Consider the following 72,089-nt stretch of genomic DNA (forward strand, 5'->3'; position numbering starts at 1 on the left):
TTTTTGCTTTGGACTAATTTGGGTGAGGGAAATGACAAGACTACCCTTAGAAAATTAAAATTCATAACTGGAACGCCGCTTGGGTCTTCACCATGATGCACTAAGGCTATCATCGTGATTCCACCATGATATGGTGCAATCACAGTGAGTTATTGGAATCTAACAATTGTTATTTTGAACTTCACTATAACACAGAGAGGTGACCACCTCTATAGCCACCGTGATGCACCACAATTGCGTTGAGTTGTTGTTTTGGAAATCAAAATATTGTCCAAAACTCATCCAAAAATCCAAAACTTACCTGAGACATGCCCCTTATATTCCTGAACATAAATCAACTCACAAACTTATGTCTCGAGGTCGAGAAGGTAACTTTAAAATCCAACAAAGTTAAGAGGTCAAAAATAAAACTAAGTCTCCAACACTTAGCCAAATTTTTAGGTTCTAAGCCTCTTGTACATGTACTATGGGCTGAATTGAGCTATGAAAATAATGGGGTATTACAATATATGCCTACTAGATATAAGATGCCTCCTAGATGTGATATGCTTATTGATATATTATGGCTCCTAGATGTAATTTGAATATTGATATGTTATGGCTTCTAAATATGAGATAATTATAGATATGTCTTATGGATTATGGAGATGTTATGCATCATAAATATGCTATCACTTATAATATGATATAATGTATAGATATGATTATTCATATGGGTTCCGAATATGTATGTTGGTCAAAAGTCATGATTATAATGGGGTAATTATTCCGAACATAATATTGGGCCCAAGGTCGTGTTATGATAAGAGTTGGCTATCCGGGAAGTATTTATCCTTTTAAAGGATGTGATTGTAGTTTATTGATATATTGATGTGTATGGTTTCATTGTTTGAATACTGGTGTTGACATCCATAGATTTGATACATTCATGATCGTTGTATCAATGATTATAGTATTCTGATTGGATTATATCTTATCACAATTGTAACTAAGTAAGGGTTAAAACCAAGTTTCTACCTTAAAAATGAGTTTCTTCATAATAATAAATGTCTATCTTAATGAATAAATTATATCTAAAAGAGATTAATTATAATGTTTTAAGAGATTTGAATAGGCATATTTTGCTCTATTATTTGATACTACTAAATACTCTGGTCATGAGAGATTTTAACTTTTTCTACACTTTTATAATGATTTAGTCCCGAAGTTCACTCTGGGCAACAGGCTTACAGATTTTACACTCTTTTAGCCACAGCTTGAGACTATGAGCCTTTTATATCAAAATATACATCTCTTTAGCTTGACATAGAGGAAGATTCTGGATAGATAATATAACTTCCGTATAAAACCTGAAGATAAATTTTAGTATTGACATTATATATATGTACTAATGATTATGATGATACTGATTATATACCCAACAAGGTTGAAGGATGACTATGATGATATGCTTAGATACCCAACAAGATCGAAGGATGTTGTGATGATGATATTGATACCTCACAAGACCGAAGGATATTGTGATGATGATATTGATACCCGATAAGGATTGAGGATATTGTGATTATAATATTGATACTCAAGAAGGCTAGAGTACATTGTGATGATAACATTGATATCCAACAAGGCCTGAGGATGACTATATTAATGTGCCTATATGTACATGTACTGATTTGAGTTCGTTTTGTTAGCTTCCTCAGACAAAATTTTAATAATGACAAACTAGGTTTCAAAAAATGACCAACTAATGAATGAATCTTTTGCAGGATAAAGGATGCAAGATACTGGAAGATTGCTGATGGTAAAATAATCAAGGATCTATCAAAGATCTCTCTAAGAAAGAAAGTTCCAGTAATCTTAAGAAGATCATGAAACTCTCTAAGAAAGAAAGGACTTCCAATCATAAGAAGATCATGTCACATACATGGAAAATTTAGAAATGAAAATCACATTCCCAGATTCATGGAATATTAAATCAATTAGAAAATCAAGCAGGATCTAAATGAAGGAAAAAAAATGCCAATGTCACATAGATATCCAAGACCAAAAAGAGGAAAAGATCATGGACATATCTAATATGGACGTGATCCAAAGCTGTATGTGGACATATCAAACATGGACATATCAAACAGCTACATTCCTCAATCAAAGAATAAATTCAAATCCTTGATTGAGAAGAAATCTCTTGGATTTCCTTATAAAGGACAGCAGTCGAAGACTATAAAAGGAGAAGACCAAAGACAATCACTTCTTACGTAACTTTAATGAGTAAATTCAAAGTCTATTATTATTAGTCTTACAAATATCTGTAACGTTAGTTTACCGCTATTATATAAATAGTACGATTGACTTATCTTTGTAACATCAACTGAAGCTGTGTCAAAAAATCTGAAGAGTAATATAAGTCTTCAAGACTTGTTTCCTATCATTGTACTCAAACCAAACCTTCAAAAATCTAATGGAAACTTTAAACCCAAGGGGACTGGACGTAGGCACTAGATTGGTGCACCTAACTAAGATAAATCTTTCTGTTGGTTACTTTATAGTTTACTATGTACATGCTTAAATGTTTAAGATTAATTTGGTTGTGAAGTGTTTTGATCTGCAGGCGAATCGACTGTGAGGAGTTAGTATTCAACTCACAAAAGAAAATTTCAATTCAGCCCCTCTTGAATTTCAATTGGTATCAAAGAAGGTCTCACAGATAGCATTACCTAACCGCAAGTGAACAAAGATCAAATGGCCAATTACTTAATTCCCGGTGCTCTTCTTTAAAAAGGTCACTCCTCCACAAGACCACCACATTTCAATGGAAAAAACTACTCATACTGGAAAAATAGATTCACTATATTTGTCAAATCAAATGACTATCGAGCCTAGGTTGTCATTAAAAAGGGTCCTAAGCTAATTCTAGGGCTCAAGGAAAAACAAAAGGACAAGAATAAAGAATCCAGTATACTGATATGGAAGATCTTGAAAATTTAGATATTACCAAAGAACAACATGAGGTAATCCAAACTACTGCACGTGCTATAAGTTTACTTTTGTGTACGGTTAGCAGAGAAGAATACGAAAAGATATCAACGTATAAGATAACAAAATAAATATAGGACCAACTGAAGGTAACCTATGAAGGAACCACCAAAGTCAAGAAGTCAAAAATTGTTGCTCTTGTAAATAAATATAAGCTATTCAAAATAGAGGTGAATGAGGATATTGAATCAATGTTCGCCAGATTTAGTAAAATTATTTGTGAAATGAAATCACTGGGGATGATCTATCCTCACAGCCTGCAAGTCCAGAAACTAGTCCAAAGTCTCTGAAAGATTTGGGAAACCAAGACTGACATTCTAAAAGACAAAGATCTTCACAACATGACTTATGATGAACTGCGAGGTAAGCTTATTATATATGAAAAAAATTATATTAACAGGTTTCATAAGGATAAAAAGAAGAACCCAATAGATTTCAATGCTGCTCCAAGTGGAGAGGAGGATATTTTAGAATATGCTAATAGCGAAGGAATGACCCTTATCAAATGTGGGGTAAGGTAGATCATGAGACAGAGGAAGCAAGTATCCCAATGAGGAAAAAGTAATAATTCTATAAGGAACAATGAACGCTGCTACTACTGTAGAAAACCTGGTCACTTCGAATAGAATTGTCCAAAATTGAAAAAAAGAATGAATAGGAAAAATCAAACTACTGGATCCTGGAGTGATGAAGATGAAATAGATGAAGAGGTAGAATCCGCAAATGTGTGCTTCATGGCAACTGGTGAATCCAGCTAGGTAAGGCTACATGATTGCCATAATTGTAATACTCTTGAATCTAACCTTGATATAATTACTAACAAACATTCAAAAAGTTATAGATGAGTATAAAAAACTCACCAAAGAGAGAAAAAGATGTGAAGCTAAATTTGAATTAAAAATCGAAGAGGAACGATGAAACTGGCAAATAGAATTTGATGCATGTCAAATTGAAATTGACCTACTTCATGGAGAGCTTGATGATACTAGAATAAAATTAAATAATTTTTGAGCATCCCAAAGACATAATTTCATAAGATTAAACTCATTTAACAACTACTCGAGTTCTTTATCAAGATCGTTTAAATCAGCTTAGAACTATTTCTCCTTTCGAGGGCCGGTTTGTTTTATCTGGGGAGAGAGGGGGAACAAATCCTACAATTGTAGGAATAAGCATAAAAATGTAAGGTTTTGGAAGCCCAAATAGAGTACATCTAACCCACAAGGACCCAAGACCGCATGGGTACCTAAGCAAAATTAATCTCCCTGTTTTATAGGAACATGTCCACACGATCCATAATAAGAAAGAATTGATGGAGGATGTTCCAGAAGTATAACTGGAGAAAAATATATGCTTTCACCAAAAAATATGTTAAATTAAGTGACAACTATGAAAGAAATATCTTCAGAGTTGACTATACCCTCTTTAGAGTCAACTCTTGCAGCTGAAACGGTAGTATAAATAAAGATGTTTTCCCTCCAGCAGAATACTGCCTTAAATCTCTTATGATAAATTTAAAATCCTATACAATTTATCCTTGATTTTTGTATTTTCATTTCTTTTAAAATTGTGCCCAGAACTTGTGAAAATTCTGTGTTGATCGTCTTTTTAAATTATTCTATGTAAGTATGTTAGAGTCAAGCATTTTCAATCCATGATATTTTTTTTTGGATTCTCAAAAAAAGATTGTGTCAATAATTTATGCATCATATATTTGGACACAAATTATTTTTACTTAGTCCAACCTTATTTTGTAAGAAAAGGATTCTACATTCATGACTCATGAGTCAGATATTTGGTCATTTTTACCCAGCTCTATTTTTCTTTTTTTACCAAAACTTTTTAAAATTTTATGGAGAAAATCTCGGTGCTGAATATTTTACAAAATATTTTCAATATTTTTGGCACAAAAATCATCAACATCTTCTGACCCCTCTATCCTTTCCTTTCAAATCTTCATCTCTCACACCACCTCTCTCTCTTCCTTCATCATTACCTACTCATCTCTCTTTCCAACACTCCACCACCCCTTCATATTCAATTATAACCATCTAATCTTCTCTTCAATCAGTTTCTTCCACTTCTCTTTACTCTTGTTTTTAAACTCATCCATACTTACCCTCTCTACTATGATAAAAAACTGATCAATGGCTAATCTTACAAAAGCTTCTACTAATTAAAAGCCCTCCAATCTTGACCCTATCCTTCTCTCAGAGTCCTTTGAATAGGCTTCCTCTCACTCTATCCAGTCAACTATGTCCAACAAATGTACCGTCTCTAGTCTCTTGTTGTTCTCTAACAAAATGAAATCCTTTCCTCTAGAGTTTCTCCCTCCGGAGGACATGCATAAATTCTAGTCTCTTATCCACAAAGAGATGTTTCTATCCTTTAAGAGTCTCCCTATTATTTCTAGATGAATCATCAACTTCTCCCTCTTAAAGGAGTCATATTTCAATATCAGTCACTTTCTCAAAGATCAAGACCTATCGATGATACTTTTCCAATATGGGTTGCATGTGTTTGAAGATCCAATCCATATATTTTTTTCTAATATCTGCCTTTCCTCTGATAGTGGGGAACTGAAAACTCTAGCCATTGGTACACGTATTATTCTAATTGACTTCCTATTTGAGAATGTGTTTGACATAAAATTCTCTGGAGTTGTCCCATTTATGAACAGAAGCTGGCATGAGAATTTTGTAGTAAGTTTTGATAAAGTGAAGAAGGCTATCTCAGACCTTGATACAAACAACTATGTTTTTGGTCTATTATCCCTTAGTTTCTGCAATAGGATTTTGGCACATATAATTGCAACAACTCTACTTCTCCAAAAATGGTCTCTCGGAAATGTGACTTGTAGAGATACATATGTCCTATACTACACGATTAGAAACTATAAGATTAACTGGAGTGTCTAGATTCGTGAACACATGGTGAAAAGTGCATCTGACTCCAATGCCTCAGAAAGCCTACCTTATGGTTTACCTATCACTCGGATTCTCATCTACAATGGAATTGACCTTTTAGCTTATCTACTGGTAGAATTCTTTGCCACTTATGATTCAAAAACCTTCACAAGCATGGGTTATGTCCTGATTGAGAAAGAATGGTGTAAAAAAGAGTCTATCAAGAACTGACCTTAGACATTTGGGGTAAGTAAAATAGTTCCTAAATCCATGTTTTATCAGATAAAGAGATCGACAAAATAAAAATAAGATTCACTGCCATCGAAGAAGGAATTGTCAGTATCAAGGAGTCAACTACCAAGCTGATGCAGTAGGGAAAATAAATAGGTATTGACATAGGTAAAGTGAGACTCTCTCTTGATGGCTTCAAAAATAAAGGAGTATGATTGTTTAACAGGGTGTTTTCATAAGTTGAGTCCATCAAGGCAGAATCCTTTTTCACCTCAAATGAGCTTGCTATCTCAGTTCAAAATTCTTACTCAAATTTCACCAAGAGTGTTAAAAAATATTATGATCGGTTCTATTCTAACATGCACCATGCTTCTAATATTTTTTTGCCAAACATAACTGCATCACTAGTACTCTATGCTATTTTGGTTTTTTATTTTTATATTGTCTAGTTCCGTGTTATTTTGTGGATGGGTATATTCTTTGTGTTATGCTTACTCTGTCTTTTTTTTTTATAATTCAAAAAGGGGGAGAAAATGTGCATTAATTAACTAGACAGGTAACAAAGGAAGAGCAAGCTATCATCATATCACAAAGCTATCATATCAAAGCTTACTACAATCATCAAGACAGATAAAACTAAATTAGCTAAATCATCATCACCAAGGCGGAAAGAAAGAGAGAGCTAAAATAGAAATCCTAATAGAGAAGTCAACTGATATTTAAGTTATGACCTAAATCACTATCACTAAGGTAGAAAGATAGGGGGAGCTAAAGCAACAATCCTAACAGAAAAGTCAACTAATATTTAAGTTTGTTATTATACAAAAAAGGGGAGATTATTAGCCTCCTCAGACAATGTTGTAATAATGACAAACTAAGTTTTAAATAATGACAAAATAATTAATGAATCTTTTACAGAATAAGGATACAAGATACTGGAAGATTGATGATGGTAAAAGAATCAATGATCTATCAAAGATCTCCTAAGAAAAGAAGAACCAGTAATATCAAAAAGATCATAACACTCTCTAAGAAACAAAGGACATCCAATATCAAGAAGATCATGGAACTTACATGGTAAGTTTAGAAATGAAAATCATATTCCCAATTTCATAAAAGACCGAATCAATCGAAAAATCAATCAGGATCTAAATGAAGGAAAGAAGGACACAATTTTCACATAGATATCCAAGACCAAAAGAAAAGAAACATCACTGACATATCTGATATGGATATGATCCAAAGATGTATGTGGACATATCTGACACAGACACATCAAACAGCTACATTCCTCAATCATGGAATCAATTCAATTCCTTGATTGAGAAGAAATTTCTTAGGTCTCCTTATAAAAAACAGCAGTCGAAGACTATAAAAGGAGAAGACCAAAGATAAACACTTATTTTGCAACTTTAAGAAGAAAATTCAAATTGTCTCATTCTTAGTCTTACAAAGCTTGGAAATGTTAGTTTACAATTGTTATATAAAGAGTAGGATCGAGTCATCTTTGTAACATCAACTGAAGTTGTGTCATAAGATCTAAAGAGCAAAATAAGTCTTCAGAACTTATTTTCTATCATTGTAGTCAAATCAAACCTTTAATGATCTAATAGAAAATTAAAACCCAAGGGGACTGGACGTAGGCACTGGATTTATGTGTCGAACTAGGATAAATCTTTGAGTTGTTTACTTTATGATTTACTATATATGTGCTTGATTTTTTGAGTTTAATTTTGTTATGAAGTGTTTTGATCTGCAGGTAAGTCAACGGTGAGGAGTCAGTAGTCGACTGATAGAAGAAAATTTCTATTCACCCCCTCTTAAATTTTATAGCTAGCCCTATGTATGAAAATTATATACCCGACAAGTAAGAAGGATGATTACAATGAATATGGTTATGATAATGAAGAATATGGTATTTTGGTTTCTGTTTCATTCATCCTTGCATGTGCATTGTGTATCACCAGTATGTGCTTATATCTATCACCCCATATGACGGAGTTGCATAGGTATGGGTCATGACTACGACTTGTGGTGTATTGTGTGTTGGTTGAACCTTCTGATACTGGAGCGGTGGGGTCATGTGATGGGATCAACTAGGTATTTGGTTGTTCATACTAGTTGGTTACTCACATTGTTATCAACATTTTTATTATCATTGTTATAGCTAGTTTATGGATAGTTTATGATAAATTGGTCATTGATTCGGTATCAATATTTGAGGTATGATTTAGGCCTCTTCTATCTTATGATTATATTACTATGCATGTCCATCTGATGATTTTATATATGGACTAGAATCCTGAGTATTCTAGCACTAGCTCCTCCTATGGTTAAGAGGTATAAAATAGCTAGTCTGGTGATTTAGGTTGAACTTCTAGTAGACCTTATTATATATATGTGTGTGTGTGTAATATAGTGCATTCTTATTAATTCTTTAGCCTTATTATGTTAGTCTCTTAGACATGAATATGATAGTTTATATTTATTATCTCATAAGTTGTCTCATACGACACTTCTGCAGCCTACAGATTATAGTACAGGTCATCGCCATTGATGTGTACGTCGTGTGGAGAAGCCATGGTTTAGAGACTTAAAGGGAGCTCCTAATGTCCAGAGTATTACTTATTTTCCTCTTATATACTAGACTAGTCTCTATGTTGTATTCAGAGATAATTTGTATCAGTATAATCATTTATCTTCACTTTGGGTTCTTGTTATGTAGAAGTCCTTGTACTGATGCCACCAGTTTTTGGGACTGTTTTATGTAATTGATCTCTTATTTCACCATTTCCCTATCCTTACCTTTATCTAGTTAGGTAGTCCTTTCTAGCCATTCCAGACTACTAGTTTGGCTTGCCTACTGGTAAGTTATAGTGGGCACCATCATGACCTGAGAAATTGGATTGTAATATATATATATACACACACACACACACACATATATATGTTTATATATATCTATACACACATACACTCCTATGTAGGACTCAACTTAGAGATAATAACCCGAGGGAACTAATCTTACCTCGTAAGGATGTAAATATGAGATAATATAACAATAACATATCTTACAATAAGAAAGAAGAGGAATCAGAAATACCAACAATATCAGGTACCAATCCATTATAATCCTACCACGAACTAACCATAATAATCAATAATAAATTAACTAGCTACTTCAGACAAACAATAATCTAATTGATCCCTCATAAGCTTGAAAGGTCCAATCAACCACTCAAAAGAACAATCATAGAATATTCCTATAACCTCCCCCCCTTTCATAAGGCTGGTAGATATAAGCACCAAATAATTTTATTAGTGATAGGCAATGCATATAAATGAAGGGATGCAACATAAACTAATAGTACAACATGTCTATGAATCCTCCCGTACCATAAGCACTGAACTCAAACTGGTTCCTTCATATAATAAGTACTCTATCAATGCCGAAGTTGAAAAAAATTAGTATCATAGATGTCTGACTCGAATAGAAAACAGTATCATAAATGGCCGACTTAAACCAAAGATAGTATATAAATGACAGACTCGAATCGAAAATAGTATCAAAAATGCTAAAGTCAAATAAAAAATAGTATCATAAATGTCGAACATGAATTGAAAAAAGTATCATAATTTAAGAACCATAGTTTGGGATCAACTCCGAGACTAAAACACATAATAGCATAGAAAGGGTTGGAATCTCTCTCGGCCGAAGAAAATAGTAGCAGTAAAAGAGTGGATAAACCATGAATCAAAATCAATTTTGATATAATTTTCAAAACACCATCTTTAGTTTCAAAAGCTCGTAATTCATTAAATAAGGTTGTAAAATTTCCATTATAAAAAAATCATTTTAAAACTGAAAAGTGGGAATAAATTCCTTTCAAAAAATAATAGTAAAATAATTATTTTAGTTGGAATCGGACCACTAAGTAAGCATGAATGAGCTTAAGAGTATGCATGTCATCACCAGTATCAAAATAATATAATAATAAGTGCCTAAGCATACATAAACTAGAATCACACCCTTTAAAAGGGTAGAATACTCAAATGCAGTCTAACTGGTATCATAACCACGACCTCGGGTCCAACAACATTTAACTAGCATAATAATAACAACTATAATTCGTGAAACTATTGTCCAAGTCACTAAGTTCAACAATGAATCGTATACAAAAGGGTTCTTATTATTATTTTAAGTTTAAGATTCTTATATCAAAGGTAATGGGATTTTAAGGCGATGGCAAATAGTTTATACTAACGTTCGGGCCAGATTTCTATCTCAAGTCCCTTAAATATGCTAAGGCCTGATATACTAATCATAATCTTATCCTAAAATCCTTACCTAACATATAATCTATACTATACACAATCTCATAGAGAAAAGTAGATCAAAGCCTACCTCGATGTCGAACCATAAATCTTAAATCATCCACAAATCGCTCGTTATTTCTCCACAATCCCAAAAATAATGTCGCACCATCAAAATAATCATCTACGCATTAATAGGAGTAAAATGACACTCATATTTCTATATAAACTCCAGGCCAAAATTATGTCAATAATGGTCTTGTGGGGTCCTCTAATGAAATCCAAATTAAATTCTTCACAAGGTCCCTCGAAGGATAAGGAATGCATGCTCAAAATCTGAGCTCAAATGTAGCTCAAATCGAGGCCCAAATTATCCCACAAGTTAAAAATTTCAAAAATAATTTTTAGGAATTTACAAGGAAAAGAGAGAAACGTGGTGGGTAAAATAATGAAAAATGATCAAGAGGTGTTCAATTATCTTACCTTAACCTCAATGGATGATTTTCGACAATTTTTCACGCTCCAATCTTTAATAATGGAGGAAAAATAATTTTTGCTCAAAATTTTAGTCAGAAATTATGAAAAGTAAAAAGGGTATTCTTGTAAAATGAGAAATATAAAGTTATAATAGCATAGACAATGATTATACGAGAAAAAAGCATCAAAAATTGTCAAAATCGGAGCTTCCTAACTCTCAAAATGTCAAAAATAAGAAATGAATTCTGTTTGGGTCTTATAATCGATCATGGCCACTAAAGTAGTCTGATGAGAGGGTAAGAATACCGCTAAAGTGGTCAAATGATCGCTTTAGCGGTTGGTCAAATGGTCAACGGGCACTAAAGTAGCCACACTAGCACCAATAACCTTTAAAGCTTATTTTTTACCCACGGAACTCATTTGCAAACCTATGAACATGAACATATAGTGTAAATTTATTATTAAATGCGTTCTGAATCCGATGAAATCATAGAATTTTGGGAAATAGCTCATTTACAATAAATTAACCCTTGGGACCCCTTTTAGGCAATTTTAACTAATTTTTATCTAAACACTTAAAATTAAATATAAAGGCTCGGGGCCCAAACTAACTATGCTACTAATCTAAAATTAACACTTTAGAAAAAAATTTATTCGAGGTCATTTTGATCAAAAGTGAGTCCCAAACCCAAAAGGTTATTTTAATCAAAATTCACCCAATAGCCCAAAATGAGTCCGGAAGCCTTGAGACCCGAACCAAGGATTCCCTTGACCTAAAATCAATGTTTAAAAGCTAACAAAGTTGTCAAATTTCTCATACAAGGTTGTTTACAATAATGTTTGGTCAGAAACCCATTCCTTAACAATAATAGTTCTGAAATGAGAAAATAAGCCTAAATTCCAAAGAAAATATCTGATAATTGAATTGACAGTTCCGACAAGTCATAAATAACCTGTAGCTACTGTGAGAAGGCTCGAAATATCAAAAATGCTCAAAAATCAAGGAAATAAACTGACGGATCATTACACAAGGTCATTTAATTTTCATGAACTTCTTACTACAACAAAAGGAATCTAGAACAACGAAAACTCTATGAATTTAGAAATCAGGGATATTGACTAGTAATAGCTACAAAATTTTGAATTGTATAGTTATTTACAAATTTCTAAAATTTCTTTGCCATGAAAATTAAACTGACAAAGCTATTTTCATATTTTTGCTATAATTACTAGCACTTGTGACAATAATTACCTAGATAACTATAACTTTATTGCTACAGTAAAATTTTGTAGCTAATCATAAGTTTTTATCACGCAATATAAGTTATTGTAGCAATAGTAACCTTTTGGTCATAATAAAATATTCTAGCTTAATAAATCTTTTAGCTTCAAGTCAGAAAAAATTGGGACAATAGTTAAATGATATAGCCATATTTTTTTGCTATAACATAGTTTCATAGCTAATTATTAATTTTGTCAAGAATTGAAACTTATTGTAGTAATAGTAACCTTTTAGCCCTAATAAATTATTTGAAATTAAATATTATGAATAAATAAATATTTTTGCTTCAAGTTACAAAAACTTAGTGTAATAAGTTAAATGATATAGCCATAGAGTTTTTACTACAATAAAATTCCTTAGCTAATTATTAATTGTTGTAATGTGTTGACACTTGTTGTAGCAACATTGACCATTTAACAATAAAAAAGGTTATTTATAATAAATTATTATAGCTTATAAATATTTTGGATTTGAGTCCCAAAAAACCATGGAAATAGTTGGTTTAATAATAGTGATACCCTCGCCGTTCCTAAATAAGTGGTATTTTTAATTTGGACAAACCCTTCAATAAAACTATTTATTCCTAGAAAACAAAGATATTTTTATTAACTTATCCTTGATAAGAGTGTAAGTTTTTAATAATTAGTTAGCTATGTAAAAAAATATTATGTAAAAAAGAGTATATTGAAAGAATTTCATTAATGTCTGCTTGATTATCGAAAATACAACGTATTAAGAACAAAAAATAGAATATTAAAACAACTTATTTGGAAAGAGGGGCGGGGGGGGGGGGGGGGGGTAAAGATTTGGCCACAAGTTTAGTATTATTATAAAAATTTGTAGTTAGCAATTAATTTTCACGGGCTAAAATTTGTTATTACAATACTAATTTAGTGTAATTAGAGGTGATAATCATTTCATTTAATTCAATAATACTTGTCTACTTATGAATTTTAAATATAATTTTAATAAATAATGAATTCTAATTAATTTTGATTAACTAATTATGTTGAACTTAAAAATAATTTCACCCTGTCTTACTAAAGCTTAATTCCAATTATGTGCTTCTTAAATTGTTATTTGAATCAAACTTAGTTTAAAAAAATAATATTTTCATCACTCTGATGTGATTGAAGGTATTAATTAGCTGATTTAATTGAATTTTATAGCTTGTACGTCTTAAATATAACTTAAATAAATATCTGGTTATGTTTATTTCAATAAATTAATCATGCCATTATTTAGAAAATATTCATACTATTCAAACTTCATCCAAACCAAATATATTTTTTTACAATTATTATTTTATTTGAATATGATGTATTGCAATAATTCTTTTAAAAATTGAATGTAATTAGAGGTGCTCATCTTTCAATGATTCAAGTTTGTATGATCTTACTTCTATGTTATATAATTTAAATAAATAGGTGTATCTCTCTCTATATATATAACCTCAAAATTATTTATTATCTTTATAAACACATCAAGTTAATGTTTTATGTTATTGCAGCATATTATTTTGAATGTTATTTTTACTTTTTTAAAAAAAAATAAAAGTTATATACAATCAATTTCTTTTGAAAGTTGTAAAGAAATTTGTGTAAACTTTATACTTTATTGTTTTAAAATAAGTGCATATTTTTTATATTTAAGAACTTATTTTCTAAAAAACATCATAAAAACTTCAACAATTGCAGATATATTATGTATAAGTATATTTGAATTCACATGACGTACAAAGGTTATTAAGGAATAATAATATTTACAAATGTTAAATGAAGTTTTTTGGTGATATTAAATTTTACTTATTTACTTTGTTTTATTTTTAAAAAAATTAATTTGAATTATAATACCTTTACAGTATCTATCCCTATCGCTATAATTTTTCTTACATATTATCAAAATGAGTTTTTTAATTTAATATTTAGCTTTTATTAAATAATATCGTATTTTATAAAATATGTAATATGAGTTAGTCTAGGATATGAATATAGATAAGTCAATTGTTTCGTCAATATAATTGATACACATACACTAATAAAGAAAGGGATATTGAAAACTTAAGTTTTTTTTTTCTCTTTCAAATTTTCTATTGTTGAAAGTTTTATTTCATTTTTGTATATTCTATTCTAAACTTGACTTTTTAAGCCATAGAATTTATATTTTTTATTTATTTTTAATTCAAACTAAAAACTTCAAAATTCATATTCCTATTTAAATCCAAATTGAAATAATCAGATATTGTGGAAGATGATTCCATAATAATGGGACACTTTAATTTGAATTTGAATTTATAATGTTGATATAAACTTAGTTGAATTATAAAAAAAAATCTATCATGAAATAATCTTTAAACTTGAATTTTTTTTGTGATGAAACTTGCCATCACAATATTCTTTTGTTTCTCTTCTTATATATGAATTAGATAGATTTTGTAATATTACCAGTTTAAATTTGTTTGTTTTTTCTATTTTAAGCTTGGAATTTTAATTCACATACTCATTTTAAATTTATATAATTTTAATATTTTCCATTAAGACCAAAAAATCATAATATAAAATTTATATTCTTGTTTAAATTTAAATTGAAATGATCGAATGTTGTGAAAGTATGAAACCACCATAATAGAATATTTTACCTTGAATTTGAATTTATTTGGTTACTACAAAAAGAAATTGAACTGAAATTTTATTTTTGAAATTTTATCTTAAAATAATCTTCATACTTGAATACTATGTTATTGACATTCGTAGTTACAAATATTTTTTTGCTTCTCCAATTCTATGTAAACGTGTTAGATATATTTTCCTATATCGACAATTTTATTTTATTTTAAACTTGACATTCTAATCTGTATTAATCATTTTAAATTTATATACAAACCACAAAAACAACATATCCAAGATAGTCACAAAGTGGTGTTTGGAGAGAAAGTAAAGTATACACATATCTTATTCCTACTTCAGTAGTAGAAAAATTATTTTAAATTCATATATTTTTTGTATTTATAATTCAAACTAAAATTGTAATAAAAAATAATTATCACTTTAAGTATACATTATTACATCAGGAATTTATTGAAACAGGAGAGTACACAAAAAAACTAACAATGTCATGGCCAAAAAATTGAAAAGAAATGATATATTTAGAATAATGTTTGTTTTTACATAAATAATTGACTTTCTTTATAAAGATAAAATAAAGCATATATTTTCATCAGATGGAAGAAATTATAATACCCCAAACTTTTTTTAAGTCAAATCTAGTCCCTAGAAGAGTTAGTGATGACATACTAAATGATTAATTTTTAAATCAGATAGAATTTCTCTAATTTTGACTTTTTATCATATGGGAAATTGAATTAGCTTTTCAACGATACCAATTTCGTCCAAATACGGTTTTGGGGTGAGAAGTTATGGTCGTTTTACTAAGAGCTGTCAGAACTGCCCAGGTGCAATGGGTAGGTTGATGGACCGTTGAGCTAGTGACGGACCATCGCCTAAACCATCACAGATAAGGCAGTAAGTAAATCTTCAAGCTAAGGTGCAATGGACAGGTTGACAGACCGTCGAGCTTGCAGTGGACCATCACCCAAGCCGTCACTACAAAGGTAGTGAGTTCTTTTTTTTGGTCCAAGTGTGATGATCAGACTGACGGACCACTGAGATAGCGACGGACTGTCGCACGAGCCATCATAGATCCTATTCAGCAATTTTAAGCCATTTTTAAAAGGGTATTTGGGTTTTTTTTTTCCACCCGTTTTATACCCTAATTATACCAGACTAGAGCTCATAACTTCATTAGTAATCCAGAACACCAAATTAGGATTTCCCTCAAAGATCAATCCCCAAGAATAAGAAACCCTAGGTGCTTAACCCCAAGTCAAGAATTCAAGCTTTTCTCCACCAATATTCAAGAAATCACCTACCCAGGTATGTCAAATATTTATTCATAGGTTCTTTTCACCTATGAAGCTCAAGAAATCCCATTTGAAATATAAACATTGGATTCCATGGTATGAATTGAATTATATCCATGTTTATGTTGTTGTTTGATTTCCCAGTTGAAGTCTTTAATAATTATCATGAAAATATGTTAGTATGTGGTTGAACTTCTTGCATTGGAAGTGTAAAATATTATCATGATGTTTAATTCAATATTCATGGCGAAGCCTAAAGATATGAATGCAAGGTGTTTGATAAAATGCCTAAGAGAATAGGAATTATGTTTTATGACTCATTTCTGACCAAAATTGATGAATCCATATTTCTCCCTTATATTCGATATGACTCCCACATTATTTTTATGCTTTGTAATGGATTGACGTAATGCTTATGAGATCAGGCTTATGAAATTATGATATGTTTAAATGTATTCCTATTTATGTATAAGCTTATAGCATGCGAATACTTCATGAAAATCCACAATGATTGTACTATGAATTATTGACTATGGTCATGTGTCAAGAAGTATCATGTCTTGCCAATTTTATGCTATCGAGTCCTGGGGGTAATTGTACCCAATAATTTAGCTATGTGCCTAGAGCCAGTATCATGTTTTCAAGATACTCTCAGTCAAGCCATGTTCAGTAGAATTTAGTCAGTCATATGACTAAAAAAAACTCAGTAAACATAAAAATCTTATAAATCTTAGAAATTTAGTTATCTCAGTAGTATTCTATCCGTCAACGAAACTCAATGAACACAGTCCAGTTTAGTTCAGCTAATCATGTTCAGTGTCTATTCAGATGGGAGTAGGATTCAGCACCGAGTGAGCCCAAGGATGGGAATTAACCTATTATTAGAGAGTGTGATTCTTAGAAGCAATCCTTGCTCTCCAGAACTATATAGCCAGAGTAGGTTGAGACATCAAAACTGCTAGTTGAGGGTAGATGAGATGGCTTAACCTGTTTTATAAGGGTCCCACTATTCTCCTAAGAGTACCTGTTAGATGAGGGATTACACACAGCTTGTCCTTACCAGTGGCGCGGTATTGACATTCTTCCAATTAGGGTTACAAATTAGACCCCAACTCAATTATATTAGCTTATTTAGGGAATGTCGGTTAGATGACTACTTCCCACAGTTACAGTCTCAGTCTTAGTAATAGAACTCAGATAGTTATACAGAATTCAGGATTGTCAGATACAGTCACTCAATCCAGTACGAAACTTAGCTAGTTCCATTAAAAATAGGATTATCAGACACAGTTATTCACATAATAGTATATCAGTTATACGAAACTTATTTTATCAGTTATACGAAACTTATGTTATCATTATTCAAATTCAGTGATGTCATGATCTCAGTTACAGTTCACGTATTCATACATATATTCCCATGTTCATGTTATTCAGTCAGTTAGTATTGTTCATGCATATAAACCCTTTGCATTCAGCCTACCTCACTTGTATACTAGTTCATTCAATCGTATTGATGCATTTTTGCTATTGTGTTTTATACCATAGGTTCAGAAGCATGAGCTCCAGAGCATCCTTAGTAGATCAGACGTTCAGTGTCCAGATTAGCAGTGAGTCCTCATCATTCGAGGATAGAATAGTTGTTTTATTACTTTATTATTTTAGTAGTCCGGAGTTAGTTGGGGATATGTATCATTAACTCCACAGTTTTTAGATAGTTTAGAGGCTTCCAGACTGTAACATATTCAGACAGTTATTTCAATTTTGTTTGGTATTGACATACTGTATTTCTAGATGTTATGTTTTGTTAGATATTTGAACCTTATGGGCTTTAAGCATTTTATTCCACATCTATATAGTATGTTATGCAGTGCTCAGTTACAGATATCAGTCATGGATTATTTTGTGGTCCTTCGAGGTCATGAGCACTATGTGGCATTCCGGATACCAGATTTGGGGAGTTACAAACTTGGTCAGATCCTAAGGTTCAATAGTGTCATAGGAAGTCTAAAAGATGCATCTAGTAGAGTCTTGTGCATGGGTGTGTTGCACGCCATATTTATGTATAGTAGACTATAAGATATTTTAGGAGCAATTTCCCTTCTTTCAGTATTCATGTCATGGCAATGAGCATGAGCTCAAATTTTACTCTCAGTATAAATTTATTTCTCCTTTTCTTCTACAGAATATGCCTTCTAAGAGAAGAAACGAAAATCAGTCAGCCCCTCAGTCTGTCCAAGCAGATCCCTTAGACGAATATGTTTCTCATGCGCATTCACTACTCTTGCTAATTCAGTTGTGGCCTAGAATGAATGACGAACTATCGTTCTGGCCAACCCATTGGCCAATTCAACTACAGCCAGGATTCGGAACTTCACCCGAATGAATCCTCCATCCTTTTTTGGGTCTAAGTCAGATAAGAAACCTTAGGAATTCCTTGATTAGGTTTATAAGGTTACAAATGTCATGGGGTTGTCAGCCATTGGGAGTGCTGAGCTAGCTACATATCAGTTGCAGGATGTGGATTACACATGATTCAAGCAGTGGAAAATAGAGAGGGGTGTAGATGTAGGACCTATAGAATGAGAGGAGTTTACCACTGCTTTTCTTGATAGATTCTTTCCCCTAGAGCTGAGGGACGCTACGGTGTTAGAATTTATCAACCTCAGGCAGGGAAACATGACAGTGAAAGAGTATTTTCTTAGGTTTACTCAACTAGCTAGATATGCTCCTCATGTGGTGGCAGACAACAGGGCTAAGATGAGTAAGTTTGTTTCCGTGGTGAATGATAGTGTGGTCAATGAGTACAGATCTGTAATGTTGATTAGTGAGATGGAGATAGCCAGGCTTATGATCCATGCTCAACAGATAGAAGAGAAGAAGATTAAGATGAGATAAAAATAGAATAAGAGAGCAAGGACATGTAATTTCAACTTTGCTCAACCCAAGTCAGAGGGTGGAAGTAATTCTCAATTCTTTCTAAAGTCATCTGTTCTAGCTCCTTCCTCAGCCAGTGCTTCAGTACGAAAATTTAGAGATGGAAATAGAGATACGGCATCAGGCCTCAGATCTCAAAGCAGTGTTTGTAGTGCCCGAACCTATCCTCTTCTTTAGACATGTGGCAAGCACCATCAGGGTACTTGCAGAGCTGACAGTGTTGTTTTCTTCGGATATGGTAAGCCAGGCCACAGAGTCAGAGATTGTCTCTAGCCAGGTCCTCAAGGTTAGCGTAATCACCCTTCATCTTAGTCTGGTCACATGAATTAGCAAGGTGCCTTTTCCAGTACTACTATGGGGCCACGCCCAAATAGACTCTACATTTTTTAGTCCCAACAGGATTAGGAAAATTCTCCATATGTAGTCACTGGTATGTTACAGATCTTTTATGTATATGTTATCACCTTGATAGTTGCAGGAGCTCCTTTGACTTTTGTTACTCCCTATATAACAGTTGATTTTGAAGTCATTCTCAAAATTTAAGTAGAGCCCTTCTCAAGCTTTACCCCAGTGGGTAAAACTATTGTAGCCCGATGGGTATACAGGAACTGTGCGATTATAGTATCTTAGAAAGTCACTTTAGCAGACTTAGTCGAATTAGAGATGTAGTCGAATTAGAGATGACTGATTTTGATGTCATTCTTGTCATGGATTAGCTTTATTCTTGCTATTCCATAGCCGACTGCAGAAATAGAGTTGTCTAAATTCAGTTTCCAAATAAACCCGTCCTAGAGTGGAAGGGTTGTACTTCAGTTTTCAGAGGTCAACTTATTTCCTATATTTGGGCACAAAAAGTGATATCTAAGAGATGTATCTATCATATTGTTTTAGTTAAGTACATTAGCTTCAAAACTCCCAATCTCGAATCAGTCCCAGTAGTGAATGAATACTTAGATGTCTTTCCCGAAGATCTTCCAGGAATTTCTCCCGAAAGGGTAATAGACTTCGACATTGATCTTCTTCCAGATACTCAGCCTATATCTCAGAACTCAGAGAATTGAAATATCAGTTAAAAGATCTCCTAGATAAGGGTTTTATCAGACCCAGTATGTCCCGTGAGGCACACCAGTCTTATTCGTATGCAAGAAAGATTGTTATCTCAGAATGAGTATAGACTACTGTCAGCTCAATAAAGTCACCGTAAAGAACAAGTATCCACTTCCCAGGATTGATGGCTTGTTTGACCAACTTTAGGGTGCCAGCTATTTTCTAAGATAGACCTCAGATCAGGATATCATCAGCTCAGGGTTAGAGAATGTGATATTCCAAAAATAACTTTTTGTAATCGGTATGGTCACTTCGAATTCTTAGTCATGTACTTTGGTCTTACCAATGCCCTAGCAGCCTTCATGGACTTGATTAATCGTGTGTTCAAGCAGTAGTTGGACATGTTCATCATAGTCTTCATAGATGACATTTTTGTCTATTCCCTCAACAAGCATGATCATGCAGACCATCTCAGAATAGTATTACAGACTCTGAGAAATTATAAGTTGTTCAACAAATTCAGTAAGTACAAATTTTGGCTAAGGTCAGCAGCGTTCATTAGTCATATCTTTTTGGGTGATACTATTAGAGTTGATCCTTAAAAGACCAAAGCAGTAAAAAATTGGCCTCACCCTGTATCTCCATTAGATATCAGGAGTTTCTTGGATTTGGATGGCTATTATAGATGGTTTGTTGAGGAATTTATTTCTATTGTATCCCCTATGTCCAAATTAACTCAGAAAAAAGTCAAGTTTTAATGGTCAGATCCTTACGAGAAGAGTTTTTCAGGAGTTGAAGACTCAACTCACCTCAGCTCCAGTTTTGGCTCTTCCAGATGGTTCAGATGGGTTTGTAGTGTATTTTGATGCATCCAGAGTAGGTTTGGATTGTGTCCTCATGCAGCATGGTAAGGTCATAGCCTACGCCTCCAGACATCTTAAACCCCATGAGAAGAATTATACGACTCATAATCTTAACTTAGCAACCATAGCTTTTGCCTTACAGATTTGGAGGCATTACTTATACGGTGTTTATGTAGAAGTATTCACAGATCACAAGATCCTTCAGTACGTATTCTCTCACAAAGATCTTAATCTCCGTCAGAGAATGTGGTTAGAGCTCTTAAAAGATAACGACATAAGTTTTCTTTATCATACGGGCAAGGCCAATATAGTGGCCGACGCTCTCAGTATATTATCTATAGGCAATTGTTGCTCTTGTTGAGAAAAGTAGGAAAAAGTTAGCTTAGGAAGTCCATCAGCTTGCTAAACTAGGTGTCCGCTTAGTTGATTCAGTAGAAGGTAGTATATGCGTTTAGAATAGCTCTGAATCATCTCTAGTATCCGAGGTGAAAGAAAAGTAAGATAGAGATCTCAGTGTTGTTATGTTAAAAGAGTCCGTCAGAGATCAGAAAGTAGAGGTTCTGTCCCAAGAGGGAGATATTGTTTTGCATTTTCAGGGTCATCTGTGTGTTCCAAGTGTAGATGACTTGAGGCAATGAATTCTTGCAGAAGTACATGGTGCGCGCTACTTTATTCATCCAGGGGCCACTAAGATGTACCGCAACTTGCGGGAGATCGATTGGTGGAGTGGGATGAAGAAAGATGTTTTAGAGTTTGTAGCTAAGTGCTCTATATATCAGTAGGTCAAGATAGAGCATCAGAAGCCTAGTGAGTCAATGCAGGAGTTTAGTATACCTACTTGGAAGTAGGAAAAAGTGAACATGGACTTTGTGATGGGTTTGCCTCGTACTTATTGTCAGCATAATTCAGTATGTGTCATTATAAATAGAATGATCAAATTACCTCATTTCTTTCCAGTCCATACCTCTTATTCATTCGAGGATTATGCCAAATTCTATATCAAGGAGTTGGTTAGATTACACGGTGTTCCGTTGTCTATTATCTCAGATAGAGGTACCCAATTCACCTCTTATTTCTGGAAAGCATTCCAAAAGGGTCTTGGTATCCGAGTTTATCTCAGTACAACCTTTCATCCTTAGACCAATGGTCAAGAATAAAGGACTATTCAGACCTTGGAAGATATGCTAATGGAGTGTGTAATTGATTTCAATGGGAGTTGGGATGACCAGTTGACTTTGATTGAGTTTTCATACAACAATAACTATCATTCCAGTATTCAGATGGCTCCATTTGAAGCTCTCTACAAATGGAGGTGCAGATCTCCAATCGGTTAGTCTAAAGTAGGTGAGGCCGCAGTATTAAGGCTTGACTTTGTATTCAAAACCTTAGATAAAGTTTAGTTTATTAGAGAACGACTCAAGACAGCTCAGAGCCGATAGAAGTCTTATACAGATATGCACAGAAAGGATCTCGAGTTTGAGATTGATGATTATGTGTACTTGAAAATCTCTACCATGAAGGGAGTGAAGCGATTCAACAAGAAGGGAAAGCTCAGTCCTCGAGTATGTAGGTCCCTTCAAAATTCTCAGTCATTTTGACAAGGTAGCTTATGAGCTGGAATTGCCTTCACATCTAGCCTTAGTTCATCCAGTGTTCCATGTCTCTTTGCTCAAGAAATATATAGATGATCCATCAGTTGTAGTCCCTAGAGAGGGTATTGATGTTTAGAATAGCCTCTCTTACGAAGATATCATAGTAAAAATTCTTGACTACCAAACTCGTAGATTGAGGAACAAAGAAGTCCCTCTAGTCAAAGTTCTTTGGTGAAATCAGTCCGTTGAGGGAGCTACTTAGGAAACAGAAGCACACATACGAATCAAGTATCCTCACCCCTTCTCTGGAAACTCAAACTCAGCCCAAGGTAATAACTTTTCTTAAGCTTATTTAGTTTCATGTTCAGATTTCTATTATAAACTTGGTATCAAATACCCTTTGCATATTAAGTCATATATTCATTTACCATGTCAGTCATGTATTCATGTATTAGATATGTATTCTCATCATGAGAAACTCATCTTCTCAATAATTTTAGTCATCCATTCATGAAAACTATCAATCACATATCCATGCATCAGACATGCATATTCAGTATGAGATTTCAGTATATCAAAAGTTCCAGTCATGTAGACATGCTCAAATGTTCACGTCCCTTAAGTAAGATCGGTCTAGCAGCCTTTCTAGTCTGATCATTCCCACTTGAGGATGAATGTTTCCAAGGGGGAGATATTGTAATACCCCAAACTTTCTTTAAGTCAAATCTAGTCTCCAGAAGAGTTTGTGCTGACTTTCTAAATGATTAACTTTTAAAACAGATAGAATTTCCCTAATTTTGACTTTTTATCATATGAAAAATTAATTTAGCTTTCCAACAATACAATTTTATCCAAATATGGTATTAGAGAGAGAAGTTATGGCCGTTTTACTAAGAGCTGTTATAACCACCCAGGTGTGACGGGCAGGTTGACAGACCCTCAAGCTAGCGATGGACCATCGCCTAAACTATCATAGTTAAGAAAGTAAGTAAATCTTCAGGATAAGTTGCGAGAGACAAGTTGACGGACCATCGCCCAAGCTATCGCTACTAAGGCAGTGAGTCCTTTATTGGGGCCTAGTACGACGGTCGAACCGATGGAGCATCGAGCCAGCATTGAACCATTGTACGAGCCATCGCAGATCCCGTTCAACAATTTTAAGCCATTTTTAAAATGGTATTTGGGTCTTTTTCCACCCATTTTAACCCCCAATTATACTAGATTAGAGCTCATAACTTCATTATTAATCCACAAAACCAAATTAGGGTTTCTCTCAAAGATCAATTCCTAAGAACAAGAAACCCTAGGTGTTTAACCCCAAGTCAAGAATTCAAGATTTTCTCCACTAATCTTCAAGAAATCATCCACCCAGGTATGTCAAGTGTTGATTCATGGGTTCCTTTCACCGATGAAGCTCACGAAACCCCATTTGAAATATAAACTTTGGATTTCATGGTATGAATTGAATTATATCCATGTTTATGTTGTTGTTTGATTTCCCAGATGAAGTCTTTAATGATTATCATTAAAATATGTTAGTATATGGTTGAAATTCTTACATTGAAAGTGTAAAATATTTCCATGATGTATTATTTCAATATTCATGCCTAAGCCTATAGATATGTATGCAAGGTGTTTGATAAAATGCCTAAGAGAATAGGAATTATTCCTTATAACTCATTTGTGACCAAAATTAATGAATATGTGTTTCTTCCTTATGTTTGATATGACTCCTATGTTTTTGTTATGCTTTCTAATGGATTAACGTAATGCTCGTGAGATTATTCTTATGAAATTATGATATGTTTACATGCATTCCTATTCATGTGTAAGCTTATAGCATGCAAATACTTCATAAAAATCCCCAATGATTGTACTATGAATTGTTAACTATGGTTATGTGTCAAGAAGTGTCATATCTTATAAGTTTCATGCTATCAAGTCCTGGGGGTACTTGTACCTGATAATTTAGTTGTGTTCCGAGAGCCAGTGTCATATTTTTAAGATACTCTTAGTTAAGCCATGTTTAGAAGAATTCAGTCAGTCATATGACTTAGAAAAACTCAGTAAACACAATAATCTCAGAAATTTCATAAATTCAGTAATCTCAGTAGTATTTTGTCAGTCAACAAAACTCAATGAACACACTCCAGTTCAATTTAGTTAATCATGTTCAGTGTCTATTCAGATGGGAGTAGGATTCAGCATCGAGTGAGCCCAAGGATGGGAACTCACTTGTTATTAGAGAGTATGATTATTAGAAGCAATCCTTGCTCTCCAGAACTACATAGCCAATGTAGGTTGAGATATCAAACCTACTAGTTGAGGGTAGATAAGGTGGATTAACCTATTATATGAGGGTCCCACCATTCTCCTTAGAGTACCTATTAGATGAGGGATTACTCACAGCTTGTCCTTACCAGTGACGCAGTATTGACACCGTTCCAATTGGGGTAACATATTGGACACCAACTCAATTATATTATCTTATTTTGGGCATGTCAGTTAGATGACTACTTTCCACAGTTACAGTCTCAGTCTCATTCTCAGTAATAGAACTTAAATAGTTCTAAAAAATTCAGGACTGTCAGATACAGTCATCTAGTCTAGTACGGAACTCAGCTAGTTCCATAAAAAATAAGACTGTCAGACACAATCATTCAGATAATTGTATATCAGTTATATGAAACTTATGTTATTAGTATTCAGATTCGGTGATGTCATGATCTCAGTTACAGTTCATGTATTCATGCATGTATTATCATGTTCATGTTATTCATTCAATTTGTATTGTTCATGCATATAAAACCCTTGCATTCATCCTACCTCACTTGCAAACCAGTACACTCAATCGTACTGATGCATTTACGCTATGGTGTTTTATACCATAGGTTCAGAAGCATAAGCTCCAGAGCATCCTTTGTAGATCAGACATTCAGCGTCCAGATTAGCAGTGAGTCCTCATCATTCGAGGATTGCATATTTATTTTATTACTTTATTATTTTAGTAGTCCGGAGTTAGTTAGGGACATGTCTCTTCAACTCCACAGTTTTTAGATAGTTTAGAGGCTTCCAAACTATAGTATGTTCAAACAGTTATTTTAGTTATTTTTGGTATTGAAATATCATATTTCCATATGTTATGTTTTATCAGATATTTAAACCTTATGGCCTTTCAGCCTCTTATTCCGCATCTATATAGTATGTTATACAGCGCTCAGTTACAGATATTAGTCATGGGTTAGCTTGTGGTCCTTCAGGGTCATGAGCACCGTGTGACATTTCAGGTACCAGATTCTGGGCATTACAAAATCATCATAATTTATTGGTTTGATGCATACAATTACTTTTATATATAATATATCATATTTCAAACCAATACATGTGTTGTTCTCATTAGCAATAGTTCAGTTATTTATTGAAGGCATTAAATGTCAAACCATCATCATCAAGATAAATTGTCTTAATTACACAATTTAAAAATTATGCTCTTAACTAAAATTTATTGATCAAAAAATTGTATGAATGTCCTACTGAAGGTTGGCAATAAATGTACAAGTGTTAATATTATATCGATGCATCTTAATAGATCACATGACCGGTGAACGGGCTCATATTCACCTTTTATACTTTTCAGATTTAAGGAATTCAATCCCAACATTAGTTGGTCTAACTAACCTATCATGAGAACAAGTGACATAAATAATTCTTGAAGAATCTTCTAGTTCTTAAATACATGCCTAATACTCAATATGCACATCTTCGAATTGTCATAATCGTTCATATCAACTTATGAATTCAGTTATTGTAGTAAACACAAGTTTACCATGACATGTATTTTTTCTCTTTAGTACATTTCAGATTTACTATTACATGAATAAATTTTAGATTTACTACTTTAGAAGTAGATTTCAAAACAAGTCTTTTAAGTTATTCTGCCTCTTTCGGAGGTGAATTGTGATACCATCACAATTAAGTGCACATTTGCATTAATAAGCTTCTTATTCCCTAGGAATGAAATATAATCATGCCTTATCCTATCAAATTCTAATAGCTTAGAACCTCTTTCAAGATCGAGGCATGCAGGCATGCAGGCATGTGAAAATATTATTATTTTTTCCCTTTTCAACATTTTGATGCATTCCTTCAACTACTTACCTTCTTTCAGACTTGATATGTACTGTTACCACATTCACTTCAGGAATGGACCATATTCAATAGGACATGTTCATGACTATTCATGAAATACACATTAGTTTGTCTTAGCCATCATAATATCATCAATATGGTGCATTGAGATTCAAACTCAATGTCTAATCCATATAAAGGCATCTTAGGCTATAAATCAATGAGACTTAAACTCAATTATAGTACACCAAAATACTAACTTAGTGTCTTACCCATATATAACATTTATCACGAGTAATTAACTCAAAAAATAAATAATGTTGCGCAACCACAATTTTAGTATAAAGAATACTTAAATTAATGAAAAATTGAAAAAAAATTCAATTCTTTTGACAAGTTTATACATCTAAAGGAAACAATATAATTAGACAGGATTAGACATTGGATAAAGATCTACCTTAGATTGTTTTCGTCCACATGAAATAAGATTAGGAACACAAATCATATAAGCTTTATATATTTATCTATTAACTATATAAAGTTGTGTGAATTCTGTTTGTGTGAATTTAAAAGTTGATATTGAGAATTATACCTACTACTTATGAGATTATATTAAATATGTTTTTGTTGTCTTATTGAAATTTCAAATTCATATCTATAGTGTTTTACAAAATTTAAAATTCTACAGGTTTGTTTACTTCTTCAGTTGCTTTGCATTTTCCTTATCTTTATTTGTTAAAAATTTTAGTAAAAGAATTACCTAAGAAATATATTTTTCTCCTTGAAATTAAACATATACACATATTTGCATATATATATATATATATATATATAAGTAGTTGTAATTAATGTTTTTGGTGCTAAAATACTTTATTATTATTGATAGGCATATTAATGAAATAAGAGCATATAATTGGCAAATTTGGATAGTTATTTATCAAGTTGAGGTGCAGTTGAAGAAGAAGAATACATAAGAAGATATAGGAGAAGATTATGGTGCTTTAGACTCAAATAAGATGATTTCTCAAAATAATTATATATTGTGACTATTTTCAAAATTATAAAATGCAATTATACATAATTTAACAATTGCTTTTGAATCCCAAAAATTAATTTGTAACTATAATATGCAACTTTTCTTATTGTCAAATCTTGTAGAAATTTTTTCAATTTGTAGTAATGAAATTGTTGATTTATTTTTATTTTAGCTACATTATAGAAATTTTTATTGTAAATAATATTTATAAAAATATTCTTCAATTTGTAGCAATTTGAAGTAGAGCCTTGGAGTAAATGGTAAAGTTATTATTATGTGACCAAGAAGTCACGGGTTCAAGCCTTGAAAATAGGCTCTGGAAGAAATGCAAGGTAAGGTTGCATACAATTAGAGCTGTAAAAATAGGCTAGCCCAACCCAACCCAACCCTTGAGGGCTAGAGAATTAAATAGGCTATGATGGCTTAGCCCTTTTAACTAAATGGTCTTTAAAATAGTGGCCCAAACCAGCCCTAAGCGGGTCGTGGGTTGGGGCCGGTTGTCCCTTTAAAATAAGTAAAAGCAACCCAAAATATGATATACAAAAATATTGTAAGTACTAGACTATCACCAGTTTTTATGGTTTCACTCTAATATGTCTCCTACTAGTTTTTAGCATAGTATAGGCATCTTACTAATACCTTTAAGGGTTGTTAGGTTGGGAAAGAGTTATCTTGGATAATTAATCTCAAAATTATTTATTCCATTATGTATACGGATAATTTATGTCATCACTATGGTGTGAATGGTGAGATAAATAATGTCGGTACTAACTAATGCCTCACACCAAACATGGGATAAAATAATTCTTCATGTTATCTTAGATAATTTATCCCTTATACCTCACACCAAATGATCCCTTAGTTGTAATTAGCTCATGGCATTTACTACAATAAGCAAAGAAATAATGATAAGCTACAAATTCCATAGAAAAATTCTAATATGGTTAAGATGATAAATATCGACATACACAAAGTATCTACATAAAAGAAACAAGATTATAATAGAAGAGAGCCTAACTTTATTGAACAAGATATTTGATGTGTGATCAAATGCTAACACATTTGAGGCTTTTAACTCTAAATAATTGTGAAGTCTTAAGCAACTTTTGTTATTTTTAATTGTTTTTGTTGTGTTAATGCAGGTGTAAGTGATAGGTTGGAAATTAAAGAAAAGAGGAATAAACCAAGTAAAATCTGGTGCAAATGCACTGAAGTATTTCTGATGACATTTTTTGATGCGTCGTCAGCCTGGTGATTGGTTATCAAAGTTACCGTCAAGCTTAGAAAGAATCTGAAGAAGTGAAGTGAAGTGTGATGACATTTTTGATATGTCGTCACAAATGTGATAAGGCGTCAAAATTTCCATCAACTCAAAATAGAACATGATGATTGCTAGTAAGGACGTGGTGACATTTCTGACGTGTCATCACATATTCGATAAGCTATCAAGATTTTGTTGTCAGGAAAAGTAGAAGATTCTATTATATTGAAAGCTTTGACGATATTCCGCACAAGCTGTCAGGTGTCTGACAAGACATCAGAAATGGCATCGTCTTTTTTGAGGAAAAGCTGAAACCTTGATTTTATTCTCTTATTTAGGATTAACTATAAAAAGCCTTGTTTAGGATTTTCTAAGAGGGGGTCGCACCTTGAGTTTTGGAGATACACTTTGATATTTACTCTCTCTAATTTTCTAGGCTTGAAAAAGCAAATACTTTGAAGAGATTATCATCATTGTTTTGGAATTTCACTTTGTGATCTAATCTATGATTCACTAATTATTATTCAACTTTGTAATTTTATCTTTCAAATCATGAATTCAATTATATGTTTTGTTCATTACATCATGAGTGGATAAATTCCATTAACCTGGATTATAGGATCTAGGGTTAGGTCATGATAAGGTGTTAAATACTCAAGGTTTAATAAGTGTTAGGATTCCTTGATAATTCTGAGATTATATTTTATGTCTGTTGGTTACAAATAATAGGTATACCTACTTTGGTTTGCTTGAGAAAGAAATCATAAATAGTAGGAAGTGAATTATCAACAGGGACTCGGAAAGGCTTCATTTAACAATTAGCACTGTAACAAGGTTTATTAACCTGAGGTAAAATCTGGGTAGTCAGTAGTGATTCCCTAAGTTCGAGAGGATTAGGAAATTTGATGCTTGAATAGGTCTAGAGACATTTAAGCATATCATCAATAAAGATAACTTGTTATCCTAACCACCGTGAGAAACTTGAGTCACCTTTAACATCTGTCATGTACCGTATGCCCTAGTGAACATAATTTGAATTATTCCATAAACTCTTGATTACCAATAATCACTTGTTAAACCATTAAAAACCCCCCATTTTGTCTTTTCATGTCAGTTGTTTGAATATAACTTGTAGCATTAGTTTCAAATTAGTTTAATCGCCACTCATATTGTTCCCTATGGTTTTGACCCCGACTCCAAAGTTGGGTAAATATATTGACGACGATTGTCTTGCACTAAATTGACATGTAAGTTGAGCGTTATCAAAAATGGCGCCATTTCCAGGGATCAATTTGGCGTATTGAGTTGGTTTGGAATTTTTACCTACTTGCTTGAATTCAGACTTGTATATATATTTTTTTAGTTTCTTTTATTTCTTATGTTAGGTAGATTTTTATTTTACTTTACTTATTACTATGGGATCTTTGAATGAGCATGAGCTTGGTGGTTGGAAATCTTATCTTGATGATCCATGTCCATATTGTGATGAACCTCACTTTTGGCAAGACTATGGATATGCTCCTCGGAGAGAGATGTGTGCACCATCTCTATCCTATCGGGAGTACGATTGTTCTGTATATGGTGGTCAAAATTGATATTGGAGTGATTTCCCAAATACCCTCTCTCCCCGATATGCTAACCCAAATTCTAGTTCTTTTTATGATTTTGATCGGTTTTATGGTCAAGAACAGGAAGAATGAATCACCGTAAAGAGTGGCATTGAAGCTATGCTTCTACTAATGTTAGAGTGTGTGGATACAATGAATGATATCATAAGTGATATACATTAAGACATAAGGGCAAATAATAAGGAAAGAAGAATGATAGAGGATATAGATATAGAGGCCAAGCATTCAAAGCACTTTTCCACATTATGTTTAGATAATATCTTGTCTGTGGAATTATTTAACATAATGGACGAGAGTGAAGATAAGGAGCAAGAATCTGATATTGATGATGAGCTTGATGTTGATCAACCATTGGTGATTTCCTAACCAACCAAACCATTTATGAATGAAGATGCCAAAGACGAGGAGATAGTACTAGAGTCAAAAGAAGAAATCAAGCACAATCCTTGTGAAGACTTTAGTCCATTTTGGGGTAAAAATACTAATAGGGATGCTACTTCAAAATTGAGAGTTAGTCCTTATTCGAATCACTTTTCAATATTATGTTTGGTGGATTTGATGAAAGTCGAATCACCCAACCAAATAATGAATTTTGAAAATGAGGAGGAAGATTCTTACATTTTGGAGTTTGTCCTTCCAAAAGGGTATACTATAACCCCAATCTTGAAGGCCAAAAGTCTTAAAGATCGATGTCCATTTATTGGCTATTTAAGATTCTCACTGTTGCCAAGTGAGTCCACACAAAAGTTCAATAGAAAATTGGGCAAGAAGTTTAAGTCTTCGAAGTGGTGTGATAGAACATTCCTCATCATACCCTCACATTTGCCCAACACACCCGAAGATGTATTGATCAAAAGTTGGGTTGGCGTTTATCAATAAGGTATCTTGATGAAGTCTGAGTAGTCAAGATAACTGAGTCATGCCGCGACACTAAATTAGGCACTTCTTGGGAGGCAATCCAAGGTATTTTGTTGTTTGTATTCGTATTATGTGATTGATATCAAACCTTTGCACCTATGGTGCCACAGGTATGTTTCTGGCTCTCTTGTTTTGGTTTGATGTATTGGGGACTTTGCATGATTTTAAGTTAAGGGTAGGGCTACTTGTGGGTGTTGGTGTCTTCCTGGTGTTTTTGTTGTCGTGCCTTTTTTCCCTGGAGTCTTGTTCCTAGTAGAGCCGACATATTTAGGTGTATTATTTTTTCATTGTGATGTATTATGGTTGACTGGGATAAAAATAAGTATCTACAGCAGTTGACATATTTTTGTTGATTTTTCTTGGAATGATAACTACCTCTCCAATTATCTGTGTTAACTGTGTGATGTGCATCTCTGTGTGACTACTTTGAATCTTTTTATGGCATTAGTCCTGGGGACATGATAATCAAAGTTAACAATTGCTTAACTCAGATAGGTAGTGGCTTGTGATGTACCTTTGTGCCACGTATGTGTGAGATACGACCTAGTTTTATTTGTGTGTCAAATCCAGAACTTGCCCGGTTTTTCTAACCTAGGTTGTAGGATAGGGGTTAGGAAAGAATCATAGGCCGTTTTTTAAATTTAGTCCACTTTTAGCCTAAATAACCTTCCCAGTATGCATAAGATCCCTTGATCCCTACTTTGAGGCTTAATTGCCTATTTTTTTTTAAGATACCTATCACCTTCACATTAATATTGTAATAAACCTGTTTTGGCCCTAGTCCTCCTTGGACATTGTGCACCTTGACTTAGGCAAACAACCTAAGTTGAGGGTGGCTATTATAAGGGTGTGTGATGCAAAATGAGTATGAAGAGAGGTAGAACAAGAGAAAAGAATAAAGAACTGGGTGCAGTGAAAAAAGAATAAGAAATAAAAAAGTTGTGTAAAAGATGAGAAAAAGATAATTTCATTATTGAAAAGACTGCACCCATTTTGAGCATGTGTGATTAATAAAAGAGAGGAAGAGAAAAAGGTTAAGAAGTAAAACCCCAAGAGGTTAGTGTAGTGTCAAGGAGGCGTAGTAACTTTAAATACCCTTGAATATCATACCAGCCCCTATCCTACATTACACGCCGAGAAAAAGTCCTATAGTGATCCTAGCTGACATGTCTGAAGACCTTGGCAATGGAAATAAGGGTAAGCCTATGGAAAATGACATACAATGATTGGAACTTTATTCTGAGAGTGACGATCTGTGGATTATCTCTATTTTAAACATTTGATGTCTGATATGAGTGAGAAAGGGATTTCTTTATTGTGAGGGCACACTAGGTATGTTACAGGTAGCTAACTTATTTGGGTAGTGCAATGTTGGTGTATGCATAATTGTGCTACTGAATTTATACCATATCTTGAGTCCTGTGTGTCACATTGTTGTTCTTCAATAGTATACACAATTGAGTTTGAAATAGTTGACCTTGGAGAAAGTAAAGTATGTTTGAGCTTATATGAATGAGTGACTGCCGATTGGACTTTGTATCTTCCTAGTTATGTTTTGGTTGCTTGAGGTAAAGCAATTGTTTTAAGTTAAGGGTGTTGATGTGTGAGCAGATGGTAACACATTTAAGGCTTTTAACTCTAAATAATTGTGAAGTCTAAAGAAACTTTTGTTATTTTTGATTGTTTTTGTTGTGTTAATGCAGGTGTAAGTGATAGGTTGGAAATTAAAGAAAAGAGGAATAAACCAAGTAAAATCTGGTGCAAATGCACTGAAGTATTTCTGATGACATTTTTTGACGTGTCGTCAGCCTGGTGATTGGTTATCAAAGTTGCCGTCAAGCTTATAAAGAATCTGAAGAAGTGAAGTGAAGTGTGACGACATTTTTGATATGTCGTCACAAATGTGATAAGGCATCAAAATTTCCATCAAATCAAAATAGAACATGATGATTGCTAGTGTGGACGTGGTGACATTTCTGACGTGTCATCACATATTCGATAAGCTGTCAAGATTTTGTTGTCAGGAAAAGTAGAAGATTCTATTATATTGAAAGCTTTGACGATATTCCGCACAAACAATCAGGTGTCTGACAAGCGGTCAGAAATGGCGTCGTCTATCCCGAGGAAAAGCTGAAACCTTGATTTTATTTCCTTATTTAGGATTAACTATAAAAATCCTAGTTTAGGGTTTCCTAAGAGGGGGACGCACATTGAGTTCTGGGGATACACTCTGATATTTTCTCTCTCTAATTTTCTAGGCTTGAAAAATCAAATACTTTGAAGAGACTATCATCATTCTTTTGGAATTTCACTTTGTGAACTAATCTATGATTCACTAATTATTATTCATCTCTGTAAGTTTATCTTTCAAATCATGTTCAATTATGTATTTTGGTTGTTACATCATGAGTGGCTAAATTTTGTTAACCTGGATTATGGGATCTAGGGTTAGGTCATGATAAGGGGTTAAATACTCAAGGTTTAATAAGTGTTAGGATTTCTTGATAATTCTGAGATTATAATTTATGTCTGTTGGTTGCAAACAATAGGTGTACCTACTTTGGTTTGCTTGAGAAAGTAATCATAAACAGTAGGAAGTGAATTATCAACAGGGACTTGGAAAGGCTTCGTTTATTAATCAGCTGTGTAACAAGGTTGATTAACCTGAGGTAAAATCTGGACAGTCAGTAGCGATTCCCTAAGTCCGAGAGGATTAGGAAATTAGACGCTTGAATAGGTCGAGAGACATTTGAGCATATCATCGATAAACATAACTTGTTATCCTAACCACCGTGAGAACCTTGAGTCACCTTTTATATCATTCATGTACCGTAAGCCTTAGTGAACATAATTCTACTTATCCATAAACTCTTTATTACCAACAATCACTTGTTCAACCATTAAAAACCCCTATTTTTTCTTTTCGTGTCAGTTGTTTGAATTTAACTTGTAGCTTTAGTTTCAAATTAGTTTAATCTCCACTCACATTGTTCCCTGTGGATTTGATTCCGACTGCAAAGTTGGATAAATATATTGACGATGACCGTCTTGCACTAAATTGACGTGTAAGTTGAGCGTTATCAATATTACATTAACAAAGGCAACAACTACTAAACCATCACGAGTAAAATCAACTTTTGAAAGTTCACAACAAAAAGTATCTTACCACCCATTTCAAACACACATTAAGAACTTTCACAAAATTAGTATCAACCAAAGAATGGATTAAAAAAATAAGTAGCTAGTTAGAAAAGATTGATAAAATTCTAATTCTTAATTAATAAATAACCAATTTAAAAATATTTAATAATTAGTTTTAATGTCCCAGCCCATGGTCTGGTCTCTCAGGCTGACGGGTTAGGCCTCTGAGGCTGACTGGGCTTATAAGCCTCATTTCTAAATTGGCTAAAAGAAAATTAGCCCAGCCCTACTTAATTAAAGGGTTGGGTTGGACTGGCATCACCGGCCAAACCTCTATTCATAGCTCTACATACAGTAAATTCTTGTGGTTGAGTCCTTACTCAAACCTTGCGCATAATGGGAGCTTTATTGTACTGGGCTGCCCTTTATTCTTCACTTTGTAGCAATGAATTTTTGTAGCTATATATAATTGTAAAACATATGGCTATATATTTACTTTTTGTAGCAAATTTACAAAGTAACTTTAATTTATGTATTTCATGGCACAATGAATAAATTCTTAGCTACATACAAAATGTTTGTAGAAAATACTTCATTTTATAACTATGAATTTTCAAACTCACAACTAAATGTAAGGATTGTATTACGAGGCTAAAACATAAACTAGCCATAAATTTTGAATTTTCATAGTAAAGTCTTTTGCCACAATAGAATTCCTTTTGGCTATGGTATAAAGAAATTACTACATGTTCTATTTGTCGTGAAAAAAAGTAAAATTATTTGCAATACATATATATTTTGAAGTAAGATTTTTTTGGACCATCACATCTATAATAAAAATTTTCATAACTGTAAGTATTTGTCCTTAGCCACAAACCATGAAAAGTCTGTACCTAACTTTTAATTACGCCACTTCTTACTACTAGTGCTATAAAAAATTGTGGCAAAAGTGTTTAGCTGTAGAACTTTTCATATTTAGCTACGATATGCTATGTAGGTATATATGAATTTTTCAAGAAATTACATGGGATGACCCCCGTATTGGGTGGTTTTGCTTTTTTGTTCTCCTTAAAAAAGGTCTTTAAAGACTAGAACTTTCTTCTTTTTATGTATTGAACAAATGCATTTTTGCTCCTTTACACCTCAAATACTTTTTCACTTTCCATGTTTATTTGTTTCCCAACTTCTATTTTTATTTCTTTTTTTCCTTGATTTTTAGTTTTTCCTTTTCTTTTTTTTTTTTAATTTTATTTCTTTTGTCTTATCCTTTACTCTTCTTTTATTTTTTTTTATTTTTTTTCCTTCTTTTTTTCCTCAAACATTATTTATTTCTCTTTTTTTAATTCATTTGTCTCCACTTTTATTTTTCTTTTAATTTTTATTTTTACAATAACAACAACAACAACATACCCAATATATTCCTACCAAGTGGGGTCTGAGAAGGGTAAGTAAACGCAGTTCATATCATTACCTTAAAGGTGAGATACAGAGGTTGTTTCTAATTGACCCCCGACTCAAGTTAAAATAATCTAGACAAAAAATAGTAAAATGAAAAAATACAATGCAAGTTACTGCGCCCAATAATACCATAAACAAGATTCATCCTGAAATAATACTAATCTTTTACCCTAATCATCCTCCTCCACAACTTATATTTTCTTCATTTTTCTCAAACTTTATTTTTATTTTTTCTTCTTAATTTTGTTTTTCTCAATCTTTATATTTTATTTTATTCTTCTCTTTTGTTTTCTTAACCTTTTTTTTTCTTTTTTCTCAATCTTTATTCTTTTCTCTTTTTTTTCTTCTCTATTTCTTTTTTCTCAACTTCAATTATATTTTGCTAACAGACAGGAAGTTGGATAATCCACCTATAAGACCTACTTTTTTGATGTCGAAGTAAATTTATGGGCATGATTTGATGTTTGGAAGTTCTTTTAGATAAGTCTTGCCTCTAAGGCAAGAGTTATAAAACATCTCATAAATCAATACATATTGTGGTAGTGTCAGGTCTTATTCATGGGTATAGCTTGTTGTTTGAAAATCCTTGAGCTAAGTCTTTCCTCTAATGCAAGAGTTATAGAGTATTATCATAATTAATACCTAATGAAATAGTGTTAACTCTTGCCCATGAGGAGTAACTTGTTTTCTTAGAGAGATTCTTGGGCTAAGTCTTGTCTTAGAGGTAAGAGTAATATAGGATCTCATATAAAGTGTGGTAGTATCATCACTTTCTCATGGGGCATAACTTGTTTGAAAGTCATTGGGTTAAGTTTTGACTCTAGACAAGAGTTATAGAATATCTCATAAATCAAGACACAATGTGGTAGTGTCAACTCTTTTCAATAGGGCATAACTTGTAGTTTGAAAGTCCTTGGGCTAAATCTTGTAACTAAGGCAGAGTTATAGACTATGTCATAAATAAAAACACAATGTTATAGTGTGAACTCTTTCCCATAAGGCGTAACTTATTATTTGAAAGTCACTAGGTGAAGTCTTGACTCTAGGTAAGAGTTATAAAATATCTCATAAATCAACACACAATGTGGTAGTGACAATTTTTACCTATGGGGCATAACTTGTTTGAAAGTCATTGGGCTAAGTATTTCCTCTAAGGCGAGAGTTATGAAACATTTTATTAATAAAGACACAATGTGGTAGTGTCAGCTGTTGCCCATGGGGCATAACTTGTTGTTTAAGGGTCTTTGGGCTAAATCTTGTCAACTAAGGCAAGAGTTATAGAACATATCATAAATAAAAAAACAATGTGGTCGTGTGAACTCTTGCCCATGGGGAGTAACTTGTTGTTTGAAATTCATTGGGCTAAGTCTTCCCTCTAAGGCAAAAGTTATAGAATATCACATAACTAAAATGACAATATGGTAGTGTCAACTCTTGTCCATAGAGTGTAACTTGTTGTTTGGAAGGAATCAACGAAAAAAATAAAGAAAAAGAAAAGAAAACTAATAAGAGTTGTCAATTTTTTTTAAAAGAGAAAAATAAAAAAAGAAAAATAGAAGTTGAGAGGAGAAAAGAGAAAAAATTAAAAGAAAAAAATTAAGTTTTAGAAAAAAAAACAAAAAAAGAAAAAATTAAAAAATAAAGACTGAGAAAAATATAATTAAAATGAGAAAAGAAAAAACTAAAAACCAAAGAAAAATAAAAAAGATAAAAAGAAATAGAAGTTTAGAGCAAAAAAGGAAAAAAAAAAGTAAAGGTTAAGAAAAACATAAAAAGAAAAGAAAAAATAAAAAATAAAGTAAAATAAAAAAGAAAGAAAAATAGAAGTTGAAAGAAAAAAAAGTACGGACAGTTGTTAAAAATATTTGAGATATGAAAGGCAAATAGGTATTCGTTCTATTGATACGCCCAATATAAAACTCTCTTAAAAAGGTGTAAGCGGTCGTTATCAGATATATAATCCAACAAAGGTTGGGATCGAATCCCATAGGGAATAAGATGCTAATTAAGCATTGTGCAGATTAATTGACTTTTAATCATATGTTTTCATTAGATAGGGAGTTTAGAATGAAATATTAATTTAGTAATTTCAGATTAGTGATGACCAGCGTTTTCTTTATAACGATTTGATAAATGAAAAATAGTAAACTAGGGTTATGCTCGCCAAGGTGTGTTAACTCTGTTTGGGTTACTGGTTACATGAACTTATATCAACACTTGTGATTAAAGAGAAGTTACAAAAAAATAACAATATAAATTGTAACAAATTCTCCAAAAAATTAATTTGGTTAAGGCATCAACTTGTAAATTAGAGAGGAAGAACTCTAATATATTATCATTATTATCTTTTCCTAACAATAACTTCTTTAATCAAGAAAGTTATGTTTTAGGGAACACTCTTAAGTTTGAAGCCCAGAGAAGTCATTAACATGAAGAGAATGTGATATTATTACAATGTTACTATAAATTTAGCATTCCAAAACCTAGAATTGAGGTTTCCCCAAAGCTCCCATAACCCTAGTTATTGAGCTTTAGACACATATACTTAGAAAATACATGAAAAGAATAATTTCATTAAATTGAAGGTTTAACTTACAATCCAAAAGAAATCAGAATTTCTAATCTAAAAATTCCAAGATAAGTAATGTATTCTTCAGCTAGAAACTTGTTTCTCAGCCAAACTTACATTACAAAATTGAGCAACAGCTAATATATACCTATGCTATCCCAAAACAGGTTATTTATAGGCTCCTCAAAAGTTGGGATTTAAAATTTGAATTTGGCTACCACATCAACATCGATGATTTTCCTGGTGGTTTGTCCAGCGATAATGGTTCGTTGGCTGAACCATCATTGATGTTTCAGTGATTGACTGTTGTATGGCTGTTGGCGTCAGCCTAGGAGATAGTTTATTATGGGACTGATGACTCATTGCTTCTTCCATCACTCATTTCTAATTTTGCATACATTATGATTTACTCTGATGATTTTGACAATGATCCTTTGTGACCTTGATGATCCGTCGGTTGGGTCATTGACTATCTCTAAGATTTTTGACATTTTTCTTAAGGGAATCAGGCAGTATGACAGTCCGTCGGACTTAGAAAATTAGTAGGTTAACTTATCACAAGCCTCTGACTCTTGACTTTCTAAACTTTTCATGCTTTTAAGTTTAATTCCATAAAACAAGCACAAAACACATCAAATACCACTAATAGTTGTTCGAAAACAAACAATTATCCCTCATAAATGATGCAAGATATACCGTCAGAAATTAGTACATCAACACCCTTAACTTAAGATCATTTCTTATCCTCAAGAAACTTAAACCAATATTGTATATGCATATAGATCGTGAAAGAATGAGAAACCTTTGGAGCTAGCAAGGTCAAACAATTTAACATGCACACAAATTTTGTAATCCTAACTTATAGGAATCCATGCTTGGCATCAGTCCCTAGCTAGGTTACATGTATACATATAGAACACCACATCCGATGATCAAAATTCACAAGTATAGTGCACATACTCTCACCTCAAGAGTCGTAAGGTCACCCGTAACGACTGGCAGCTTATTTTCCACTCTTTTAATGAGGGTATTTTAAATATTCCCTCTTATTCCAATAATAACCCATAACCTATAAACATACTTGGGACTATATTTTCATCTATAGTACACATCAAATACACTTTCTTCTCTCTCAAATCCTCTTAAGCATCAATACTTAGGGTTTCCAAGATGTGTGTAAAGCAGATCTTTAAGGGTTGATTTCTCTCCATAATCTTTGGTATTTCAGGCATATGAATCTACCCTTAAACTCATTTTATCTAATACATGAATTTACATGGTTAATTAGATGGATTTGAAATAAGGGTTTTAATATGGTTGAGGTCTTTGACATGAAAGGTTCTTAAATTAATTTCCCCTAGTTTATTATGCATTATTCATACTTTGATAATGATTTTGAACTTGTGGGGTGCATGGGATTGGTGAATAATAAAATGGGGTAATGTTTTCCCCAATTGTGATGAATTTTTCTTTGACATGTGATTTTGAAAATTGAGTTCCCTCAACCTATATGTGAAATTGCTAATGATACATAGCTTTTTCATATGTTTTGACTTGCTCAATTTAACTAATGCATTGGCATAAAAGGTTAACAATTTTATACAAAATTAGGGTATGTGAGTTCCTTGTGTTAATGTTAATGAACCTAAGGGGTCATGAATTTCCACCATGTGATGGTTAATGGATGGTGGCATGATAATGAACATGCAAGTGGGGTTGGTGTGATGATACCAACGGGATGCCTAAATGTATAATCGGTTCAATAAATTGGGAATATGTATTAAATATTTTCATTGTGCATAAAAATGGGTTGTGTAGCTGGGGCATGAAAGTAGATGTCCCAAGGGACCAACACCAAAAATGCGCTAGCCGGCGCAGGGGTCTAATTGATCAGGAGGTTTGAGTCCCTCTTATTATTATTATATAGTTGGGAGGTTCGAGTCTCCCATGTTCTATAAATTGGTTCTTAAGTCACCTTTGATTTATATCAGGAGGTTCGAGTCCCTCATTAAGCATAGACATATGAATATGCAGGGGCTAGAATAGTGTAGACTGGGCCCCACTAGACTAATAATGGGCACCTAGTACCTTAGTAGCATCACTACCCTGAAAACCTTTGTCTCCTAATGGGTTTGGGTAGGGAGCACTATCCTTTTAATAGGAGTTACGACTCTTCAAATCTTTCCCTTAGGACACTTCCCACTCTAATGTTGGCCCCGACTCTATTCCAAAAATATAGACCTCTTACTCTACTTCTAACCAATCTCTACCTATTTCTTTTTTTATTTTTCAACCTGTTACATATACAAAACAAATCTTAAGATGTCCATATCCTTGATCAACAAGGCTATATTACTCTTAATAACCAACTCACGGGATAATCTCAAAGAATAATTTATTCTTCGGGCCCTCATATTAGATACCAATTCTAGAGTATACCAAGACAATTGATGGAATTTCGAGGCATACTTCTTGATTGTCATCCTTTCTTACTTCAAGTTAAAAAATTCTTCTACTTTAGTTTTCCTCAACTCATGAGGGAAGAAGTGGTCTAAAAATGCAGTAGCGAAATTATCCCATATGATCAAACTAGAATTTCTACCTCTTGATTATTCCTACTATTTATACCATTGTTATGCCATATCTTTCAATTGATAGGAAACAAACTCACACTTTCAGCCTCAGAAGCATGCATAACCCAGAAGCTTTTCTCTATCTCATAAGTAAAACATTGAGGATATTTCTCAACCTTGGTACCAGTAAATATTAGAGGATGAAACCTCATGAATTGGCCAACTCTAGAGGCCTCAAATTAACCTATAGAAGCACCAACAGAACTAGACTATTGTGATTGAGATATCACAATCTGAGTCAATAGAGTAATAAAGCAATGAAAATAAATATTAGTAACCTCCCTAAAAAGCGAATGAGTATGATTGTCACCCTCAAAATTAGGATTCACGGGGGCAAGCGGAACTCCACAAGGACAGTCAGATGCAGTGACCCTTGACTTGGTTTGGACCCCAAAAATTAGATGAGATTCATCCACATGGGCCTCAGGAAAGAAAGAAGGGTTTTCATAAACATTAGATTTTCTTCGAGGATTGATATAAAAGACAAACAAATGGAAATCAGAAGAATCAAAGACCTTAGACTCTATTGCAAGAAACTAAGACAACTAGATATAGAAAAATTCCTAAATATCTGAAAGCCTCTGTATTATAAATGTGTCATACCACAAACTCATAAAAAAGATTCTACTTGACACGGCTTTGTGGACACCCAATTGAGCATGAACCTAGGCTCTGATACCAACTTTGTCATGACCCAAACCTAGGCAGTGCCATGATGGGTATCTCAAATTCCATGTGGACCAGATATCACCCACTTTACCTAACCTGCCAAACATGTTAACAACAAGTGTTAGGTGAATCCCAAACATATAAAAAGATAGAATTAAATATGATAAATAATAACACATAATATATCTATACCAATACACCATGCAATAATCTAAACCAACACAAAAAAGTCCATAATAATCCACAAATCTCTACAATCCGAAGTATATAAAATATTGGGACATGCCCCCGATAATAGCAAAAATATAAGTATAACAACATCGATGACAAAGAGTAAGAGACCATGAAATAAATGCCGTCCAAAGTATGGATGGTCACCACTTCCATGACAATCTCATAAACCACTGGATAACCTAGTCACTGCACTTAATAAAAAAAGAAGCTTCAGTCCCTGTATCACATGGGGATATAATGCCTGAAGATGGTTAGCAGTTGGAACGCTAATATGTAACTCAGAGAGAGAGAAGTAAGATAATGTCACTATCCAAAAACAAGTCAAATTATTATATGCAATCATAAGTAAACATATATACATATATCATACTGGGATAGGGAAAAAAGCTTAGCATGAACTTTGAAAACATTAATATAAAGCCCCGCATTTTTGGGCTAGACTTTAAACAATCATTTCTACGTATGTAATCTATAATATTATGATTTTTAGTTGAATATATGAGTCATTATATTTATATTAGTTTTTGAAGCATTAAGGTGGTGAAAAATATTTATAGAAATCACTAAGAGCAAAGTTGAGCTAAGAGCCTTTGATTCGACTAAGTTTTTGTATTCAATCTACAAGGATCGATATTAAATGTGTATAACATTTTATATACATGGAATTTCTTAGCTCAATACCTAGAAAATGATAGATAATTGAATTAGATTTCCAACTATACCAAATTCTCCAAAATCTGATACCTAAGAAAAAAGTTATAGCCTTTTTTGTGAGAGGCAATAAGGGTCCATGATTTGGCCGCGGTACGCCGGTCTCTCAACACGATTTGGGGTGTGATTTATTAATATCTCAATGCAATATGGGATGGTACGTGGATCTTATTCCACTATGTTTCAGCTTCATAAATTAAAGAACCTTAAAGGGCATGATTTGTCTATCTTATTTAAACTAACACTCGTAAAAACCCTCCCTTTACAAAGTACAATAATTCAACCTTCTTCTCTTAAGAACACAAAGATTTAATTTTGAATTACAAATTTTTTCTAGAATCCAAGAGTTCAAGCTTTCAAGTTCAAATAATATTCAAGAAATATGATGGATAGGGTTTATTTCAAAAGTTCATAATTTGAGTCCTAAGCTCCAAGTTTTCTTGACAAGTCAAGAAACTTAAGGTATGTGGGGTTTATGAACAAGGACAATCTTCCATCCTTGTTCAGAAAACTTTTTTAAAAGTTTAAGTCATATGGTTTGCAATTAGGGTTTATACCTAAGTTATCTTCTTTTTATATAATGAAATAATTATGCGATTGAAGTATTAAAGTGTATACATGATCTACCTATTTATGTTTTGACTTAAATATTCACTATTATGATTTGAATATCCTGAGTTTGATTTGGAACATTTATTAAAGATTTCCAATTGATTTTTAAGCATGATATTTAATTACAAATTATATTAAAGAAAGTAAAAGATTCAAGGCTTGATTTTTAGAACTAAGTTTACAAGAGAAATTTGAATCTTTTGATTAAAAAATATGTCTTGAAATACACAATCATTTATCATCCTTATGATAAAAAGAAATGATTTAATTTTTGATCTTAAGATAAGATATGAAATCCACAATTGTTCATGCTGATTATGATTTAAAGAAAGAGAAACAAAATTCGTTTTGATTCTATAAACCCTTATGCTATTTATATGGTGAATTTCCTAAAGTATTAGCATATAAGTAATATGAGAGTAGTATTTAGCACCAAGTTGGGTCTGAGTCTGAGGAAAAATGCCCCAGAACTATGTGCCAGCATAGGTTTAAGTTCCACTATGGGTTAGGTATTGTGATCACTAATTTAAGTTTTTATTCTGATGGAAATGGTAGAACAGCTCTCCTCAACATGGGTAAGACATTGGAATCCATTATAGCTCACATGTTTTATGTCTATTAGAAGAAACTGCCAAAGAAAATATAAAAAGTAATGATTTTAGAAACCAAGTGTTATGGCTCAAAAAGTTTATCCTTATGCTTCATTACTCATTTTTATGATTTTGCAGTCTTTGTCTTATTAAAGATCAAGGTGAGTCACGTACACTTTGAATGCATTATTTGAAAGTCTATGAATATATTCAAGTTAGTTTTTTACTTATTCATACACTCAAACATGCTCAATACATAACAGAAGTACTGACCCACATATATGTCTATGTGCTACATTGTCTTTTGATGTAGGTACCAAATGGAGCACACATATCATAATCAGAGTGTTTGGAACTTCCAGTCAGCAGGTGATGTTGTCTTTTGATTTAAGGACACGAGTTAACTATACTTCTAGTAGCAGTTTTATTTAATCGTATTGATTAGGTATTGTTGGGGGTTATGTCCCGACTACCTATAGATAATATTAGTAGAGGCTTGATATAATGTCATTCAGAGTTTATGTATTTCTTTTGTATAACTAAAAATACTTGTTTTAAATAATTTTCTATAGAAAATATTCAGCTAAATATATTTCTTCAGCTTATTTCATCAAGTTTTATGAATTTTAAATCAGTAAATCATCCATCATGTCAGTACATGGGTTAGCTTGGGATCTCTTATGGTCGTAAGCACTGTGTGACGTTCAAGGGGTAGTCTTGGGGTTTTACAAACATTGTATCAGAGCACAGTGTTCAAGTATCCTACGGTGTCTACGAAGTCATGTCTAGTAGAGTCTTGCAGAATGGTACAAAGACGTCTTACTTTTCTTTGAGATGCTATAGGAAATTTAAGAAATATTTTATTTCTTCATTCTCTAAATCGTGCAGTAAACTTTTTCTCTCAAAAACTTCTATTAGTTCTTGTGTAACTCCATAATTTTTCATCTATAACCTTCTGAGATAATATAAGTACTAGATTCTAATTTCTCTCATGATGATGCTCTAAAATTTAACATCACTAACTTTAGAAGTCAAACAAGGGGCTTGAGAGGAGATCTCTAGTGTGTTATAACTCCCTTAAGTTGAAAGCTTTTGTACTCATCAATATAAGTTGTTCAGTTAAGAAAGAACAAGATGTGTATTCAGATTCCCCATTAACCCATCAATACAAATATTATGAGATGAGAGAGTATGAATCAAGATTGTTAAATTCAGATTGAATTCAAGGGATATTATGAAATTTATTATTATGTTTCATAAATAGTAAAACCTTCTTATAGTTGGAAGTATTGGTTTAAAAGTGTAGAGATAAGAATGGTGGTAATGGAGGTTGATCGAATGTATATAGATGATTTTTTTCATATGATCGAGTTAGTAGTCATTGGATAGGTCTTTGTGTGTTTTTTTATTTATAATGAATGTGGTACAGGTTCCTTGGTTGAAGGTTGAGAAAGAGTTATTTATGAAAGTATTTAGTGGTTGAGTATTATGAATTTAGGCTTCTCTTGAGGTTGCAAGGAGTTTAGTTGAAACTTATAGAGGTATGAAATAAATTTAGGTGTATAGATGAGTGAATAGTATTGAAGTATACAGGGAGGTTGTGCTAATTGATTATAATAAGATAAGCCATATGATCATGATAAATTATTGTTACCATGAGGTTTTATTGTACTAGTATTTATTGATGTTTTATTTTATAGCTTTCAAGTGAGAATAGTATATGAGGTAAGGTTGTTAATCATATCTAGAACTAAATACTATGTTTGAATAGTAGATACTCATCAAGAAAGAAATACAGATTGCTTGGTTAGTGATGATGGTTATATGGAATTTGTCTAGTAGGCTTGAACAATATATGCAAGAGATTAAGTTCATTTGTACATAATTGAGTATGATGTTGTAGGTATGATTTAAATATGTACACAAGGTGATATGGAGGTTTCTTTATTTTCTAAGATTATTAAAGAGTGTGTGTGGTTAGTAGTACCCTTGAATTGCTAAACATGAAGAAGGCTAGTTATATAGTATATGGTGTTCTTAATTTCTACGTTAAGAAGTTATGGATAGGTGATAATCTTTTAGTGTGATTTTGATTCTCATAGTTTAGGGAAGAATATAAATTTAGAGATGTTATAATGGTAGGATATGTTTGAAAAGAGGCATATTATGTGTTTAGTAAGGCAAGCATGTTGTCAAGAAGGGTGTAAGTATATGATGAGTGCTGAAGCTAAGGAAAGTTAAGGATAGTATATATTAAGGGAGTGTAGAAGGATGAAGTTAGTATAGTTTATTATAAGTTTAGGAATACCCATGTTAAGAGTTACAATCTAAGTCTGAATCTAGGATGATTGAGCTAACAAAAAGAACTGTTGAAGATCTAGATGGTATAGACTCAGGGTATAGTAATGATCATGAATATTTTAAGTAAGTAAGTGTTAAAGTTATTATATAATGACCATTGAGGCTATATAATGTTAAGAGTTGTATCTCAGAAGGAAGAATTAGAAGTAGGTTTTACATTTTCAAGTGTAGTTCTTTCATAGTGAGTTTATTATTTATGTGTATTGTTATATCTCAGATTCTAGAGTAGAATGGTTGCAGTTAAGTTTAGATTTTACTAAAGGGATCCACATACTTCGAATGATGGGTTAAAGTTAAGAGGAAGATAATAGAATAAGTTACCAATTCAGGCTTTTAGATTCTAGTAGTGATGCTAGTGTGTTCTTGAACAGTAGTAAGGGAGGAAGGTACCCGACATCTACTCATGCCTTACATGTCATAAATAATTATGTATGCTTCCAATTCCTAATATAAGAAAATCCAGTTCACTCAACAGTACAATTCATATTTCATAAATTTATGAACACCAAAATCAGGTCATACAGTTCATGACTCATGTGCTCATACTTTACAGTATGCTCCATTTCTAGAACTCACGGCCTCAATCAAGTGTCTATGTTATGCATAGTATTCTTTCATATTCCAAGTCCTCATGTTCTAATACTTTAGTGACTTCTTCTTGTGAATTAGTAGTGGCAATGAGTAATTGTTTATAGAAGAGAGATTAAATGACTCTTGTTAGGGAAATAATTTTCATTCTTGTTGTGTCTTAGGTTGTAAGTGTGAAGGATGATTGAGCTAGAACATTTTGATGTACGTCTTGGTTAGTTGAAATTTCGTGTGCATTTTCTTGGGGATGGTGCATTGATGTTGTTATTGACAAAGGTTTAGAGAACATGAGAAAGATGCTTGTACGGGTGTTCCTTAGAAGTTCATCTATTCTTATGATGATAGGATTGAATGTCATCTTGGTATATAAGTCAATGGGTGCATTATGTGATAGTGAATTCGAAGTAAGAGGATTGAATTTAGTTTTTGAGGAGTAAGAATAGTTATTCTTGGGATATAAAGTTGTGAAAATGCATGGGGTATTGAATTCATCGTTTAGACTAGTGTTATTGTGTTATGTGTGTAAATTCAAGTAGGCTTGAGCATAGTGAGAGAATTTGATTCAGCTCAAACTTTAGTGGATAGGGTTATCAGTGCTAATGTGAAGATCATAAGTGGCCTTAAGTGAAGTGCAGTATTGATGTGGAACATATAGTTGAGGGGGTGTTTGAGAAGTATGTCTAAGCTTGAAAGTGGCAGTTCTATTTCTTAAGGACTAGTAATTCTACCCCAGCTTATGTTTTGTAAGCCTATGTTCTATGTTACAAAGTTATAGCTATATTAAGGTTACTTGCTCAAATATCATATTCAGATCATGCCGATGAATTATTTCCTCCCTAGTGTTATTAGAACTTCTTGCAAAGAGTGTTGAAGAAATACTTCAGTTGATTATAAGATTTCTATATTACTCAGTCCGTATAGCCAACAATCTAGTTTGGTAGTTAGATAGACATATTCCTACAGTTTTCAATCTTTCCTATTCTGAGGTAATTCATTCACGTGTATGGAAGTTCCAAATTGAGTTCTGTCCAAGCATCATGTTTCATATTTATCCAGTTAGACATGACTCAGTTCATAAGTGTTCAGTACATACATAATATCCTTTTTCCAGGTATATGATCTCAATTTTCAAAGTGTATGATCTCAGTTTTCCAAGTATATGATCTAAATTTTCTAAGCATTCTAGCTTAGACAGTGTAATACCCCTTGTATGACCTTGGTATCATGATTCATGCTTTTATTTCATCATTCATCACTTTATAGTTTTATATGTATGATTGCATCATGAACATTTCAAGAGAGTTCTAAACTCTCAACATGAATCAACTTCTTATAGTCAATAAAGTCAAGTCAACTCAGAATCCAGTTTCATGATGAATGTTCTAATGTTTCTACTCAACTACATCATTTATTACAAGACATATTATGAGTACATTATTCCATACTTATCTAACTTCAACAAGTTCCAATCCAACAATCAAGGAGTAATATTTCCAAGGGGGAGATGACTTAACACCCCGTATTTCTGGGCTAGACTTTAACTATCATTCCTACATGTGTAAGCTCTAATTCCATTATTTGTATGTAAATATATGTCTCAAGATCTTTATCCTTGTGTGTGAAGGGCTTAAGAGGTGAAAAGTGTTCATAGAAATAACTTAGAGCAAAGTTGAGCTAAGAGACTTTGATTCAAACAAGTTTTTGTATTCGATTTTACAAGTGTCTACTTTGAAGGTGTATAACTTTTTATATACGTGGGATTTTTAATCACAAAACCAACCAAATGATAGATAGTTAAATTATCTTTCCAAATATATCATTTTGCCTTTATCTGATAATTGAGCAAAAAGTTATGGCCTTTTATGTGAGAGGCAGTAAGGGTCCATGACTTGCCGTGGCACATCGGTCTTTCAATGCTATTTGGGGAATGATGTATTGCTATCTGAATGAGATGTGGGATGTGATGAAGAGCTTATTCCACCTCCATTTCATCTTCTTAAGGGTCAAGGGGTAGTTTGGTCCTTTCCTCTTAGCCCTAAATGTCAAAGGCACAAATTAAAGCACCCAAAAGGAAATTATTTGCCCATCTTCTTCAAATCAACTCAACTAAAAACCCTTTATTTCCCAAGGAGAATAATTCAAGCTTCTTACCTAAAGAACACATGGATTTAAATTTAGAATTCAAGATTTCTTTAAGAATCCAAGAGTACAAGCTTCCAAGTTCAAGAAATCTTCAAGAAATATAAAGAATAGGGTTCTTTCACAAGTTCATCATTCAATTCCCAAGATCCAAGCTTTCTTGATGAGTCAAGAAATTTAAGGTATGTGGGGATTATGAACAAGGACATTCTTCCATCCTTGTTCCCAAAAGTCATTTAAAAGTTTAAGTTATATGATTTGCAACTAGGTTTCATACCCAAGTTATCTTGTTTTGAGATTATGAAAATATTATGTGATTAAAGTATTAAAATGCATGCGTGATCTCATCTATTTAGGTTTTGACATAAAGATTCTCTATTATTATATGAATATCTTGAGTTTGATTTGAAAAATTGATTAAGATTTTAGATTGAATTTTAAGTATGATATTGTAGTACAAGTCATATAAAAGAAAGTATAAGATTCTAGGCTTGAGTTTGAGAACTAAGTTTATAAGAAAAGTTTGAATCTTTTGATTTCAAAAAAAGGCTTGAAATCCACAATCATTTATCATCCTTATGATACAAAGCATGGATTGATCTTTTGATTATATGATAAGATATGAAATCTATATTTGTTCATCCTAATTATGATTTAAAGAAAGAGAAGAATAACTTGTTTACATTCTATAAATCTTTATGCTATTTTAAAGTTGGATTTTCTTAAGTATGAACATCTAAGTAATATGGGAGTAGTATTTAGCACTAAGTTAAGTATGAGTTTGATGTCACATGCGTTATAACTACGTTCCACCACAGGTTTAATTCCCAATATGGGTTAAGTATACTGATCACTAAGTTAAGGTTCTATTCCGATGGCAAGGGTGAAACAACTCTTGTATATGTGGGTAAGACATTGGATTACGTGATATCTCACATGGTTTATGTCAATTAAAAGAACTTCCCTAATAAAGTATAAGAAGTAAAGATTTTAGAAACTAAGTGCCATCGCCCACAAAGGTTATCCTTATGCTTCATTACTCATTTTTATGATTTTGTAGTCTTTATCACAATAAAGCTCAAGGTAAGTCACTTACACTTAGCATGCATTATTTCAAAAGTCTATGAATATATTAAAGGTATTGTTTTAATTTTTCATACCTCCCCACATACTCAGTATATTCCAGAAGTACTGACCCATTTATATGTCTATGTGCTACATTGTCTCATAATGTAGGTACCAATTGTAGCACGCACATTATAATCAGACAATTTGTAGCTTCTAGTTAGTAGGTGGTGAGTTCTTCTGAATTGAGGACAGGAGTGAACTATAGTTTTAGTATCATTTTTATCCAATCGTATTGATTATGGACAGCTGGGGTTTATCTCTCGGTTACCTATAGTCAGTATTAGTAGAGGCTTCATATACGGTCATTAAGAGTTGATGTATATACTTTCAGTTTTCTTTTGTATAACTATGGTTTAAAAATTTTAAAAAGTTTTGAATAGAACATATTAAGATAAAAGTGTTTCTTCCGCTTATTATTTCAATTTTTATGTATTTTAAATCAGTAGCTTAAACATCATGCCAGTACATAGGTTAGCTTGGGATCATTTGTGGTCATAAGAACCATGTGACATTCAAGGGGTAGTCACGGGTTGTTACAATTAACCTAGGTTGTGTATCATAATAGTCATAATACAAGGTACTTATGAGCTATAGGGCCCAACTCTCCCCTAGTTGGAATGGCCTTAATGCGTGTAGTCGCACAAACTAGAGAACAACCCTCTTTGTATATGCCATTATGAGGGACTCAAACCTCTCGGCATAATCAAGGTGACTTATTGCCAAAATATATAATATGGCGGACTCTAACCGCCCATTTATATATCTATTCGGGGGACTCAAACCTACTGATCATATAGACACTCATATCGGCCAGCGTAGGTTCCAGTGTTAGTCCTTCCAAATCCGCTTTCACTGGCCAAATACAAATTCCTCTTTAAATACCAATTTAAAACATTCCTTACATATGCACACAACAATTAGTTAAATTAATTACCAAAGGCATCCCATTCTTATCGTCATACCAAACCCACTAGCAAGCTTAAAACATGACATAACCATTATCACTTGAATTTGGGACTCAAACATATTATTTATACAAGTCATCAATTCAATTCAATATTTAGGACTCAAACCCATTTATCCATTCAAATTATCAAGATTACAATTAAAAATCATTTATGACCCATAAGGTCTTTATCAAACCATTTACATTATTAAGCCAATGCCTTAGTTCAAATAACCGTTCAATTTAATATATGGTCATCATTATCTTTTAAAAACCATTCATTCTTCATTAACATAATTATGATAACCATTAGTTCAAAACATAATTCATCATGTGATAATATTTTTATCCTTGACATTTTCTCAAATAGGTTGAGGGCCTACCATTATGAAATAATTATTCAAGTCATAAACCATCTGATTAGGTTTAAACATAACCCCCTTAGTTTAAATAACAATTTTCAAGCACCCATATGTGTAAAACCATTAGTAAATCACATATAAACACAAGTTAAAACATTTGAGAACAATACCCAGAATATGTATTGAAACCCTAAATAATAGATTTTAGAAACAACATTTTGGATTCAAGAACAATGTTTAAAAAATGTGATTTTCATGAAATAACAATGAAGAAAGAGTCACATGACTTATTCATGAAGATTGACTAACATATTTTAGTCTTTAAGCCTCAAGATGAACACCATGAAGAACCTTAGCCCAATCTTTTAGAGAGAGTTTTGGAGAGTGTGTAGGATGTGGTTTGATCTTTCCAAGTGAGACATAAGGAACCATATAATGTTATATGATGTGGTATTAAGGGTTTTGGAGAGGTAAATATCTAAAATACCCATATCTTAATAGTTTCAAAATAAGCGCTAAAGAGTACAATTGGACTCCTCAAGTTATATCCACATCATACAAGTGATACCCTCTACTTGTACCTTGATCAGAATGTTTGACACAATATTTTTTCCATCATATGAATCCTTATCCTAAATGTTACCCATACCATACGACAAGTACCCTTATTCTGTACCCTAAGCAGAATCCTCCAAGCTAGACTTTGGACATCATATAATTTATCCCTATACTTCTCGTACCCTAACATACGGCTAGTATGATGCCTTCCCATACCAAGAACAACACTTGGACAATGTGATACTTACTAACATACAACCAATGACTTTAAACCATATCTACTACATACGAATGGTATGATGTAGTCGTATGATGCACAGAATGTTCAAGGTTCAGAAAAATTTGCAAGGCCTAAAGTTTGGAGTGTTATAATTGATGAACTTGTAGACTAGCTTCACTATTCTATATTCTTTTCTACCATTGATTTTCGTTCAGGCAATCATCAGTTAAAAATTAGGGAGGTTGATAATCCCAAGACTACTTTTCAAACCCAGTATGGCCACTATGACTTTTTGTTATGTTATTTAGGTTAACTAATATTCCAACTATGTTTATGGATCATATGAATTGGGGTTAGGTAGTTTCTATATTTTTGTATAGTATTCATTTTTGACATCGATATGTACTTTAAGAGTGAAGAAGGTCATGCCAATAACCTCTAAATTATGTTGCAAACTGTTAAGGACCAGAAATTAAATGCAAAGTTTTCTAAATATGAGTTTTGGTTGAAGACTGTGACTTTTATTACACAGGTTGTTTCGAGCAAGGTAATCAAGGTGGATCCACAGAAGGTTAAAGTAGTTAAAAAATAGCCCAGACCCATGATTCCAACCAACATTAGGAGCTTCTTGGGTTTGATTTGGTATTATAGGATATTTGTGGAGAGTTTCTCATTTATTACTACTCTGTTGATGAAGTGAACTTAAAAAAGGTTAAGTTTTTAAGGTTTGATTCTTGTGAGGATAGTTTTGAGAAGTTGAAGGATAAGTTTACTTTAGTGCTAATTTTGATACCAACCGAGGGTACTTATTCTTTTGTTGTATTTTATGATGTGTCCTTAGTGGGAATGGGTTGTGTCTTGATGTAACGTGGTAAGGTTGTGGCCTATGCTTATAGGCAGTGTAAGGTTCATTTGAGATATTATTCGACTCATGACTTGGAGTTAGCGACTATATTTTTTGCTTTGAAAATTTGGTGCCATTATAGGTATGGGATATATGTGGATATTAGTTTTGATCATAAGAGCTTGCAGTATGTGTTCAAGTAAAAGGAGTTGAACCTCAGTCAGAAAAAGTGGCTTGAATTTTTAAGGATTACGACATGAGACTTCACTACTATCAAGGTAAAGCTAATGTTGTTGGTGATTCTCTTAGAAGGTTGTCCATGGGGAGCTTATCCTATGTTGATGAGTAGAAAAGAGGATTAGTAAAGAATATTGATAGATTGGATAACTTGGGAGTTCATCTTTTGGACTTTAAAGATGGGGGAGTTATTTTTCATGAAGTGGTGAAATTATCTCTTGGTGATGAGGTAAAGAAGAAGCAGGCTTAGTAACCTAGACTTATGTAGATTAAGGATGATGTGAGTCAATAAAAGTTTATGGCATTTGAGATTAGGGGAGATGGTATTCTGAGGTACCATGGTAGGTTATGTATTTCTGATATTGGTGGGATGTGAGAAAGGATTTTTTCTAAGGCTCATGAGTTCAGGTATACAGCTTATATAGGTTTAACAAAGATGTGTCATAACTTGAAGGAAATCTACTTGTGGAACAATATGAAAGGAAATGTGGTAAATTTTGTTACAAAGTGTACGGATTGTCAGTAAGTCATGATTTAACACTTGATGCTTGGTGGCATATTTCAAGAGATAGAGTTTCCCATGTATAAGTGCGAGACAATTAATATAGATTTCATTATAGGTCTTCTGCGGTAGTAATCAATGTGATCCTATTTGGGCCATTATGGATAGAATGACTAAGTCTGCTCACTTCTTGCCACTGAGGACTAACTACCCGAGAGAGGATTTTCTAGGTTGTTCATTTAAGATATTATGAAGTTACATAGTTCTTCAGTTTCCATCAATTCAGATTAAATCACACAAATTTCTTCTCACTTCTGGTATTTATTTTAGAAAGCTATAGGTACTCAGGTGAACCTTAGAACTGCTTTCTACCCTCAAACAGATGGGAAACAAAGTGTAATATTCATTTTTTAGAGTATATGCTCAGGGCCTGTGTGATTGATTTTGGAGGGAGTTGGGTTGAACATTTTTCTCTTATTGAGTTTGAGTATAATAAAACTTATGATTTGAGCATTCAGATGGCTCTTTTTGAGGCTCTCCATTGTAGGAGGTGTAGGTCGACTATTGGGTGGTTTGAGCTTGGTGAGAGTTAGTTTTTTTTTCCTGAATTGGTTCACCAAGCCATGGAGAAGGTGAAAGTGATTAAAGAAATACTTAAGACTGCTTAAAGTCGCCAAAGAGTCTTATGCCGATGTGAGGGAAAAAGAATTGGAGTTTGAAGTAAGTAATTGGGTATTCTTGAAGGTGTCTCCTATGAAAAAAGTCATAAGATTTGGTAAGAATGGGAAGCTTAGTCCCTATTACGTTGGTCCATATTAGATTTTGAGGAGAATTAGGAATGTTTCTTATGTGTTAGAATTGCCAGCGAGTTTGGGTTCTATTCATCCTGTGTTTCATATGCCCATGCTAAAAAAGTGTATGGGTGATCCTTCCTTAATAATGCATATTAAAGATGTTGATTTTACAGGTTCATTATCTTATGAGGAAGTCCCAATTTAAATATTGGATAGTTAAGTTTGTAGGTTGAGGACCAATGATGTGGCTTCAATGAAAGTGCCTTGGAGAAATCAAAGGGAAGAAGAAGATATATCAGAAAATAAGAAAGATATGAAGGCCAAATACCAATTCTTGTTCCCTGTGTTGGATGAAAGTGCTTAAAATGTGGCTTTTATTTTCCTCCAACCACTTTCTGAGTTTCTCAATTGTTTCTGGTGTATTCTTGCTATTCTCATGATAAAAATGTCCTAACTCATCATTTAGGGATGAATAATCATAAGGGAGGGATAATATGACACCCCATAAAATTTTGATTATGGTATTTTTGACCTTCCCGCATGCATAATATCAATTTTTGTCTTGATATATGTTTTGGATGTTAAAATGGTAATTTTTGTGACCCTAGGGTAGTGAGGGTCTATGATAAAGTTGTGTCATGGAGGTTAGACTCTACGATATCAATGTAGCAGGAAGGATAACCTCTACGATAACGTTGTGCCATGCTAGTGTTTTAATTTTCTTAAATTTTGTTTTTTACATAAAGTGAGGGTTTTTTGTCTTTTTACCTTTGTACGGGCTTTAAAGATAAAATAAGCCTCTTTTATTCAGTTTTCAAAGATCAAAATCATTCACTCTCTCTTAAAACTCAAAACCCAAGAACATTCAAGGGTTTCACAGTGCGTTCATCATCAGAGTTTCAAACATCAAAATGATTTCAATTTTATGTGTTTTTCAGACATGTTTCTCTTCCCTAAACTTGAGTTCTACATTGAGGCATAAATTGAATGGATTTTCATGTGATTAAATTGTGTGTATTAAAATTGGGTTTAGGAGTTTTGGCCGTTACTGATTGAATTACTTATCTAACATTTTTAATTGATTATTCATGCTTTAAAGTTATTTTTGTGACAAAATTGGTATATTAAGTGGTTGGAATGGGGGACATGGGTTTCCCCAAATTTAATAAATTTTTTCTTGGAATTTCATGAACATCAACCCACTTAAATTTGATTTTTATTATGGGAAATTGCATGGTTTAACTTGCTTTTGAACCCAATGCATTGCATTAATGTATAAATGGGATGGATTTTGTGGCCATGGTTTGGATTTTAATTGAACTTGAGAATTATGTGGTTATGTTGATTAGTTATGGATGTTTAATTCAGCTTGCAAGCACATTGGTATAATGATACCAAGTGATAAATTCCTTAATGAATGACTCCTGGGTTGCTGGTTGATTGTATGTGCAAATTAGTTAATTTGAGCTTAAAGGGGATTGTGTAACTCACCGTAAAGAATTGTAGTCTATCTCACTCGCAAGTGAATGTGTTCATACAAGTAATATATTTACTCAATGAATCAGATATTGTACCGATGGTGACTGCTTGATTAGTAATTTACTTCACTTTAGTTTCGACAATAATGTCTTCAAGTGTTTCAGAGCATAAAAATTGGTTAAATCAATTTCATGAATAATTTAACAAATAAATGAATAACAAAATATGACAATTGAAATGTAAGTTAGGTGGTAAACAATATGAAAGAAAGTTCCAGGGTTGAATCACTCTTAACAATCATATAAATCTACATGCTTATCGTGGTCATGTTGATTATCCGGTTATTTATTCACAGTATTTAGATTATGATCATGGTCTTCCGAGTCTGTAATCTTCTACCTTAATGGGCATTGCAATACACGGTTGAGTTGAGATAAAATCCATTTAGATGCTTTAAGTTATCTTACTACAATTGAACCAAAACAAGGTTAATAGTTATATTACTATCCTAGCCTTCACTTCCCATTCTTCATTTTGTAGAAGAATACGAACTTGCTTCTTAAACTCATCGATCAGTCCCTATGATTCTTCTTCTGGGTTCACAAAGTTGTTATAGATGTATTCTAATAGTGGCTATTATTAAAATACTAGAAACAAGATAATATGAATAACCCATACGATAAATCAATGTTAACCACTCTAAGAATATCAAAAAACAATTATGTTCTCGGCCTCAACCCCAGAACATAGGTTTTTAGCCACTCGTGTTTGAAATCAATACTAAATAAAGGTAATTAACCTTACAAAAGTCAATGTTATATGATGAAAATTCAAAGAACCCTAAGAGAACTCTCATAATTATTTTTGCCTTTGCTATGAATATAACAAGATGTTTCAATTTGTGTTTAAGTATTCCTTTTTAGTGGGACACAATTGCATGAAATTTAATCTTCACCGCACCTCAGAGTTCATCGCAGACACTAGGGTCCATAGTGTGGGGCCATCGAGGACCTTCATTGGAAATTGACTTGTTGAATAAAATCTGGCTCCACATCGTGGGGAAAATCATGGATACTAGGATCTACGGCGTGGGGCTATCGCATACCCTCACTATAAATTGACATCAAATTTGTACTTTCCCACTTTATTCCATGCTTTGAAAATATTTTTCTAGTGGCTTTGTGTTCAGCATATCACTCCAAGTGCTTCCATAATCCAAAATCTCCTTACTAATGCATCAAAGTATGCCAAATGTTATCTCGATCGAGCTCAAAATAAGTAATCATGCCTATAATCTATAGAATACAAGTATAGCTTAAATACAATACAATTAACATGTTATAGCTCATATAAAAAGTCTAAATTATGGATAAATATTGCTACTAGGATGTATAAATACGCCCATGATAACCATCCCACAGTTAGAATCTTATTCGTCCTCGAACAATCCCACGTCAAGACACTTTTGTTTGTCACACATAGGCTATACATGAAACATTTATTTTTACCTCAAATATATCATCTCGTATATGAAAGCACAGAATTAAAATATTCAAACTCCCTAACCTCACAAGTGGACTCTAGTATGCCGACAAACTTATGCACATTATTGAATCAAGAATTCCTATAGGTCACCCTCCTATCCTATACGTGCACCCTCAAAATTAAATGATTACCTAATTTATGTTCAATTTTGTAATCTATAACAACAATGGGTACACAGAGAACAAATTTCTCTCACTCTAGCAAGGAATTCCACATGATATATGATGAACCATACGCTTGCCCTTAGTATATTACTCCATTAATAGTTGAATGTTATGATTAAGGATCAAATAGGTCTTCAAAGGGTGTAACGTAAGCTAAGAAATATGTAGGAACTCTATGGGTTAAAATAGAGGATAATCTCCATAAGCGCTTTAATACATTACAAGAACACTCCAACCACATAATTAACAACCAATTCTTCACCTTGTCTATCTTCTCTGTTTCTTGCATTTTGGCCCCATCTCATAAGCTGAATCAGATACACTATGTAAGAGAGTCTAATTTTTTCAATACATTATACAGTTTTTTCTTTAACATTATTTATTTGTTTCATATCCTAACTCCCGACCTTAGTGTACCTCAATTCTTACACAAATAACTCCATTTTTACACTTCATTATCATCTTTTTTTTGAGTTATTTTTCAACTCCTTAATCTACTAACTTAAGTGTTTAGGAGCTTGGATCAAATTATGTTTAAACAAAAAAGGGGTATAAGATATATAGAGGTAGCTAAACAAACTAGGTTATAGGCTCAACAAGGCTAACTGAGGATAATTTAAAGGGTAGGTAAAAAGAGGTCTGAAGCATGGCTATTATAATACCTCGGATTTTCTTTAACTCAAGTTTCATCATTAAGAAGAGTAAGGGCTGACTTTCCAAGAGAGAAATATTTTAAACCATGTAGAATTTCCCTAATATCAACTTTTTGTCATGTAGAGAATATAAATATCTTTCCAACGATACCAATTTCATCAAAATACGGTATCAGGGTGAGAAGTTATGGTTACTTTACTTAGAGTTGTCAGAACCGCCTAGGTGCGACGGACAGGTTGACGGACCGTTGAGTTTGCGACAGACCATTGCAACCAAGGATGTGACTTCCTCTTTTGGCCCAAGTGCGATGGCCAAGAAGACGTACCGTCAAGCTAGCAATGAATTATCTCTAGGACCATCTCAACTAAGGCTGTGAGGCTTTTTTCTTACCAACGTGTGACGGACAATCTGATGGACCGTCAGACTAGCAACAGACCGTCACTCCGTTTATTGAAAATCTCACTCAATATTTTTAAGTCATTTTTAAAAGGATCATTTGGGTTTTTCCCTTTTCATACCCTGATATATTCAAAACGAAGAAGATCGCCTCATTATCTCCCAAAATATCCAAGAGCTAGGGTTTCTCCCTCAAGAGTAAATCCAATACCTTTCCCAAGAAAATTAAGAACTCACCATAGATTCTTCAAATTGAGTTAAGATTTGAGTTCCTTAAGTCCAAGGCTTCAAGAACCCTCTCTCAAAGAGTAAAAGGAATAGTTTCAAACAAGCTTGTACATCCATCCAATTACACAATCTAAGGTATGTGGGATTTTGAACAAGGGTAATCCTTTCACCCGTGTTCCCAAAGACTTATTTTAAACTATAAGTTTTCTACAATTTATGAGATTTTACATGAAATTGAATTAAGGTTTTTCACCCATTGTTATTGGTTGCTAGCTTTTGATGTTTCCCATGAATTGAAAGCCAAATAGCATGATTTTACATATTTTTTTAGAAATTGAAGCTAGATTTATACCCTATATTGTTATTCCTTAAGAATTTAATGGTTACAATGCTCTATAAATTGAAGTATATGAGTACATTGAGATTTTGAGACAAATATCTGTACATTCCAGATTTCTATATGATTTATGAGTCCATATGATATCTAGTATGTATTTTGATGTGTCTTAACTTGAGATTTGATTATGGGTCATTAAACCCTACTTGGGATCTGCAATTTTATGAACTTTTGTGCTATAAGCACCCATGATTTGAGTACTTTGAGATTATTGAGAAAGTTTTGACCTTAATGGTCATAGTACCTTTGAAATTCACTTTATTACATAAGATTACAGATTTTATAGTTGGGTTCTTTACAAACCACGAGATAATTTTTAAAGTGGATTTCCATGAAATGAGCATAGATAACTAAAGGGAATAGTATTTAGCATCGAGTTGGGTAAGTTACTACAGTTTCATATCGCAGCACTACGTGCCACCGTAGGATTGAGATTTATGGGCTCGAGACCAAGATAAGTGATCACTGAGTTGAGGTTATACTCCCTAGCAAGAGTATGATGCCTCTACCCAACATGAGGTTTCTTCCTTAGGAGAAAAATATGTTGGACTCCATGTAGCTTGCATGCTTTATGTCGGTTAAGAGAACCTCCCTGAAGTATTTTCCCTAGAGATAGAATATTTTCCCTAAAGCTTTGAGATAAGTGATTTTCCCAAGAAGAAAGTAGTTTTATCTACTAGTAAGAGTTATAGAATTCCAAGTTCCAAGTGTCTTGAGTTTAAAAGAGTTCTAAGTTCTTGAGCATTAAAAAAGTTTTACTCTCCATAAGATATATGCATGAGTTTAAAAGTATTGTTTTAAGCTTTCTTTATTCTTCGAGTAATGCGAATAAGAAAAGAGTTAAGATTTTAAAGATAAAGTAGAATGAATCATGAGTTTTGTGTTACATGCTTCATTATACATGATTTATGATCTTTACATTTCAGACTTATTTAAGCTATGTGAGTCATTCCTAATTGCATGCATGATTTGATTAAAGAGTATGTATACTATTTTCTGTAAATGCATATACCTCCATATAGTACATTCCCAAGTGCTGATCCACATATACATGTATGTGATATATTATCTTATAATGTAGGTTCAGGCGCTCAGCCCCAGCCTCATCAGTAATTTCTGAGTACCTTTATCTAAATCTCCACAGTGGTGAGTCCTTATGCTTTGAGGATCTATTTTCAGACATTTCAGAGTTTTAGTAGATATATTATTGCTTTCATTTTAGGTTGAGTCAGTTGGGGACCTGTCCCAATGGCTCTCTAGTTAATGGAGTAGTAAAGGTTTTATTAGACTAGTTATCAGATTGTTCGTATGTTGAAATTTCCAGTTTTGTGGTCGTTTGGACCGAGTATTTTCTTCGTATTTCCTAACATTTGATATGACAGTACTAGTGTTTTGCTTATTTTCTCTCGAATTGAGTTCTTATATGTAGTAATAGTCTCAAAGTGTTAGCATTGGGCTACTAGTAGCCTTAAGCACCGTGTAACGTCCCCGAAGGTGATTTTGGGTTGTTCTAAACTTGGTGTCAGAGCCTAAGGTTTAAGGAGTCCTATGTAGTTTGATAAGCTGTGTTGAGTAGAGTCTTGATCATCGGTGTGAAGTGCGCCACATTTATGAGAAAGAGGCTATAAAACATTTTAAGAAAAAGTTATTTCTTTCTTTTAGATTCTATCGTGCCTACAGTTCTCCCTCTAATCTAATAATTTGTTTTCTTCTATTTCAGAAAATACCTCCCCAGATAGCGAATACCTGCAGAAACAATAATGAGCAACCCCATCCTATTGATCTCTTAAGTGAGACAGTGTCTCATACTGAGTTTGCGGCGGCCTATCAGGCGTTAGCCCAAGCAGTCACCACCAATGTTGAGGCTAATAACCAGGCCGCAATTGTAAATCAGAAAGGAGGTGATTTAGCTACTACTAGGAATTTTGATTTTATATGGATGAATCTTCCAGAGTTTTATGTGTCTAAGGCAGGTGAGGATAATAGTTGTACCTTAAGGAGGTAAGAAAGATAATAAATATGATGCATGTTTCTGAGGAAGAAAGTGTTGAGAAGGCATATTACAGATTAAAAGACATTGCTTATGACTGGTTTGTAGCATGGAAGAATGGTAGAGGTGAGGGTGTTGCTCCTATGACTTGGTAGGTGTTCCAAGATGCATTCTTAGATAAGTTCTTTCCGCTTGAGATGAGGGAAGCAAAGATTGAGAATTTTATGAACTTAAGGTAGGGTCCATGATTGTTAAGGAGTACTGCTTTGAGTTTAATTGGTTGGCCAAGTATGCTCCTGATTTGATTTTTGACACCCAAGCTAGTATGAGCAAGTTTGTGATAGGTGTTTCTGGTTTGGTACTGAAAGAGTGTAGGACGGCACTACTGAATAGGGATATGGATCGGGCTAGGTTGATGATACATGCACAACAGATACTGGTGGATAATATAATGGAGAGAGATAGAGTGAGGGGTAACAAGAGAACTAGATCCAATCAGCATGAGTATAGTCAGGCTAGATCCCATGAAGAGAACTGCCTACAGTTCCAGAGTCGTTCGTCTATGCTAGTGCCTTCATCAACTAGTGCTCCTGTGCCTAGAGGTAGGCGAGAGGAAAGGAACAGGTCATCTATGTCTAGGTGGTAAAATAGTGTAAGTAACAGACCCCGCTATCCTCCTTGTGCTAAGTTTTGTAGAGTTCATATCAATGAGTGTTTGGCAAATCTGAGTAGTTGTTTTGGTTGTGGAAAGATGGGCCACAAACTTGGAGATTATCCGCATGCTAGGCAGGGGAACAAAGATTCTCAACCTCAAGCATAGACTACAAGTGCACCAGCTCCTAGACCTCATCCTGCCCTTGTTTACGACGCTTTATCTAGCACTACTGGCGGTCAATACTAGAACAGATTCTATGCCTTACCATCTCATCTGAACCAGGAGGACTTTGCTGATGTTGTTACTGAATGCTCCGTGTCTTTGGCTTTGATGTTTAGTGTTGTTGGACCCCGGTTCAAGTTTCTCTTATGTGACCTCATTAGTCACTGGGAAATTTGAAATAAGTCCCGAAAAGGTTCCTGAGTCTTCCCTAGTTTCCACACCAGTAAAGGAGTTAGTGGTTGCTAAGCAAGTGTACTTAAATTAGCCTGTTACTGTTCTTCATAGAGTTATATTTGCTGATTTGACAAAGTTAGACATTGTGGAATTTAAACTTATTCTGGGTATGGATTGACTTCATTCTTGTTATGTATTTATAGACTGTCATACACATGTGGTCAAGTTTTAGTTTCCTGATGAACTAGTTTTTGAGTGGTTCAGGAGTTTGGTATCTCCCAAGAGTCATTTTATTTCCCATCCCAAATCGAAAAAAGCTAATATCCAAAGGTTGCATCTATCACCTCGTTAGAGTTAAAGATACTCGATCTGAGGCTCCAACTATTCAGGCAGTCAACATTTTTAATAAGTTTCCTGATGTTTTTCCAAAAGATCTCCTAGGGGTACCTCCTGATAGAGAGATAGAATTCGGGATAGACCTTTTTCTCGACTCTCAGCCTATTTATATCCTGCCTTATTATATGGCACCTGCAGAGCTTCAGGAGTTGAAAGAGCAACTCAAAGATCTTTTTAGACAAAGGTTTCATAAGGCCCAGTGTTTCTCCTTGTGGAGCACCTATTTTATTCGTGTGAAAGAAGGATGGTTCTTTTCATATTTGCATTGACTATCGTCAGCTTAATAAGGTCACAGTAAAAAATAAGTATCCTCTTTCGAGAATTAATGACTTGTTTGATCAGTAGCAAGGTACAGGTTATTTCTTTAAGATAAACCTTAGATTCGGCTATTACCAGCTTAAAATGAGGGAATGTGATATCCCAAAGATAGCTTTCCAAACTCGCTATAGTCACTTTGAGTTTTTAGTTATGTCTTTCAGGCTAGCCAATGCCTCAGCAGCCTTTATAGACCTCATGAATTGAGTGTTCAAGAAATATCTTGATATGTTTTTCGTTGTTTTCATAGATGAAATTCTTATGTACTCCCGTACTGAGAATGACCATATAGATCACCTTAGAATTGTCTTACAAACTCTTAGAGTTCACTAGTTGTTTGCCAAATTCAGTAAGTATGAATTTTGGTTAAGATCAGTAGCCTTTATGGGTCATATCATTTCAGCTGAAGGCATTAGAGTTGATCCTCGAAAGACAGAAGCTGTAGGAAATTAGACAAGACCTATTTTCCCGTCTAGCATTAGAAGTTTCTTGGGTCTAGCTGGATATTACCGCCGTTTTGTTGAAGGTTTCTCTTCTATTTTTCTCCTATGACCCGGTTGACCCAAAAGAAAGTTAAGTTCCAGTGGTCAGATTTCTATGAGAAGAGTTTTCAGGAGTTGAAGACTAGACTTACTTTAGCCCTGTGTTAACTTTGCCTGATCGTACAAATGGTTTTATGGTGAATTGTGATGCCTCTAGATTTGGTGTGTGTTGTATGTTGATGCAAAGATGTAAGGTTATATACTATGCCTCTAGATAGTTAAAGCTGCATGAAAAGAACTACCCAACCCATGATCTTGAATTAGCTACTGTGGTCTTTACTTTGAAAATCTGGAGACACTATTTTTATGGTGTTCATGTTGATGTGCTTACTGATCATAATAGCCTACAAAATGTGTTTAACCAGTGGGAGTTGAATCTTAGACAGAGGAGGTGGTTAGAGTTGTTAAAGAACTATGATATGAGTGTGTTGTATCACCTGGGCAAGGCAAATGTAGTGGCAGATACCCTTAGCAGGCTTTCTATGGGTAGTGTTGCTTATATAAAAGAAGGTATGAAAGAGTTAGCTCATAATGTACATTCTCTGGCTAGATTGGGTGTTAGGTTGCTTGATTAAGCAGAGGGAAGTACTTTGGTGCAAAGTAGTTCCGAATCCTCTTTAGTTTTGAAAGTGAAGGAGAAAAAAGACTGAGATCCTAGTTTGGTCAGACTAAAAGAGTCAGTTAAGGACCAAAAGCTAAAGGTTTTCTCCCAAGGGGGAGATGACATATTGAGATTGTAGGGTAGGTTGTGTGTTCCATGTGTTGATGTTCTGAGGTAGAGGATTATAGTTGTAGCACATGGCATACAGTATTTCATTCATCTCGACACTACCAAGATGTATCGCGACTTGCAGGAAATCTATTGGTGAGGCGGTATGAAGAAGGATATAGCTGCATTTATGGAAAAGTGTGCAATATGACAACAGGTTAAGATAGAGCACCAAAGACCTAGTGGTGTGATGTAAGAGTTTGGTATACCCACTTGGAAGTGGTAAGAGGTGAATATGGACTTTGTGACTGGTTTACCTCTTTCACGTCGTCATCATGATTCTATTTGGGTTGTTGTAGAAAGGCAGACTAAGTCCGCACATTTCTTGTCCATGTATACATCTTATACAAGTGAGGATTATGCTAGGTTGTACATCATAGAGTTTGTCAAGTTGAATGGATTTCCCTTGTCTATCATTTTGGATAGGGGTGCACAATTTACTTCTAAGTTTTGGAGAGCATTTTAGCAGGGTCTTGGTACTCAAGTTCATTTGAGTTTCACTTTTCATCCGCAGACAGATGGTCAGGCTGAGAGGACCATTCAAACTCTACAAGATATGTTGAGGGCATGTGCTCTTGATTTTAAAGGTAGTTGGGATAAATATTTTCCATTGATAGAGTTTGCTTATCACAATAATTACAATGGTAGCATCGAGATGGCACCTTTTGAGTCTTTGTATGGTACAATATGTAGATCACCCATAGGTTGGTTTGAAGTAGGTGAAGTTGTTGTGATTGGGCCTGATGTAGTGTTTGAGGCTATGGAGAAAGTTAAGTTGATTAAAGAAAGGTTGAAGACAGAACAAAGTTATCAAAAGTCATATGCCAATTTGAGGAGAAGAGGTCTTGAGTTTGAGGTAGGTGATTTGGTGTACATAAAGATTTCACCCATGAAAGGGGTGAAGAGGTTTGGTAAAAAGTTGAAGCTTAGTCCCCGTTATGTTGGCCCCTATAGTGTTTTGAGCCGTGTTAGGAAAGTATCCTATGAAGTTGAGTTGCCCGCCGAGTTGTCAGCCGTTCATCCTATTTTTCATTTCTCCATGCTTAGAAGCATATTGGTGATTCCTTTTTAGTGGATCCTTTGGAGAGTGTAGATATTCAGAACAGTCTTTCATTCGTTGAGATTCCTATTGAGATCCTAGATTTTCAGATCCGTAGACTGAGGAACAAAAAGGTTCACTTGGTCAAAGTTTTGTTGCGGAACCAGTAAGTTGAGGGAGCTACCTGGGAGGCAGAAGCAACTATGCGAGCCAAGCCAACTATTCTTCCTTACTTCATCCCTTTTAAATCTAAAGTTCAGCTATATATCTATTTTTGCATGAGTTCTTGCAATTTTCAAAGTATTCAAGAGTTTAGAAAGATTTTGAGCCATTTGACAAATTGCTTCAGCTATGTGTACTCATTTTTTCCTATGTTCTTGGTCTAACAAGTGGCATTCAAGGACAAATGTTCCCAAGAGGGAGATATTGTAATACCCCAGATTTTCTTTAAGTAGAGTTTCATATTTAAGAAGAGTAAGGGCTAATGTCCCAAGTTAGAAATATAATAAACCATGTAGAATTTGCCTAATATCAACTTTTTGTCATGTGGAGAATTTAATTAGCTTTCTAATGATACCAATTTTATCAAAATCCGGTATCAGGGTGAGAATTTATGGCTGTTTTACTGAGATTTGTCGGAACCGCCCAGGTGCGACGGACAGTTTGACAGACCATCGAGTTTGCGACAGACTGTCGCAACAAAGGCAGTGACTCCCTCTTCTAGCCTAAGTGGTACGTCCAAGACAACGGACCGTCAAGCTAGCACGATTCGTCGCTAGGATCGTTGTAACTAAGGTAGTGTGGCCTTTTTCTGACCAATATGCGACGGACGATCCGACGGACCATCAGACTATCAACGGACCGCCGCTCCCACCATCGCAAATCTCGTTCACTATTTTTAAGTCAATTCTAAAAAGATCTTTTGGGTCTTTTCCCTTTTAATACCCTGATATATTTCAAACAAAGCAGATAGCCTCATTATCTCCCACAATATCAAAGAGCTACAGTTTCTCCCTCAAGAGCAAATCCAAAACCCTTCTCCAAGAAATTCAAGAACTCACCATAGATTCTTCAAATTGAGTTGAGATTTGAGTTCCCCAAGTCCAAGGCTTCAAGAACCCTCTCTCAAAGAGTAAAAGGAATAGTTTCAAACAAGCTTGTACATCCATCCAATTACACAATCTAAGGTATGTGGGATTTTGAACAAGGGTAATCCTTTCACCCGTGTGCCCAAAGACTTATTTTAAACTATAAGTTTTCTGCAATTTATGAGATTTTACATGAAATTTAATTAGGGTTTTCTCCCGTTGTTATTGGTTGCAAGCTTTTGATGTTCCCCGTGAATTGAAAGTCAAATAACATGATTTTACATGTTTTCTTAATAAATTGAAGCTGGGTTTATACCCTATAGTTTTATTCCTTGAGAATTTAATGGTTGTAATGCTCTATAAATTGAAGTATATGAGTACGTTGAGATTTTGAGACAAATTTCTGTAAATTCCAGATTTCTATATGATTTATGAGTCCATATGATATCTAGTATGCATTTTGATGAGTGATAACTTGAGATTTGACTATGGGTCACTAAGCCCTTCTTGAGATTTACAATTTCATAAACTTTTGTGCTATAAGCACCCACTATTTGAATACTTTGAGATTATTGAGAAAGTTTTGACCTTAATGGTCATAGTAGCTTTGAAATCCACTTTATTACATGAGATTATAGATTTTATAGTTGGGTTCTTTATGAATGAGAAGATTATTTTTAAAGTGGACTTCCATGAGATGAGCATAGCTAACAAAAGGGAGTAGTATTTAGCATCGAGTTGGGTAAGTTACTACAGTTTCTAACCCTAGAACTACCTGCCACCATAGGATTGACATTTATGGGCTCGAGGCGGAGATAAGTGATCACTGAGTTGAGGTTATACTCCCTGACAAAAGTATGACGCCTCTCCCCAACATGAGATTTCTTCCTTCGGAGGACAAGACATTGGACTCCATGTACCTCGCATGGTTTATGTTTGTTAAGAGAACCTCCCTAAAGTATTTTCCCTTAAGATAGAATATTTTCCCAAAAGCTTTGAGGTAAGTGATTTTCCCTAAAAGTAAGATTTTCAAAATAGTTTCTTGAAGTAAAATTTTCCCAAGAAGAAAATAGTTTTCTCTATTAGTAAGAGTTCTAGAATTCCGAGTTCCAAGTGTCTTGAGTTTAAAAGAGTTCTAAGTTCTTGAGCATTAAAGAAGTTTTACTCTCCATGAGATATATGCATAAGTTTGAAAGTACTGTTTAAAGCTTTCTTTATTCTTCGAGTAATGAGAATAAGAGAAGATTTTAGATTTTAAAGATAAAGTATAATGACTCACATGATTTATGTTACATGCTTCAATAAACATGATTTATGAGCTTTACATTTTAGACTTATTCAAGCTATGTGAGTCATTCCTAATTGCATGAATGATTTGATTAAAGAGTATGGATATTGTTTTCTGTAAATGTATACACCCCCATATACTCAGTACATTCCCAAGTGCTGATTAACATATACGCCTATGTGCTACATTGTCTTATAATGTAGGTTCGGGTGCTCAGTCCCAGCCTCGTTAGTAATTTTTGAGTACCTTTGTCTATATCTCCACAGTGATGAGTCCTTATGGTTCGAGGACCTATATTTAGACATTTCAGAGTTTAGTAGATATATTATTTCTTTCAGTTCAGTTTAAGTCAGTTGGGGACCTGTCCCAATGGCTCTTTAGTTCATGGAGTAGTAGAGGCTTTGCCAGACTAGTTATCAGATTGTTAGTGTGTTGAGATTTCTAGTTTTGTGGTCCTTTGGACTGAGTATTTTCTTTGTATTTTTATCATTTGATGTGATAGTACCAGTGTTTTGTTTACTTCATCTAGAATTGAGTTATTATTTGTAGTAATAGGGTCAAAGGGCTAGCTTGGGGCTAATGGTAGCCTTAAGCACCGTGTGACATCCCGGGAGGTGATTTCGAGTCGTTACAGCTATCAACAAAATACCTACATCATCTACTCCGACACCCTTTATTTTACTTCATAAAATACACCAAGAAAGTTCTTGACATCACTACGTATGTTGAATAACTAGATAATCTCACTCAAACATGGTGCATGCTAGATTCAAGTAGGATCCCTATAAAGTCTCTATCTAGTAATTTCACAAATTCTTATTTAGGCCAACAAACCTAGAGTAACATAATCGAGAATATGTGTCTAAAACTAGCATCCCTATTTTATGGTTGAGATGCTTTTCTCTTAAAACGAGTATTTTATCATGTCATGTAGCCAACTAACCCAACAAAAAGTACCTCATCCTATAATTTTGGTTGGGTTATTCAGATTTATTTCCTAGACTAATTCTCCTTAAGATGGTCATCATCCATCCAAAGAGGAAGGAACCTAGCTATGCCAATTCATTAACTTCACCTTAAGGGGAAAAAATATAACTTACAATAAGCAAGAAAAAAATTGTACTCCTAAAATTAAATTACTCCTATTGAATTAAACTTAAACAACCAAAGAAAAATGACCAACTAAAAGAAATATAATAAGAAAAGTAAAGGAACCACTACGCACTACGAATTTCTAATTCAGTAAATATCATAATTACCAACTATTAGAGATCGAATAGATAGAATGTCAATCATAACCCAAGTAAACAACAAATAAAATAAGCTTCCACAAATAAAAAAAAGATAGAGTAGCAAGATAAATGTGGAAGAATGTGAACCACCACCTTACACTTAAAATGTAGCACTGTGCTCAGTGCATGCAACATAAAATGTAATGAGGTGATATAGAACATCCTAATTAGGCATTGCCTATTTCATCATCGATATCTACACCGTAAGCCTCTGCTGCTAAATCTGTATTACTATCTCTTCCTCCACTGATTCTATATCAGAATCTCTCAACTAACGCTCCTTATTTATGGATATGTAATAATCAACAGGCTCTACAAATTCTGGGTCTATCCTCAGCAAAGTTAGGGAATGGTGGTCAAGAGGGTAATCCAGCTCAATAGCAAAAATATCCTTATTCATAGATGGTCTACCTCTTACTCTTAACTGGAGCATCTGTAGCTCATACATATAGGAAGTAATCTCATTATTTTGAGCCTGACTTTTGGACATATTAATCCGGACCCATGATCCATATTTAATCCTCAATTTCTGGTCACATCTATAGGGTGAGTTTCTACTAGTGTCCTGTAATGTAATGCCTCTTTCTTAACATTTTGATCCTACAAATACCTGGTCAACAACCCACTAAATCCATATCTGCACTCCTGATGGAATCGCCCCTTCTATATTGCAGACAGGATAACAACACGAACATTGTTATCAATATCATCCCACATCAAATCATAATCCAAGCAGACATTATCATGAGTAACATATGTCATATGCTTTCTTGTAATAATGTAATGACAGATAATCTTCAACCACATGCACGCCCCTATATTAATTTGGTGATATAGAAATGTAAGGTGGAGGTCATTGTCTTTATGATATACCCACATAGCTATCGATCTGTTGCCGCACAACAGATATCTAATATCCACATATGGTGGGGTAATTATCTTCTGCCTAAGAGGAAGTACATTTTCCTCTGAAGTACCTAAGATGACATTAAAATTATGCGCCGATATAGTCACTACCTATCCACAAATCTCCACCTCAAAATTAGGATCCCTTGGGTCATAGTGTAAATATAATTCTCTAAAACGGTACATATTACACTCCATTGGGAACTTAAATAGGAAGTTCATTTGAATTTGATCCAACCTCTATACCATACTAGGGAACTCCCCTATAAAACTCGCCTGATGGATGAACTCATCCGAGGTGCACTAGTCTCATTGTGCTTTGAGTAATGTTTTTACCAGCTTTATCGACCCATATAGTTCCATATATCTGTGAATGACCATGGGGAACTATAAGAGTTATCGATAACAGGAAAATTGGACAATTTTTTTCTTGGAAGGCTCAGATGGGGCTGCCACATCTTTCCCTTTTTAATGTCTACTTTCCACAATTCTTGTAAGTCAAAATATGCAAAGAAAAAAGAATGCTACTTTATTTGAACTAGCAAAACACTAAGTGTAGGCAGATTTAGGGTCCAACCCACATTTGGATGCTAGCACAGGTGTGTAGATGTGACATTAGGGTACGCAGACTTCTCCTATTTAACTTTCAAATATCACTTTCACAGACTACAACAAACTACAACATTGTCAGATCAGTATTTCATTATAGGTCATAACAACTTTATGAGTACAATATTAAACACAGGTGCAAACATTATTATTTCAGTTCAACTCTGTGACCATGATGAGTGGACACACTTGTGAATTTTTTAAGAAAAATTACACCATTTAAAATTAGAATCATAATTACTTAATAGTTTCATCACATCTCCTCAAGGCCGCAACAAGTGCTACACTATTATCCACACATAACTTGTAAAAAATTAAGGATGAACAAAGTGCAATCTCAATAGTTCATCAAAAGTGGAAGGTCTATCACTCCACATTTATAATTTCATACATAAGTCACAATTATTCAAGGCACCAGACACTTACAATCAAAAACTATATTTCAACTCACATTATATTAATTGTCTTTTAGAGCATCTCAGGATTATTATATGACCCTATTGTGCATTAATCACATTCTTTTCACTTCTGAGGAAGTCTACAAGTATTCCACATCATTAGACACTCCCCATTCTTTATTTCATTTCTAATAGGAAAACAAAGAGATTCACCATAATATGACTCAAAATACTCGCCAAGCAAAAGTTTAACTTAAAATTCAAAGCACGTGTCAGCGATATAGTTTAATGACTGTGAAATAAGTAAAGCACATAAAATCATACATTATAATGTTTATCTCATACCTATTACTTAATGTACTCATTTCTCTAGACAAAATATCCTCTATTTCAAGTATTGATCCTATTTAAACTTAGTAATAATTTTACTACTTCACCGAATAAATAATAGGTATATTAATCTTGAGCACTTACTCGAGTTTTAATGGTAGAGCAGAGAGTAAGAGATCTTTTTAGTGTGACATTATTTATGAGTTATTCGAAATGGGAAGGTGGCACGTTAAGTTGATAGAATTATAAGAGAAAGTAGGGGATTTAGGGGATTTGAGGGGTGTTTGATAAAGGGGTTTCAGGTTATATGGGATTTGTTCGGATCAAAACCCAACTTTTTAATGT

The sequence above is a fragment of the Capsicum annuum genome, chromosome 4 (assembly GCF_002878395.1).
Source record: "Capsicum annuum cultivar UCD-10X-F1 chromosome 4, UCD10Xv1.1, whole genome shotgun sequence".
NCBI lineage: Eukaryota > Viridiplantae > Streptophyta > Magnoliopsida > Solanales > Solanaceae > Capsicum > Capsicum annuum.